This window comes from Ranitomeya variabilis, chromosome 2 (assembly GCF_051348905.1).
Source record: "Ranitomeya variabilis isolate aRanVar5 chromosome 2, aRanVar5.hap1, whole genome shotgun sequence".
In the NCBI taxonomy this organism is placed as follows: domain Eukaryota; kingdom Metazoa; phylum Chordata; class Amphibia; order Anura; family Dendrobatidae; genus Ranitomeya; species Ranitomeya variabilis.
Window position 1 is genome coordinate 343051330 of NC_135233.1, and position 72089 is coordinate 343123418.

Consider the following 72089-nt stretch of genomic DNA (forward strand, 5'->3'; position numbering starts at 1 on the left):
ACTATCTGTCTTCTGCTATCTAGTAAGCGGACCTCAAATTTGCTAAGACTATTTTCCTGCTGCGTTTGTTGTTTCATCTGAACTCACCGTCATTAGATTTGGTGTGGTTGTCTTCTCGTTTTGTCCCTATGAGGGTCTCTTCTCCTAAGTTTAAACCTCGGTTCATCGGCCCTTATAGAATATTGGAGATTCTTAATCCTGTTTCTTTCCGTTTGGACCTCCCTGCGTCCTTTTCCATTCATAACGTTTTTCATCGGTCGTTATTGCGCAGGTATGAGGTACCTGTTGTACCTTCAGTTGAGCCTCCTGCTCCGGTGTTGGTTGAGGGTGAGTTGGAGTACGTTGTGGAGAAAATTTTGGACTCTCGTGTTTCCAGACGGAGACTCCAGTATCTGGTCAATTGGAAGGGTTACGGCCAGGAGGATAATTCTTGGGTCAATGCATCTGATGTTCATGCTTCTGATCTTGTTCGTGCCTTCCATAGGGCTCATCCTGGTCGCCCTGGTGGATCTGGTGAGGGTTCGGTGCCCCCTCCTTGAGGGGGGGGTACTGTTGTGAATTTGGATTCTGGGCTCCCCCGGTGGCCGCTTGTGGAATTGGACTTGTCATCCTCTTTCCTGTTTCACCTGTTTCCATCAGTAGTGGGTGTCGCTATTTAAGCTCATTTCTCTGGTGGTTTCTTGCCGGTCAACAATGTTATCTGATGCCTCTCAGTGCTTGTTCCTGCTTCTGACAACTACTAGATAAGTTGGACTTTTGTCCATGTTTCGTTTTGCCTATTTGTTCCAGTTCACAGCTGAAGTTTTGTTACTGTGTCTGGAAAGCTCTCGTTGATCAGGGATTGCTACTCTGGTGTTATGAGTTAATGCCAGAGTTTAAGGTAATCTCTGGATGGTGTTTTGTTAGTGTTTTTCTGCTGACCATGAAAGTATACTATCTGTCTTCTGCTATCTAGTAAGCGGACCTCAAATTTGCTAAGACTATTTTCCTGCTGCGTTTGTTGTTTCATCTGAACTCACCGTCATTATATGTGGGGGGATACTGTCTTCTTTGGAATATTTCTCTAGAGGTGAGCCAGGTCTTATATTTCCCTCTGCTAGCTATTTAGGTCTTAGGCCAGAGCTGGGCATCTAGCAATAAATAGGAAATGCTACCTGGCTATTTCTAGTTGCGCGGCAGGCTTAGTTCATGGTCAGTATAGTTCCATCTTCCGAGAGCTTGTCCCTCTATAGGCTTGCTATGATCTCTGCCTGCAGAGATCATGACAGAGGCCCATTTTTCAAGGTGTTGCAATATGTTATGAAAAACACAAAATGATACGAACGCAAGTTTATTTACAAAAATCATTTACGCAGAGTAATTCAGGTAAAATCATTCATTTTTTACAATCCAGACACTTTTCTTGATTTTCGTGCTGCAAAATCACTAATCATGTCACTAAAGTCCAATTCACGCAGTATATCTGACTCAATGCTCATGATAGCCAAATTTACAAGTCGCTCCTGCTTCATGGATGTCCTTAATCGGTTTTCAACTAATTTGAGTTTTGAGAAGGAACGCTCACCACTGCAGTTTGTTACCATCAAAATTAGATATATGCTTAGAGCTATCTCAATATGTGCTGTATATATCAGAGGTTGTTTACCTGTATATATCCAAAGCTGTTGCTGTGCTGGCTGTATATAGAGTAGAGGCTGAGGGGCTGTATAAAGTGTATACACAGCACTATACTGTAAACAGGTCCACACTATATACATACAGTATACACAGACACACTGTAATGCAGGATATAGTGTGGACCTGTATATACAATATGGTACTGTGTAGGACAGGAGCTGCAAGAAAGATACACAGACACACACACACACAGACAGAGATCATACTCACCCACCGCGGCACTGTGAAGACTGAACCACTTCACCACTGGATCTTCAGTGACTGAAGATCCAGAGTGAAGTCCTGCCGCGCTCCGCGGTGGAGAATCCTCTTCTCGCGCCGACATCATGGCTCCACCTCCTTCCTCGAAGGTAGCTGAACAAACTCGTGTAGTGAGCTGGCCGGCTGTGACTGTTCTATTATCATTGACATAGAATCTGTGACAGACACTGCCCCCGTGTGGCCAGAAGTTATACCTATGCCGAATGTGATTACAGAGAAACAAACTGTATTGGCTAAACTTCCCCCTGTTGTGTCATGTGAACAGGAAGGGGAGAGAGAAAGAGAGCCCGGGAAACTGGTGTGTTCAGAGAGAGGTCGGTGTGTGCTGGCGTCCTCCAGTAGATGCGATATAGAAGATTGCCTGGATGACCTCTCTCTCTCGGAAGCTGACATCCAGATTGTTCCCAGCTCCCACACTGCGGAGCACTCAGCGGTGACATCTTCACAGATCCTGGAGCCCATGAACTGTAAGCGGGTCCTCTGTTGAGAGGCCGAACATTCCACCCTTACCGGCTGAACCCCAAGGACTACAGTCTGGACCTGAGAGACAGAGTTTTGTTTAATCCCTGTTGTTTCCTCTTTGGCTGGAGCGTCCCCCTGCAGTGACAGACAGGCCTGCGACGTGGGAAGATAACCTCCCGGAGCAAAGGAACTGGTAACGTGTGGATAGGGACAGTGAGGGATAGTTTGTTATTACACGTTATCTCTGTGAATAGGCATATTTTTGTATTGTCTATTATTGTGTTCCGCTGTGTTAAGGAAAATGTATAACAGTAAAGATACGTTTGTTAAGATGGAATCTGAGTGTGGAAGTTTTGCTGGGCCAGATCATGGATATACATGGGCGACCTTACCCTCTCCCACTTCATCTGGTGTAGTCGGCAGGATCTGTGCCCAGCAAGATTCCCACCCAGGCCCAGTGTACAGTCAGAAACCGCCGCCGGTGTCCATTGTAAACCAGGTCAGGAAGTTTGGCGGGCGAAACTACCCCGTACCAGAGTGGGCGGAACAAGTGCGGATACTGGGAGAAATGTATAATATTGACCCTAAGACCTTGGCAGAAATGGCGGTACTGATGCTAGAGGGCGAGGCATGGACAACAGTCAGACTGGAGACGGTCAGGGGGCAGCGTGCGTTGGAGGATTTGGTGCGGTTGCTGGAAAAGACCTATGGGCCTACTACGTACCAGGGAACACTGCGATACCTGTTCTTTAGACGGACACAGCTTGAATGGGAGGACATTCCCCAATATGCAAATGCCCTTCAGGTACTCCTTGAACAAGTCTTTGCAAAAGGGGAACAACTGGCTAACATAGCTCCTCGTGATCTGGTACTGAGAGATCAATTCGTTATAGGTCTGAGAGACCAATATCTTAACCGTACGCTACAGGACTTGATTCGGATGACGCCGACTCTCACCTTCGCTGAAGTCAAGCAGGAAGCCATAGAACATTCTAGGGGACCCGTCATGGATGTGGGGACTCAGAGCGCTGCGTGCAGATCCATATTAGACATTAAACAGCCCAACAGTGACACCGAGGAGCTGAAACAGATGGTAGCAGATTTACAGCAACAGGTGTCACAGTTAACACTAGAACGACAGAGAGACCAGCGGATGCAACCTAGCCGTCCCACGGGACCGTGTTGGTCATGTGGTGACCCTCGTCATAGGGCGAATCATTGTCCTCAACGAACAAACCATCAGTTACCACGACGAACAGAATATCAGCTACATCCATGAGCAGAGCCGCCATGCCAGGTCTCACCACAATGGCCGCCGTTAAACTAGACACCCCTGCAGCTGAGGTTCGAGCAGCAGGGGGGGCAGAGAATGGGGTGTAGAAAAACAGAGCCAGCAACGGAGTACTCTTGCCTCGAGTAGTCCTACACTTGAAGTTATTCTGGAGGGAGTTGCAGTGCAAGGATTGATGGACACTGGGTCGCAAGTGACCACGATCTCTGAACAGTTTTATGAAAAGTACCTCAAACCAAGAACTGCTTGTGATCCAGACACCAGTGTAACATATAATCCCTTTAAAAAGATTTTAAATTTTTATTAATGTTATATTAAAAATACCACTTCCCAGTGAGAACGAGAAAAAGAAAATGATAATATACAGATCTACTAGGTGCACCTGCCCTCAACCAATGACACTACGCTCCCCTACTATCCCTACCTAACAGTGGAGGTTGGCACCCTGATAGATAATTTGGCGCCCCCACTCCGCGACGGCTGATACCTACTGGCCCTATTAAGGACCTAGCCGGCTAAAGGAGGGAAAACATGGAGCAATTGGCAGAAATGAAGAAAGCGTAGGAGAGCTAAATTAAGGTGCACACCAGTATTATAGACTTTCCTTAACAAAGCCCAGAATTTGGGACAATGACACTACCATGGACATATACTTAAAACATGTAAGACATTACACTCATGAATAAATACTATTTTTATCTTTAAATAAATATGTCAGTTCTATTGCACAGCCTAAACACATAAACAGCTATGTGCATAGAAGGTAGAAAATAAGCAGGAAAGACATAAATGCCAAATGACCTGGTTCGGTCCAAATTTAAGCCTGTGCATAACAGCACTCCCCTGTCAGCATTGGGTTAAATCAGATCATGTCTCAATACTGTGGTACACGTGAGACCATTTTCCATTACCCATACAACAGAAATAGCCAGGGGTAAGTATCTATGTTTACACACAGTGCAGTGGACTAATAAATGATTTCAGAGGCAGCCAGTAACAAGGGGTATTGTCCCCCACACGAAAACACTTAGCTGTCCACGATTCGCCCCGACGCGTTTCCCCATCATACGGTTCCTCAGGGGGCAGAGAGCGGATATGATGAACCGGAGGTCAGTGATACAGGTGCCCTAGTGTCAGGACAGACCTGGTTAGATCACAAGGGAGGGGATTTATATAACAAAATGTAACACCTGCTAAACAATTAGCGGGATGGTTGAGAGTCCCTCCTCCCTCGCTTTTTCCGGATACCACCGGACGTAGCAATGCACTCACATAATCCATTAGTGTGTGCCAATGAAAAGATACATGGTCATGCGTCAATATCACTCAGAGGCTCCCCTCCCCCCGAAGAGACACATTAATTATTAATAAAAATAGATAACATACCATAACAGGCACAAATCACCCCAGGCCGTTTCACACCGCATGGTGTATGCTGGACGCCGCCATGATAGATCTTCAGCGCCAGACTGCGCATGCGCCAGAACCCTGTACACAGCCAGGAGGCGGCGCATGTAAGCTAAAGTGCAAGAGGCCAAAGTGCTTTAGTGCGCATTCTACCTGCTGGGCGCCGCCATCTTTGGTGTGATAAAAACGTCACACTGCATGTGGTCCAGGCTATGACAGCGCAGGCGCCCTAGCAGGCTGTCTGCTGGCAAAATGAAAGGCGCTACTGCACTACAGCAAGATAGTGAATAATGATAAACACAAAGTCACTACCCAGCGGGGCAAATTTCAACAGTCCATGATAATAGGTGAAAACAATGTAAAGATAGTAAAAAGTAATATAAATAGATGTAAACTTTTTCTTCTTAATACAAATACATATATCCCACAAACGGTACTGAGAGTGTGCGTACAGTAATGATCACAGGGAGAAAAATAAATTGATACAGAGTCACAATTGACCCCTACGAATAGGCTGTAGAATTTGGCATGGCGGTCCCAACAATCAGGTAAACCATTACACATAATAAAATGGGACAGAAACAAACACAGTCTAATAATACATATGGAACGGAAAGGTATGCTAAAGTTACAGGAAACACGTATATGTAAGGGATTCGTTCAATCCTTTTGGCGACATAGATTGCATGCGAAAAATCCATTCCGTTTCTCGTTTTAGGAGGGCTTGATCAAAATTACCTCCTCGTATCCTTGGTCTTAACAAGTCGATCATGCAGAAAGTGATGCCCGCCAGGGTACCCCCATGTGCCTGATTAAAGTGTCGGGCAACCGGGGTATCTCTATTATGTCTTATGTCCCCGAGATGTTCCCCAAATCTTATTCTCAACTCCTACCGTGTATTTGTATTTCTTCTTAATACAAATACATATATCCCACAAACGGTACTGAGAGTGTGCGTACAGTAATGATCACAGGGAGAAAAATAAATTGATACAGAGTCACAATTGACCCCTACGAATAGGCTGTAGAATTTGGCATGGCGGTCCCAACAATCAGGTAAACCATTACACATAATAAAATGGGACAGAAACAAACACAGTCTAATAATACATATGGAACGGAAAGGTATGCTAAAGTTACAGGAAACACGTATATGTAAGGGATTCGTTCAATCCTTTTGGCGACATAGATTGCATGCGAAAAATCCATTCCGTTTCTCGTTTTAGGAGGGCTTGATCAAAATTACCTCCTCGTATCCTTGGTCTTAACAAGTCGATCATGCAGAAAGTGATGCCCGCCAGGGTACCCCCATGTGCCTGATTAAAGTGTCGGGCAACCGGGGTATCTCTATTATGTCTTATGTCCCCGAGATGTTCCCCAAATCTTATTCTCAACTCCCTTTTGGTTTTACCAATATAGTCAAGGGGACAGGGGCAGGTAATCATATAGACTACTCCTGTCGATTTGCAGTTGCCAAAATCCCTAATGTCAAAGCATCTACCATTCGCCGCACTTGTGAATTGCTTAGTCTGTCTGACATATTTGCACTTCGAACAGTTGCCACATCTGAAAAAGCCAAGCGGTCTCCTCCCAAGCCAGGTACCTGGTCCCTGTGGTTTTTGATACAGGCTGTGTACCAGACGATCCCCAATTGATCTCCCCCTTCTGTAAGTGATACTAGGTACAGGGGTGATAAACTCCTTGAGGTTCGGATCTGCTTGTAACACACCCCAGTGCCTCCTGATGATCTGAAAAATCCGGTCAGACTGATTGTCAAAAGTTCCTATAAGTCTGACCAAATCCGGTGCATCCCTAGATCTTTCCTGATTCATCAAAAGAGATGGTCTGTCACTTCCAAGTGCTTCCCTGTATGATTTAATGAGGACTTCAGAGGGATAACCTCTCTCCCTGAATCTACGATGCAAATCACCAGCTTGGTGTTTGAATGTATCCACCTCAGAGCAGTTTCTACGAATACGCAGAAACTGCCCTTTGGGTATGCCCCGTTTGAGAGGGGTGGGGTGATGGCTATGCCACTGCAACAAGCTGTTCGTTGCAGTCGGTTTGCGATAAGTGCTTGTACTAATACCTCCATTGCTATTTTTTGAGATTGTGAGGTCTAAGAAGGCGATGGTATGTTCCTGGTATTCGGATGTAAACCTCATTCCAATATCATTAATATTTATCTCCCTCACAAATCTCTCAAACTCCGCCCCTGGGCCAGACCAGAGAACAAAAATGTCATCAATGTATCTGGCCCAGAGGCCGATATGGGGCTGCCACCACTTCTCCTCCCCCGGAAAGATAAAGGTTTCCTCCCACCTTGGCTTTTTCAGATGTGGCAACTGTTCGAAGTGCAAATATGTCAGACAGACTAAGCAATTCACAAGTGCGGCGAATGGTAGATGCTTTGACATTAGGGATTTTGGCAACTGCAAATCGCCAGGAGTAGTCTATATGATTACCTGCCCCTGTCCCCTTGACTATATTGGTAAAACCAAAAGGGAGTTGAGAATAAGATTTGGGGAACATCTCGGGGACATAAGACATAATAGAGATACCCCGGTTGCCCGACACTTTAATCAGGCACATGGGGGTACCCTGGCGGGCATCACTTTCTGCATGATCGACTTGTTAAGACCAAGGATACGAGGAGGTAATTTTGATCAAGCCCTCCTAAAACGAGAAACGGAATGGATTTTTCGCATGCAATCTATGTCGCCAAAAGGATTGAACGAATCCCTTACATATACGTGTTTCCTGTAACTTTAGCATACCTTTCCGTTCCATATGTATTATTAGACTGTGTTTGTTTCTGTCCCATTTTATTATGTGTAATGGTTTACCTGATTGTTGGGACCGCCATGCCAAATTCTACAGCCTATTCGTAGGGGTCAATTGTGACTCTGTATCAATTTATTTTTCTCCCTGTGATCATTACTGTACGCACACTCTCAGTACCGTTTGTGGGATATATGTATTTGTATTAAGAAGAAAAAGTTTACATCTATTTATATTACTTTTTACTATCTTTACATTGTTTTCACCTATTATCATGGACTGTTGAAATTTGCCCCGCTGGGTAGTGACTTTGTGTTTATCATTATTCACTATCTTGCTGTAGTGCAGTAGCGCCTTTCATTTTGCCAGCAGACAGCCTGCTAGGGCGCCTGCGCTGTCATAGCCTGGACCACATGCAGTGTGACGTTTTTATCACACCAAAGATGGCGGCGCCCAGCAGGTAGAATGCGCACTAAAGCACTTTGGCCTCTTGCACTTTAGCTTACATGCGCCGCCTCCTGGCTGTGTACAGGGTTCTGGCGCATGCGCAGTCTGGCGCTGAAGATCTATCATGGCGGCGTCCAGCATACACCATGCGGTGTGAAACGGCCTGGGGTGATTTGTGCCTGTTATGGTATGTTATCTATTTTTATTAATAATTAATGTGTCTCTTCGGGGGGAGGGGAGCCTCTGAGTGATATTGACGCATGACCATGTATCTTTTCATTGGCACACACTAATGGATTATGTGAGTGCATTGCTACGTCCGGTGGTATCCGGAAAAAGCGAGGGAGGAGGGACTCTCAACCATCCCGCTAATTGTTTAGCAGGTGTTACATTTTGTTATATAAATCCCCTCCCTTGTGATCTAACCAGGTCTGTCCTGACACTAGGGCACCTGTATCACTGACCTCCGGTTCATCATATCCGCTCTCTGCCCCCTGAGGAACCGTATGACGGGGAAACGCGTCGGGGCGAATCGTGGACAGCTAAGTGTTTTCGTGTGGGGGACAATACCCCTTGTTACTGGCTGCCTCTGAAATCATTTATTAGTCCACTGCACTGTGTGTAAACATAGATACTTACCCCTGGCTATTTCTGTTGTATGGGTAATGGAAAATGGTCTCACGTGTACCACAGTATTGAGACATGATCTGATTTAACCCAATGCTGACAGGGGAGTGCTGTTATGCACAGGCTTAAATTTGGACCGAACCAGGTCATTTGGCATTTATGTCTTTCCTGCTTATTTTCTACCTTCTATGCACATAGCTGTTTATGTGTTTAGGCTGTGCAATAGAACTGACATATTTATTTAAAGATAAAAATAGTATTTATTCATGAGTGTAATGTCTTACATGTTTTAAGTATATGTCCATGGTAGTGTCATTGTCCCAAATTCTGGGCTTTGTTAAGGAAAGTCTATAATACTGGTGTGCACCTTAATTTAGCTCTCCTACGCTTTCTTCATTTCTGCCAATTGCTCCATGTTTTCCCTCCTTTAGCCGGCTAGGTCCTTAATAGGGCCAGTAGGTATCAGCCGTCGCGGAGTGGGGGCGCCAAATTATCTATCAGGGTGCCAACCTCCACTGTTAGGTAGGGATAGTAGGGGAGCGTAGTGTCATTGGTTGAGGGCAGGTGCACCTAGTAGATCTGTATATTATCATTTTCTTTTTCTCGTTCTCACTGGGAAGTGGTATTTTTAATATAACATTAATAAAAATTTAAAATCTTTTTAAAGGGATTATATGTTACACTAGTTTTGAATTTCCTTTCAACAATCCTGTTTTCATGTGTTTGATCCAGACACCACCATTAAGATAATTGTGGCTAATAACCTACCCATTCCAGTAACCGGAGTCGCCTGGATGGATACGAAGACCTGCGGACAAGACCTAGGGAAACGAGGAATCGTCATTGTCAAGGAAGGCTTCGGCTCCGAGACCCCAGTAATAATCGGAATGAATATCTTGAAAGACCTGGATCTTATGCTGTTGACAAGAAAAGGGCCCAAGTACTGGCAGAAAGTTACCAAACATAAACCGACTCATCTGGCGTTCCAGCGCGTAATCCGGACCGTTGGACTTCAACAGATGGCAAAGGAACAATTACCCCTAGCAGCCATTAAAGTGCCCCACTGTACCCGGATTACTTTGCCCGCTGAAAAAGAGACAGTAATTTCCCTGCCTCTTAACACCAACCGACAGCTTGAAGGAGTTGAAGTGTTAATCAAGCCGAGGGCTCCAAGTGGGAGTAAGCTAAACCCACTAGTCGCCCGCACCCTAGCCGTCGTGAGGAACGGAAGAGTCCCTGTCAGGCTGAACAACACCGCAGATGTAGGTGTAGCCCTTGAAGATGGCACGCAACTTGCCAGAGTATATGCTCTACCCACAGAAGTGAACCCCATGGGACCCTTACAATTCACCCTGTCTACAGAAGATGGCTGGACGGTAACTGTCTCAGCCATAAATGCTCAAGTAGATGATGAAGACATTGGGCGAAAACTACTGGAAAAAGTGCAACTGGACCCGTCCCAGTACACTAAACAGGAAGTGTCTCAAGTGGAGAAACTACTGCGAGAACACCAAGACTCCTTTGCAAAGCATGACACCGACTTCGGGTACACCACCAGTATCCAACACGGGATCCCCCCAGGGGCGATACTGCCCCTATTCGCGAGAGGTACCGACAAATACCACCTCAACAATACCAGGAGGTGAAAAGCCTCTTGGAATCTATGCTACACGCCGGAGTGGTGCGGGAGAGCCAGAGCCCATGGGCTGCACCCGTGGTGATAGTCAAAAAGAAAGATGGATCCCTGAGATTTTGCGTAGACTACCGTCGGCTGAACGCTTGCACGATCCGGGACTCCTATCCACTCCCCAGGATCGAAGAGTCACTGACCGCCCTGAAAAAGGCCAAATATTTTTCGTCTCTAGACTTGGCCAGTGGATATTGGCAGGTCCCCATGAGTGAGAAGGACAGAGAAAAGACCGCCTTCATCCTTCCCATGGGCCTGTACGAGTTTGACCGGATGCCATTCGGCTTGAGTAACGCACCAGGGACCTTTCAGAGACTGATGGAACGCTGTCTGGGAGATTTCAACTTTGAATTCATGCTGATATACCTTGATGACATCGTGGTATACTCCGCCACCTTTGAGGATCATCTTCACAAGCTTGGCAAAGTGTTCCAGCGCTTGAAGAGACACGGCTTGAAGTTGAAGCCCAGCAAGTGCCGTCTATTCCAGCAGGAGATCGATTACCTGGGACACCGGATCTCGGCCGAAGGTGTCCAACCCTCTCCAGAGAAGATAGCAGCTGTCCGAGAGTGGCCACAACCAACTACCATCAAAGAAGTCCAGGCTTTCCTGGGGCTAGCGGGCTATTACCGCCGATTTGTCAAGGACTTTGCCCGGCTTGCGGGACCACTGCATGAGACCCTCCGAGGGACCGCGAACAGTCCCAGAGGACGACGCATCAGCTGGGGGCCCGACCAAGAAAAATCCTTCCGGGCGCTCCAGGCTGCTCTGACATCACCCCCTGTTCTGGCATATGCTGACTACACCTTGCCGTTCCAGTTATACACCGACACCAGCCTTCAAGGTCTCGGGGCGGTCCTCTCCCAAGTCCAAGATAACAAGGAACGCGTAATAGCCTATGCCAGTAGGTCCCTCTGTGACACCGAAAAGAACCCCATCAACTACAGCTCTTTCCGCCTGGAACTCCTGGCCCTGACCTGGGCCATGACAGAGAAATTTGCTGGCTCCCTGACAGGGGCGGAGGTGCTGGTCGTGACAGACAACAATCCTCTCGCCCACCTAGAAAATGCCAAACTAGGGGCAATGGAACAGCGCTGGATGGCAAGGCTCTCTAGATTCCAATACAAAATTAAATACAGAGCGGGGACGGAGAATCAGAATGCTGACAGCCTTTCCAGAGTGACATCATCCCCGTCAGTGGGGGACCAGGATGAAGAGTTGGAGGAAGATGAACTGCCCGACTTTGCCCGGCTAGCTAAACAAATAGAAGATAGCCACCAGTATGCTGTAGGCGGGATCAAAGCCGTAGTGGGGTCCCCCCCTGTCCCAACAAGAATGGGCCAAGCTTCAAGATCGAGACCCTGAACACGTCTTACTGAAGCAGTACGTGAAGACACAAGAAAAACCACCCTCCGAAGTAAGAGCCCGACTATCAACCAGGGCCTCTGCCTTACTTGCCCAATGGGATCGGCTGATCGTGAAGGATGGAGTCTTGTATCGCAGGGCCCTTTTATCCCATATGCTGGAAGAATGTTTGCAGATTGTCGTCCCGGTGCAGCTGGCCCATGAGATGGTGGCTGAAGCCCACAGATGGAATGGCCACTTCGGCGTAGACAAGACCCTCCGGTGGACCCAGCAATTCATTTTTTGCCCAGGACTCCGTAAGCTGGTTGAAAACGTCTGCCTAAGATGTCGTACATGTGAACTCCACAAGTCTACTGAGCAGCGTGCACCCGTCCAGACTATTAGCACATCCAGGCCCCTCGAATTGTTGATGGTGGACTATCTGTTGATCGGAACGGCGAATAGTGGCTACCAGTACTGTCTGGTGATGGTGGACCACTTCACGAAATTCGCCGTCGCTGTTGCTACCAAAGATCAGACTGCTGAATCGGCTGCACAGGCCATCTGTCAGCACTTCGTTCGGGTTTACGGGTGTCCGGAACGGCTGCACTCTGATCAGGGGGCGTGTTTCGAAGGGCGAGTCATTGAAGAACTTCAGCAGATGTATGGAATCAAGAAGTCCAGGACCACCCCGTACCATCCACAAGGGAATGGCGCGTGTGAACGTTTCAACCGGACCCTCTTACAACTGATCCGAACCTTAGCAGAAGACAAAAAACCCGACTGGCCTCGATTCCTCCCAGAACTGCTGTGGGCCTATAACAATCAAGTCCATTCTGTCACCGGATACATGCCTTACACCCTCCTTTTTGGCCGCCCAGGCAAAGGCATCCATGAGCTACACCTGTCTAACTCTGACGAAGACACCTGTGGTACCTATCCTTCCTGGCTACAAGCACACCGTCAAAGGATGGAGACTGTCTACCGGCTGGTGGAACAGCAGATCCAGGACCAGGTCCACGCTGATCCACTTCCAGTACAAGAAGACCTACTGAATGTGGGTCAACTAGTCCTGGTTCGTATAAAGAAACCGCAAGGAAAACTCCGGCCCAAGTGGGAGACCGAAGTCTATCGAATAATCGGACACCCGTACCCTGGTGGCCCCGTCTACCAAGTACAAGGCAAAGACAGCGGCAGCCTCCGCACCCTGCACCATAACATGTTGCGCCCCTGTCGTTCTCAGCCTGACTCTCCTCCTGTGATACCTAGAGAGATGGATATCACTAATACTGTGGGAGACACCAATACCGGGGATGTAGAGGTGAAAGACATCCCTACCCCTGCTCGCCTGACTGACTTACCGACTGGGATAGAGAGTGGGGTGACCGATCGGGGAGAGAGACTAGCACCCGTTAGGCGGACGGCGAGGACCACCGCGGGAGTGCCCCCGGGACAGTCCTACAGAGACCAATATGTGTGGCCCTCTTCACAGCCGGGTCCTACAACCTCCACAGCCATCGCCGCCCTGGAGTCAGTCGTTGACAGGGACTGCCAACCTTTGAGTGGGGGGGCGTGTAGTGAGCTGGCCGGCTGTGACTGTTCTATTATCATTGACATAATCTGTGACAGACACTGCCCCCGTGTGGCCAGAAGTTATACCTATGCCGAATGTGATTACAGAGAAACAAACTGTATTGGCTAAACTTCCCCCTGTTGTGTCATGTGAACAGGAAGGGGAGGGAAAAAGAGAGCCCGGGAAACTGGTGTGTTCAGAGAGAGGTCGGTGTGTGCTGGCGTCCCCCAGTAGATGCGATATAGAAGATTGCCTGGATGACCTCTCTCTCTCGGAAGCTGACATCCAGATTGTTCTCAGCTCCCACACTGCGGAGCACTCAGCGGTGACATCTTCACAGATCCTGGAGCCCATGAACTGTAAGCGGGTCCTCTGTTGAGAGGCCGAACATTCCACCCTTACCGGCTGAACCCCAAGGACTACAGTCTGGACCTGAGAGACAGAGTTTTGTTTAATCCCTGTTGTTTCCTCTTTGGCTGGAGCGTCCCCCTGCAGTGACAGACAGGCCTGCGACGTGGGAAGATAACCTCCCGGAGCAAAGGAACTGGTAACGTGTGGATAGGGACAGTGAGGGATAGTTTGTTATTACACGTTATCTCTGTGAATAGGCATATTTTTGTATTGTCTATTATTGTGTTCCGCTGTGTTAAGGAAAATGTATAACAGTAAAGATTAGTGTTGAGCATTCCGATACCGCAAGTATCGGGTATCGGAATTCCGATACCGAGAGCCGATACTTTTGTGGTATCGGGTATCGGTATCGAAACAACATTAATGTGTAAAAGAAAGAATTAAAATAAAAAATATTGCTATACTCACCTCTCCGACGCAGCCTGGACCTTACCGAGGGAACCGGCAGCCTTCTTTGCTTAAAATGCGCACGTTAACTGCCTTCTGTGACGTCACGGCTTGTGATTGGTCGCGTGCTGCCCATGTGGCCGCGACGCGACCAATCACAGCACGCCGTGACGTAATTTTCAGGTCCTGAATGCCTAATTCTAGGCATTCAGGATTTGAAAATTACGTTACGGCTTGTGATTGGTCGCGTCGCGGTCACATGGGCGACGCGACCAATCACAAGCCGTGACGTCACGGGAGGCAGGAAACGCGCGCATTTTAAAATTACATCACGGCTTGTGATTGGTTGCGTGCCGCCCATGTGACCGCGACGCGACCAATCACAGCAAGCCGTGACGTAATTTTCAGGTCCTGAATGCAGAATTAGGCATTCAGGATCTGAAATTACGTCACGGCTTGCTGTGATTGGTCGCGTCGCGGCCACATGGGCGGCACGCGACCAATCACAAGCCGTGACGTCACGGAAGGCAGTAAACGCGCGCATTTTAAGCAAAGAAGGCTGCCGGTTCCCTCGGTAAGGTCCAGGCTGCGTCGGAGAGGTGAGTATAGCAATATTTTTTATTTTAATTCTTTCTTTTACACATTAATATGGATCCCAGGGCCTGAAGGAGAGTTTCCTCTCCTTCAGACCCTGGGAACCATCAGGGATACCGTCCGATACTTGAGTCCCATTGACTTGTATTGGTATCGGGTATCGGTATCGGATTAGATCCGATACTTTGCCGGTATCGGCCGATACTTTCCGATACCGATACTTTCAAGTATCGGACGGTATCGCTCAACACTAGTAAAGATACGTTTGTTAAGATGGAATCTGAGTGTGGAAGTTTTGCTGGGCCAGATCATGGATATACATGGGCGACCTTACCCTCTCCCACTTCACTCTCATCTGATCTAATCCGAGGGAGTGATCATATAGCTGAATGGGTAGTGCCTAGAAGCTTCTGTTGGGATCGGAGAAGGCTGCCGCATGCCATAAGCTAAGCATTAGGTACAGGGAGGGTACTAAGGAAGTCTGGCTAGGCTAGCCAGGTTAGTGGATGCTGACGCAGGTCAGATGCCATGACTCTGCCACTCTGCGCCAGCCACTGAGATGTAGGACCGTAGCCAGGTCCCTACACTTTCAATAGTTTCTCTTTTGTTAAATGTTCCTTATCATTAGAAATGGTTCACAGCAAAGATACGTGTATTTTACATGTTTTGGGATATTTATCCCTATATTGGTGGGAGGCCTCCACTTGGTGGGTAGCCCAGGGCCCGGGCCCCTTGGGCCCCCCTAAATCCGGGCCTGAGATAAAGAGCAGTGAAGTCGGCCATATAAGTATGCGGTGAGATGAGTATTTTTTCTTTCTTTCTTAGCGTTGTGTCAGCAGTTTACTGTTCAGCAAGATGGTGGCTGCAGCTGGCTGCCTTTTTGTGTAGAAAAGGTACAATTTTTTTTAATTGGACCCCATGGCTTCCTGTTCCACTCCTGTTTAGTTACAGTAAGTGTTCCATTTGTAAATCCTATCTTGCAAAATTGCTCTCTTGGAAGGAAAGCCAACTGACAGGGAGGCACTAGCCACATAGTTTTCTTTCTTTCTAGGAAATAGGAAATTTGCATTTTTCCCATAGACCTTTGCCAATGATACTCCAAACTCAGCTGTTTTCTTTATGGAAAGTCACTACCCACCTTTTCGGGGAGGCTGTCTGAAATAAACCACAATGCAGAATTTTTACTTTCTGACCAGAATGTATATAAAATATAAAACATAGTATGTAAATCCCTGAAAAGAGAACTAAATACCCCCAGAATCATTGAATTTGGACCATAATCTTGTGGCTTTATGGGCATCTACGGAATACGATGACGCATTTTGCATTGCACCAGGTGATGCTGGATTTATACATTGTATATAACAAAGTTTGTGCCATACAATGAATTTTCCAAGATAAATACTGTACAATTTCTTAGAATTCCCATATAAACACGTTACAATAAGGTCCAGACAATGGTCTCACTGCCATGTATTCGTTGGGACCACCATAAGTCTTGTGTGAAACATATAGCTGCGTTAGTCTTAAGATTCTTTGTTTTTTTTCTGCAGATAAATTAGATGTATACTTCTAGGTCCGCTCACTTTCCTTTCCTGCACGCTTACAGTTCCCTCGGCTGCTCTTCAGACAAAGATGTGAGCGCTTTGATCTGCCAGGCAGAATCCACTGGGGCATTGGCTTAGAGGTTAATTACAAAAAGACAGTCTCCAGCTGGGGCAGAATGCTCCCCCTCCATGTTTGACCCTCTCCCAGGTACCCCCGTAAAGAAGACAGACAGTGAAAATAAAAAGAGCAGCAAAACACCTTTTGGTATCACGGATTCTCTTCTTGCAGAATGTTTAATCACTGGTATGTTTGTATAAGTGATGTTTGAAATATGAATGATTTTAGGCCACTTGGCTCATTCTGTATTTAAGTCTTTGCTTTGCTGTATTTAATCACCTTTTGATACATGTTTTCCATCAAAAAGTGATGTAAACATATGATAAGACTAAACATGAGCAAATTGATTTGCAGGACCCTGGCCCAGCTGCCAGGTCAGTATTCCATGGCTGATAGATGGGAGCCTTGCCTACACTATTCTTTTGATTAGCTGTCCTGACATAATGTCATCATTGTGCCATGATGCAAACACAGCATTGTGCCAGCCCAGCTATTTAAAAGAGAATTTGGCGAGACTGGTGGATAGGAACCAGTTTGCAAGGAATGGCCTATACAGTGCCTTGCGTAAGTATTCGGCTCCTGGGAACTTTTCAACCTTTTCCAACATATCATGCTTCAAACATAAAGATACCAAATGTAAACTTTTGGTGAAGAATCAACAACAAGTGGAACACAATTGTGAAGTTGAACAAAATTTATTGGTTATTTTAAATTTTTGTGGAAATTAAAAAACTGAAAAGTGGGGCGTGCAATATTATTCAGCCCCTTTAACTTAATACTCTGCACCACTTTTTCCTGCGATTACAGCTGCAAGTCACTTGGGATATTTCTCTATCAGTTTTGTACATTGAGAGACTGAAATTCTTGCCCATTCTTCCTTGGCAAACAGCTCAAGCTTAGTGAGGTTTGATGGATATCGTTTGTGAACAGCAGTTTTCAGCTCTTTCCACTGATTCTCGATTGGTTTGAGGTCTGGACTTTGACGTGGAAACTCTAACACCTGGATACGTTTATTTGTGAACCATTCCATTGTAGATTTTGCTTTATGTTTGGGATCATTGTCTTGTTAGAAGACAAATCTCTGTCCCAGTCTCAGGTTTTTTGCAGACTCCAACAGGTTTTCTTCAAGAATGGTCCTGTATTTGGCTCCAATCATCTTCCCATCAATTTTAACCATCTTTCCTGTCCCTGCTGAAGAAAAGCAGGCCCAAACCATGATGCTGCCACCACCATGTTTGACAGTGGGGATGGTGTGTTAAGGGTCATGAGCTGTGTTGCCTTTACGCCAAACATATCGTTTGGCATTGTTGCCAATAAGTTTGATTTTGGTTTCATCTGACCAGAGCACCTTCTTCCACATGTTTGGAGTGTCTCCCAGGTGGCTTGTTGCAAACTTTAAACAACACTTTTTATGGATATCTTTGAGAAATGGCTTTCTTCTTGCCACTCTTCCATAAAGGCCAGATTTGTGCAGTGTGCGACTGTTTGTTGTCCTATGGACAGACTGTCCCACCTCAGCTGTAGATCTCTGCAGTTCATCCAGAGTGATCATGGGCCTCTTGACTGCATCTCTGATCAGTCTTCTCCTTGTTTGAGATGAAAGTTTTGAGGGACGGCCGGGTCTTGGTAGATTTGCAGTGGTATGATACTCCTTCCATTTCAATATGATCGCTTGCACAGTGCTCCTTGGGATGTTTAAAGTTTTGGAAATAATTTTGTTTCCAAATCCAGCTTTAAACTTCTCCACAACAGTATCACGGACTTGCCTGTTGTGTTCCTTGGTCTTCATGATGCTTTCTGTGCTTCAAACAGAACCCTGAGAAGATCACAGAGCAGGGGCATTTATACGGAGACTTGATTACACACAGGTGGATTATATTTATCATCATTAGGCATTTAGGACAACATTGGATCATTCAGAGATGCACAATGAACTTCTGGAGTGAGTTTGTTGCACTGAAAGTAAAGGGGCTGAATAATATTGCACCCCCCACTTTTCAGTTTTTGAATTTCCGCAAAAATTTAAAATAACCAATAAATTTTGTTCAACTTCACAATTGTGTTCCACTTGTTGTTGATTCTTCACCAAAAGTTTACATTTGGTATGTTTATGTTTGAAGCATGATATGTGGGAAAATGTTGAAAATTTCCAGGGAGCCGAATACTTTCGCAAGGCACTGTAGTTGTATATTTTAAGATATTTCTATCTGGCTAATAGAAAATTAAAGTTTCATTACTTTAATGCAATTTCTATTAATTTAAAGGTAGAAATGGGATCAGTTGTGTGATTAGAGATGAGTGGATCGCTTCACGGCAATTCAACTTCCTCTCGAATTTAATATTTGAGATTTGCCAAAATCCACATTTTTTTCAAGATTCCATTGAATTAAGCAAAATGGTGCCTGGTGGATTTTTTCCTGCATTTGAGAAGGCTTGTAAGGGGGTAAAAAAATTGCACTCACTCGGCTTTTACCTTTTGGGTTTGTAGCCCAAATCAGTAATCTTCTTTAGTTTCATTACTGGTGCTCTCTTCACTTGGCCATATTCGGCATATTTGTTTCTTACTAGGGTTGAGCGAAACGGGTCGATCATTTTCAAAAGTCGCCGACTTTTGGCTAAGTCGGCGTCTCATGAAACCCGATCCGACCCCTGTGCTTGTCGGCCATGCGGTACGCGACTTTCGCGCCAAAGTCGCGTTTCAATGACGCGAAAAGCGCCATTTCTCAGCCAATGAAGGTGAACGCAGAGTGTGGGCAGCGTGATGACATAGATCCTGGTCCCCACCATCTTAGAGAAGGGCATTGCAGTGATTGGCTTGCTGTCTGCGGCGTCACAGGGGCTATAAAGGGGCGTTCCCGCCGACCGCCATCTTACTGCTGCTGATCTGAGCTTAGGGAGAGGTTGCTGCCGCTTCGTCAGAAGCAGGGATAGCGTTAGGCAGGGTCCACTAACCACCAAACCGCTTGTGCTGTAGCGATTTCCACTGTCCAACACCACCTTCGGTGTGCAGGAACAGTGGAAGCTATTTTTATTTTTTTTCCTCAGCGCTGTAGCTCATTGGGCTGCCCTAGAAGGCTCCGTGATAGCTGTATTGCTGTGTGTACGCCACTGTGGAAACCAACTGCTTTTTTCAAAGCACATATCCTCTTGTTCCTTTCTGCACAGCTATCTTTTTTGTTTGTCCACACTTTTTATTTAATTTGTGCATCAGTCCACTCCTATTGCTGCCTGCCATACCTGGCTTAGATTACTGCAGGGAGATAGTAATTGTAGGACAGTCCCTGTTTTTTTTTTTTTTTTTTTGTGGGAGATTAAGATTGGCATTTCTGCTACAGTGCCATCCCTGTGTGTGCCATCTCTCACTGAGTGGGCCATAGAAAGCCTATTTATTTTTTCCGTGATTTGTGTTCTAAATTCTACCTCAACACAAAAACACTACATCAATCAGTGGTAGAAAAATATTGGCCTCAGTCAGGGCTTGTGTGCCACTGCTGTGTGTGCTATCTCTTATTCAGTGGGCTATAGAAAGCCTATTTATTTATTTATTTTTTTCTTATTATTTGGTTTCTAAAGTCTCCCTGAAAAAAAAAAAAAAAAAACAGTGGGAGAGTAATATTGCCCTTTCAGCTTGTGTGCCAGTCTTGACTCCTGGGTGTGCCACCTCTCTCTCTAATTGTGGGCCATAGAAAGCCTTTTTTTTTTTGTTTTTTTAAATATTATTGGGTTTCTAAAGTCTCCCTTAAAAAACAAAAAATACATAAAAAAACAGTGGGAGAGTAATATTGCCCTTTCAGCTTGTGTGCCAGTCTTGACTCCTGGGTGTGCCACCTCTCTCTCTAATTGTGGGCCATAGAAAGCCTTTTTTTTTTTGTTTTTTTAAATATTATTGGGTTTCTAAAGTCTCCCTTAAAAAACAAAAAATACATAAAAAAACAGTGGGAGAGTAATATTGCCCTTTCAGCTTGTGTGCCAGTCTTGACTCCTGGGTGTGCCACCTCTCTCTCTCATTCAGTGGGCCATAGAAAGGCTATTTATTTTTTTGGTTTTTTTAATATTATTTGGTTTCTAAAGTCTCCCTGAAAATAAAAAAAAAAAAACTTAAAAAAACAGTGGGAGAGTAATATTGCCCTTTCAGCTTGTGCGCCAGTCTTGACTCCTGGGTGTGCCACCTCTCTCTCTCTAATTGTGGGCCATAGAAAGCCTTTTTTTTTTTGTTTTTTTTTTAATATTATTTGGTTTCTAAAGTCTCCCTGAAAAAAAAACAAAAACATAAAAAAACAGTGGGAGAGTAATATTGCCCTTTCAGCTTGTGTGCCAGTCTTGACTCCTGGGTGTGCCACCTCTCTCTCTCATTCAGTGGGCCATAGAAAGGCTATTTATTTTTTTGGTTTTTTTAATATTATTTGATTTCTAAAGTCTCCCTGAAAATAACAAAAAAAAAAACTTAAAAAAACAGTGGGAGAGTAATATTGCCCTTTCAGCTTGTGTGCCAGTCTTGACTCCTGGGTGTGCCACCTCTCTCTCTCATTCAGTGGGCCATAGAAAGGCTATTTATTTTTTTGGTTTTTTTAATATTATTTGGTTTCTAAAGTCTCCCTGAAAATAACAAAAAAAAAAACTTAAAAAAACAGTGGGAGAGTAATATTGCCCTTTCAGCTTGTGCGCCAGTCTTGACTCCTGGGTGTGCCACCTCTCTCTCTCTAATTGTGGGCCATAGAAAGCCTTTTTTTGTTTTGTTTTTTTTTTAATATTATTTGGTTTCTAAAGTCTCCCTTAAAAAACAAAAAATACATAAAAAAACAGTGGGAGAGTAATATTGCCCTTTCAGCTTGTGTGCCAGTCTTGACTCCTGGGTGTGCCACCTCTCTCTCTCATTCAGTGGGCCATAGAAAGGCTATTTATTTTTTTGGTTTTTTTAATATTATTTGGTTTCTAAAGTCTCCCTGAAAAAAAAAAAAACATAAAAAAACAGTGGGAGAGTAATATTGCCCTTTCAGCTTGTGTGCCAGTCTTGACTCCTGGGTGTGCCACCTCTCTCTCTCATTCAGTGGGCCATAGAAAGGCTATTTATTTTTTTGGTTTTTTTAATATTATTTGGTTTCTAAAGTCTCCCTGAAAATAACAAAAAAAAAAACTTAAAAAAACAGTGGGAGAGTAATATTGCCCTTTCAGCTTGTGCGCCAGTCTTGACGCCTGGGTGTGCCACCTCTCTCTCTCTAATTGTGGGCCATAGAAAGCCTTTTTTTTTTTTTTTTTTTTTTTTTTAATATTATTTGGTTTCTAAAGTCTCCCTTAAAAAACAAAAAATACATAAAAAAACAGTGGGAGAGTAATATTGCCCTTTCAGCTTGTGTGCCAGTCTTGACTCCTGGGTGTGCCACCTCTCTCTCTCATTCAGTGGGCCATAGAAAGGCTATTTATTTTTTTGGTTTTTTTAATATTATTTGGTTTCTAAAGTCTCCCTGAAAAAAAAAAAAACATAAAAAAACAGTGGGAGAGTAATATTGCCCTTTCAGCTTGTGTGCCAGTCTTGACTCCTGGGTGTGCCACCTCTCTCTCTCATTCAGTGGGCCATAGAAAGGCTATTTATTTTTTTGGTTTTTTTAATATTATTTGGTTTCTAAAGTCTCCCTGAAAATAACAAAAAAAAAAACTTAAAAAAACAGTGGGAGAGTAATATTGCCCTTTCAGCTTGTGCGCCAGTCTTGACTCCTGGGTGTGCCACCTCTCTCTCTCTAATTGTGGGCCATAGAAAGCCTTTTTTTTTTGTTGTTTTTTAATATTATTTGGTTTCTAAAGTCTCCCTTAAAAAACAAAAAATACATAAAAAAACAGTGGGAGAGTAATATTGCCCTTTCAGCTTGTGTGCCAGTCTTGACTCCTGGGTGTGCCACCTCTCTCTCTCATTCAGTGGGCCATAGAAAGGCTATTTATTTTTTTGGTTTTTTTAATATTATTTGGTTTCTAAAGTCTCCCTGAAAAAAAAAAACATAAAAAAACAGTGGGAGAGTAATATTGCCCTTTCAGCTTGTGTGCCAGTCTTGACTCCTGGGTGTGCCACCTCTCTCTCTCATTCAGTGGGCCATAGAAAGGCTATTTATTTTTTTGGTTTTTTTAATATTATTTGGTTTCTAAAGTCTCCCTGAAAATAACAAAAAAAAAACTTAAAAAAACAGTGGGAGAGTAATATTGCCCTTTCAGCTTGTGCGCCAGTCTTGACTCCTGGGTGTGCCACCTCTCTCTCTCTAATTGTGGGCCATAGAAAGCCTTTTTTTGTTTGTTTTTTTTTAATATTATTTGGTTTCTAAAGTCTCCCTGAAAAAAAAAAAAACATAAAAAAACAGTGGGAGAGTAATATTGCCCTTTCAGCTTGTGTGCCAGTCTTGACTCCTGGGTGTGCCACCTCTCTCTCTCATTCAGTGGGCCATAGAAAGGCTATTTATTTTTTTGGTTTTTTTAATATTATTTGGTTTCTAAAGTCTCCCTTAAAAACCAAAAAATACATAAGAAAACAGTGGGAGAGTAATATTGCCCTTTCAGCTTGTGTGCCAGTCTTGACTCCTGGGTGTGCCACCTCTCTCTCTCATTCAGTGGGCCATAGAAAGGCTATTTATTTTTTTGGTTTTTTTAATATTATTTGGTTTCTAAAGTCTCCCTGAAAAAAAAAAAACATAAAAAAACAGTGGGAGAGTAATATTGCCCTTTCAGCTTGTGTGCCAGTCTTGACTCCTGGGTGTGCCACCTCTCTCTCTCATTCAGTGGGCCATAGAAAGGCTATTTATTTTTTTGGTTTTTTTAATATTATTTGGTTTCTAAAGTCTCCCTGAAAATAACAAAAAAAAAAACTTAAAAAAACAGTGGGAGAGTAATATTGCCCTTTCAGCTTGTGCGCCAGTCTTGACTCCTGGGTGTGCCACCTCTCTCTCTCTCTAATTGTGGGCCATAGAAAGCCTTTTTTTTTTTGTTTTTTTTTAATATTATTTGGTTTCTAAAGTCTCCCTTAAAAAACAAAAAATACATAAAAAAACAGTGGGAGAGTAATATTGCCCTTTCAGCTTGTGTGCCAGTCTTGACTCCTGGGTGTGCCACCTCTCTCTCTCATTCAGTGGGCCATAGAAAGGCTATTTATTTTTTTGGTTTTTTTAATATTATTTGGTTTCTAAAGTCTCCCTGAAAAAAAAAAAAACATAAAAAAACAGTGGGAGAGTAATATTGCCCTTTCAGCTTGTGTGCCAGTCTTGACTCCTGGGTGTGCCACCTCTCTCTCTCATTCAGTGGGCCATAGAAAGGCTATTTATTTTTTTGGTTTTTTTAATATTATTTGGTTTCTAAAGTCTCCCTGAAAATAACAAAAAAAAAACTTAAAAAAACAGTGGGAGAGTAATATTGCCCTTTCAGCTTGTGCGCCAGTCTTGACTCCTGGGTGTGCCACCTCTCTCTCTCATTCAGTGGGCCATAGAAAGGCTATTTATTTTTTTGGTTTTTTTAATATTATTTGGTTTCTAAAGTCTCCCTGAAAATAACAAAAAAAAAAACTTAAAAAAACAGTGGGAGAGTAATATTGCCCTTTCAGCTTGTGTGCCAGTCTTGACTCCTGGGTGTGCCACCTCTCTCTCTCATTCAGTGGGCCATAGAAAGGCTATTTATTTTTTTGGTTTTTTTAATATTATTTGGTTTCTAAAGTCTCCCTGAAAATAACAAAAAAAAAAACTTAAAAAAACAGTGGGAGAGTAATATTGCCCTTTCAGCTTGTGTGCCAGTCTTGACTCCTGGGTGTGCCACCTCTCTCTCTCATTCAGTGGGCCATAGAAAGGCTATTTATTTTTTTGGTTTTTTTAATATTATTTGGTTTCTAAAGTCTCCCTGAAAATAACAAAAAAAAAACTTAAAAAAACAGTGGGAGAGTAATATTGCCCTTTCAGCTTGTGCGCCAGTCTTGACTCCTGGGTGTGCCACCTCTCTCTCTCTAATTGTGGGCCATAGAAAGCCTTTTTTTTTTTGTTTTTTTTTAAATATTATTTGGTTTCTAAAGTCTCCCTGAGAAAAAAAAATAAATAAATTAGGTGGGAGATTAATATTGACATTAGTGCTTGAGTGACAGTCCTGCGTGTGTGTCATCTCTGTGATTTTGTGCCACAGAAAACAGAGTGTGTAACATTGTGCCTGATTTTCCTTGTGGTCTCACCAACCTGTTAAGGGATATTGAAATCATACTGAAGTTATAGCTCACCGTGTAAGTTGTTTGACAGCAACAAATAAAGTTACTTTGGTTAAGATTTTAAAACAATGAGGAAGTCTGGTGCAAGAGGTCGTCGTGGGCGTTCATTGTCAGCTGGTAATGATGGTAGTGGTAGTGGAGCATCAGGTGGTCGTGGGGATAAAAATATTCCACCTAAGTCTGGAGCTGTGGAGCCAGTTTCGTCGTCAGGCTACACAAGGCCTCGAACGCTCTCTTTTCTGGGAGTAGGAAAACCGCTTTTAAAGGCGGAGCAGCAACAGCAAGTTTTGGCTTACATTGCAGACTCAGCCTCTAGCTCTTTTGCCTCCTCTTCCGAAACTGGTAAATGTAAAAGCAGCGCGTCGCTTGTGGATGTTCACGGTCAGGGACAAGTCGCTTCCTTGTCCTCCTCAGCAAAAACTACAACAAGAGAGAAGGATGCAGCAGGCGACACAACGGGTCACTCCATGGAGCTCTTTACACATATCGTCCCTGGCTTAGAAAGTGAAACATTTAACAGGCCATGCCCATTACAAGTAGATTCTGACATGGAGTGCACTGATGCACAGCCACAGCCAGAGTACTATGCTGCTCCTTTGACTCAGACCACCACATTGCCCTCTCAGGGTACAGATCCACAATCAGACCCTGATGAGACTATGTTGCTCCGCCACGAACGCTATACCACCGACCGACACAGTGACACAGACGAAGTTGCACACGAGCTCGAAGAGGAGGTAATAGATGACCCAGTTATTGACCCCGATTGGCAGCCATTGGGGGAACAGGGTGCAGGCGGCAGTAGTTCAGAAGCGGAGGTGGAGGAGGGGCCGCAGCAGGCATCAACATCGCAACAGGTTCCATCTGCCGGGCCCGTATCTGGCCCAAAACGCGTGTCAAAGCCAAAACCTGTTGGAGGACAGCGTGGCCATCCGGTTAAAGCTCAGTCTGCAATCCCTGAAAAGGGATCCGAGTCTAGGAAGAGTGCAGTCTGGCATTTTTTTAAACAACATCCAACTGATCAGCGCAAAGTCATCTGTCAAAAATGTTCAACTAGCTTAAGCAGAGGTCAGAATCTGAAAAGTCTAAATACTAGTTGCATGCATAGACACTTAACCACCATGCATTTTCAAGCCTGGACTAACTACCAAACGTCCCTTAAGGTTGTAGCACCCTCGGCCAATGAAGCTAGTCAGCAACGCAACATCCCTTCCGTCACTGTAAGGCCACCATTTTCCGCACCACCGGCAGTATCTGTGCAGGTTTCTTTGCCAGCCAAAAGCAGTCAGGGTCAGGGAACCACCAGTTTTGTAGGAGGAAATATTGCATCTAGGGCACCGGCGGAAACAATACCGTCTCCAACCATCTCTCAGTCTGCCATGTACACCGGCACACCCGAAAGTTCCACGATCTCCAGCTCTCCAGTCCAGCTCACCCTACATGAGACTCTGGTTAGAAAAAGGAAGTACTTATCCTCGCATCCGCGTACACAGGGTTTTAACGCCCACATAGCTAGACTAATCTCGTTAGAGATGATGCCCTACCGGTTAGTTGAAAGCGAAGCTTTCAAAGCCCTGATGGAGTACGCTGAACCACGATACGAGCTACCCAGTCGACACTTTTTTTCCAGAAAAGCCATCCCAGCCCTGCACCAGCATGTTAAACAGCGCATCGTCCATGCACTCAGGCAATCTGTGAGTACAAAGGTGCACCTGACTACAGATGCATGGACCAGTAGGCATGGCCAGGGACGTTATGTGTCCATCACGGCACACTGGGTGAATGTGGTGGGTGCAGGGTCCACAGGCGACATCAATTTAGGGACAGTTGTGCCTAGCCCACGGTCTAGGAAACAGTTGGCTGTAGGCGTTCGCACCCCCTCCTCCTCCTCCTCCTCGTCCTCCTGCAGAAGCTACAGCTCTTCCACAGAACGCAGTCTGCCAACCACTCCATCGGCAGATGACACTGTTGCACACCAGTTGTCCCATTATGGGCCAGCTACTGCCAAGCGTCAGCAGGCTGTATTGGCTATGAAGTGTTTGGGCGACAACAGACACACCGCGGAAGTTCTGTCCGAGTTCTTGCAACAAGAAACGCAGTCGTGGCTGGGCACAGTAGATCTTGAGGCAGGCAAGGTAGTGAGTGATAACGGAAGGAATTTCATGGCTGCCATCTCCCTTTCCCAACTGAAACACATTCCTTGCCTGGCTCACACCTTAAACCTGGTGGTGCAGTGCTTATTGAAAACTTATCCTGGGTTCTCCGACCTGCTCCTCAAAGTGCGTGCACTTTGCTCACATATCCGACGTTCGCCTGTACACGCCAGCCGTATGCAGACCTATCAGCGGTCTTTGAACCTTCCCCAGCATCGCCTAATCATAGACGTTGCAACAAGGTGGAACTCAACACTGCACATGCTTCAGAGACTGTGCCAACAGAGGCGTGCTGTTATTTATTTGTGGGAGGATACACGGGCAGGCAGTAGGATGGCAGACATGGAGTTGTCAGGTGTGCAGTGGTCTAAGATACAAGACATGTGTCAAGTCCTTCAGTGTTTTGAGGAATGCACACGGCTGGTTAGTGCAGACAACGCCGTAATAAGCATGAGCATCCCCCTAATGCGTCTGCTGATGCAAAGTTTGACGCACATAAAGGAGCAGGCGTCTGCACCAGAGGAAGAGGAAAGCCTTGATGACAGTCAGCCATTGTCTGGTCAGGGCAGTGTACAGGACGAGGTAGCGGGCGAAGAGGAGGTGGAGGACGAGGAGGATGATGGGGATGAGTATATTTTTAATGCCGAACCTTTCCCGGGGGCACAGGAAATTGGTTGCGTGTCACGGCCGGGTTCTGGTTTTTTGAGGGACACAAGTGACGTAGATTTGCCTGCAACTGCCCCTCAACCAATCACAACCGGAGATTTGACAACTGGAACTTTGGCCCACATGGCGGATTATGCCTTACGTATCCTAAAAAGGGACACACGCATTACGAAAATGATGAACGATGACGATTACTGGTTGGCCTGCCTCCTTGATCCACGCTATAAAGGCAAATTGCAAAATATTATGCCACATGAGAACTTGGAACTAATATTAGCAACCAAACAATCAACTCTTGTTGACCGTTTGCTTCAGGCATTCCCAGCACACAGCGCACGTGATCGTTCTCACACGAGCTCCAGGGGGCAGCAGACTAGGAGTGTTAGGGGTGCACACATCAGAAGTGGCGTTGGACAGAGGGGTTTTCTGACCAGGTTGTGGAGTGATTTTGCTATGACCGCAGACAGGACAGGTACTGCTGCATCAATTGAAAGTGACAGGAGACAACATTTGTCCAGTATGGTTACTAACTATTTTTCATCCCTTATCGATGTTCTCCCTCAACCGTCATTCCCATTTGATTACTGGGCCTCCAAATTAGACACCTGGCCAGAATTGGCAGAATATGCATTGCAGGAGCTTGCTTGCCCGGCAGCAAGTGTCCTATCAGAAAGAGTATTCAGTGCTGCAGGTTCAATATTAACCGAAAAAAGGACTCGTCTGGCTACCCAAAATGTTGACGATCTAACATTCATTAAAATGAACCACAACTGGATTTCGAAATCTTTTGCCCCACCTTGCCCGGCCGACACCTAGCTTTCCTATGAAAAGCTCTTGCCTGTGAATTACTTTTCTAATGTCTAATTTGCTGCAGCTGATTGTACAGCATACGACATGTTTACACCTCCCTAAATGGCAAAACTCCCCACACGGGGCCGTGGTATCGCGACTTGGCGCAAGCACCCGTGAGACTGCTGTTTGTCTGAAGAGGTGGGTGTGCTCACTTTTGGTTGACGGCATTGCTACTGGGTCCCTCATAGTACAATGTAGTGTCTCTGGCGGTGGTGGTGCGCACCCAACGTCAGACACACCGTTGTAACATGAGGGGCCCTGGGGCGGTCCCGCCGGCCTCAAGAGAGTTCCCCCCTACCCCAGCTCAAAATGTGCTCTACCACGTGCAAAATTATGTCGCACAGCTCCACCAATCTTTAGTCTATTCGCTGACATCATTCAATGTCTGGCACTGACAATACAAATTTGTAGACATCTATGATGCAACTTAAAGTAGTCTGTGTCTGTGTCCTATATTGGCACCATTAAATAGTTACTGCCAAATTACTATGTCAGAAACTCAGTAGATGAGCCCACCCCTGTACCTAAGTATGCCACCTTTTTTTTTGTTTTGGTTGTTTTGCGAGACATTAACATCTATTTATATTTTGGGAGTACTGGGACAGACACTCCTTGCACTACTCCTCCACTCACCACCAAGCTGCCTGTGTATCCATGTAACCGCTGTAAAGCTGCCATGAGCCTATTGTTTGTTATTTTAGGCCTTTGATAGCCTGTCTGCGGCGCCCCTACTTTAAATACTCCTCCACTCATCACCAGCTGCCTGCCCGTGTATCCATGTAACCGCTGTAAAACTGCCATGAGCCTATTGTTTGTTATTTTAGGCCTTTGATAGCCTGTCTGCGGTCCCTACTTTAAATACTCCTCCACTCACCACCAAGCTGCCTGTGTATCCATGTAACCTGTTGTGAAATTGGATTTTGGGCTCCCCCGGTGGCCACTGGTGGAATTGAACTTGTGTGCATCATCCCCTCTGTTCACCTGTTCCCATCAGGATGTGGGAGTCGCTATTTAACCTTGCTCCTCTGTCACTTCCATGCCGGTCAACATTGTAATCAGAAGCCTTTCTGTGCATGTTCCTGCTACCAGACAACTTCCAGCTAAGTCGGACTTTTGTCCTTGTTTGTTTTTTGCATTTTGTTCCAGTTCACAGCTGCAGTTTCGTTTCTGTGTCTGGAAAGCTCTTGTGATCTGAAATTGCCACTCTGATGTTATGAGTTAATACTAGAGTCTTAAAGTAATTTCAGGATGGTGTATTGATAGGGTTTTCAGCTGACCATGAAAGTACCCTTTCTGTCTTCCTGCTATCTAGTAAGCGGACCTCGATTTTGCTAAACCTATTTTCATACTACGTTTGTCATTTTCATCTTAAATCACCGCCAATATATGTGGGGGCCTCTGTCTGCCTTTCGGGGAAATTTCTCTAGAGGTGAGCCAGGACTATATTTTCCTCTGCCAGGATTAGTTAGTCCTCTGGCCGGCGCTGGGCGTCTAGGGATAAAACGCAGGCTACGCTACCCGGCTACTGTTAGTTGTGCGGCAGGTTTAGTTCATGGTCAGTTTAAGTTTCCATCCTTCCAAGAGCTAGTTCCTATGTATGCTGGGCTATGTTCTCTTGCCATTGAGAACCATAACAGTTTGACCGGCCCACAAAGGGTTAAATTAATGGGCAGAGAAAGGAGAGAAAAAAGAAGTTCCTTCAGTTCTGAGTGTGCTTTCAATTGAATCACTTGCAAGTCTGCCTATATTGCAGCCTTCCTCTCTCTCTCTCCTTCTAATTCTGGAATGGCTCTGTGTTCACCTGTTTAAAATGGATATTCAGAGTTTAGCTGCAGGTTTGAATAATCTCACCACGAAAGTTCAAAATTTACAAGATTTTGTTGTTCATGTTCCTATATCTGAACCTAGAATTCCTTTGCCTGAATTTTTCTCGGGGAATAGATCTTGCTTTCAAAATTTCAAAAATAATTGCAAGTTGTTTTTGTCCCTGAAATCTCGCTCTGCTGGAGATCCTGCTCAGCAGGTCAGGATTGTGATTTCCTTGCTCCGGGGCGACCCTCAAGATTGGGCTTTTGCATTGGCTCCAGGGGATCCTGCGTTGCTCAATGTGGATGCGTTTTTTCTGGCCTTGGGGTTGCTTTATGAGGAACCTCATTTAGAGCTTCAGGCGGAAAAAGCCTTGATGTCCCTATCTCAGGGGCAAGATGAAGTTGAAATATACTGCCAAAAATTCCGTAAATGGTCTGTGCTTACTCAGTGGAATGAGTGCGCCCTGGCGGCGAATTTCAGAGAGGGTCTCTCTGATGCCGTTAAGGATGTTATGGTGGGGTTCCCTGTGCCTGCGGGTCTGAATGAGTCCATGACAATGGCTATCCAGATCGATAGACGTCTGCGGGAGCGCAAACCTGTGCACCATTTGGCGGTGTCTACTGAGAAGACGCCAGAGAATATGCAATGTGATAGAATTCTGTCCAGAAGCGAACGGCAGAATTTTAGATGAAAAAATGGGTTGTGCTTTTATTGTGGTGATTCAACTCATGTTATATCAGCATGCTCTAAGCGTACTAAGAAGCTTGATAAGTCAGTTTCAATTGGCACTTTTCAGTCTAAGTTTATTCTATCTGTGACCCTGATTTGTTCTTTATCATCTATTACCGCGGATGCCTATGTCGACTCTGGCGCCGCTTTGAGTCTTATGGATTGGTCCTTTGCCAAACGCTGTGGGTATGATTTAGAGCCTCTTGAAACTCCTATACCTCTGAAGGGGATTGACTCCACCCCATTGGCTAGTAATAAACCACAATACTGGACACAAGTAACTATGCGAATTAATCCGGATCATCAGGAGATTGTTCGCTTTCTTGTGCTGTATAATCTACATGATGTGTTGGTGCTTGGATTGCCATGGCTGCAATCTCATAACCCAGTCCTCGACTGGAACGCTATGTCTGTGTTAAGCTGGGGATGTAGGGGGATGCATGGGGACGTACCTTTGGTTTCCATTTCGTCATCTATTCCCTCTGAGATTCCTGAATTCTTGTCTGACTATCGTGACGTTTTTGAAGAACCTAAGCTTGGTTCATTACCTCCGCACCGGGAGTGCGATTGTGCCATAGATTTGATTCCGGGTAGTAAATACCCTAAGGGTCGTTTATTTAATCTGTCTGTGCCTGAACATGCTGCTATGCGAGAATATATAAAGGAGTCCTTGGAAAAGGGACATATTCGTCCTTCGTCATCTCCCTTAGGAGCCGGTTTTTTCTTTGTGTCTAAGAAAGATGGCTCTTTGAGGCCGTGTATTGATTATCGGCTTTTGAATAAAATCACGGTTAAATATCAATATCCGTTGCCACTGCTGACTGATTTGTTTGCTCGCATAAAGGGGGCCAAGTGGTTCTCTAAGATAGATCTCCGTGGGGCGTATAATTTGGTGCGAATTAAGCAGGGGGATGAGTGGAAAACCGCATTTAATACGCCCGAGGGCCACTTTGAGTATTTGGTGATGCCTTTTGGCCTTTCAAATGCCCCTTCAGTCTTTCAGTCCTTTATGCATGACATTTTCCGTGATTATTTGGATAAATTTATGATCGTGTATCTGGATGATATTCTGATTTTTTCGGATGACTGGGACTCTCATGTCCAGCAGGTCAGGAGGGTTTTTCAGGTTTTGCGGTCTAATTCCTTGTGTGTGAAGGGTTCTAAGTGCGTTTTTGGGGTTCAAAAGATTTCCTTCTTGGGATACATTTTTTCCCCCTCTTCCATCGAGATGGATCCTGTCAAGGTTCGGGCTATTTGTGATTGGACGCAACCCTCTTCTCTTAAGAGTCTTCAGAAATTTTTGGGCTTTGCTAACTTTTATCGTCGATTTATTGCTGGTTTTTCTGATGTTGTTAAACCATTGACTGATTTGACTAAGAAGGGTGCTGATGTTGCTGATTGGTCCCCTGCTGCTGTGGAGGCCTTTCGGGAGCTTAAGCGCCGCTTTTCTTCCGCCCCTGTGTTGCGTCAGCCTGATGTTGCTCTTCCTTTTCAGGTTGAGGTCGACGCTTCTGAAATCGGAGCTGGGGCGGTTTTGTCGCAAAGAAGTTCCGACTGCTCCGTGATGAAACCTTGTGCTTTTTTTTCTTGTAAATTTTCGCCCGCCGAGCGGAATTATGATATTGGGAATCGGGAGCTTTTGGCCATGAAGTGGGCTTTTGAGGAGTGGCGTCATTGGCTTGAGGGGGCTAGACATCAGGTGGTGGTATTGACCGACCACAAAAATTTAATTTATCTTGAGTCCGCCAGACGCCTGAATCCTAGACAGGCGCGCTGGTCGTTGTTTTTCTCTCGGTTTAATTTTGTGGTGTCATACCTACCGGGTTCTAAGAATGTTAAGGCGGATGCCCTTTCTAGGAGTTTTGAGCCTGACTCCCCTGGTAATTCTGAACCTACAGGTATCCTTAAGGATGGAGTGATATTGTCTGCCGTTTCTCCAGACCTGCGGCGGGCCTTGCAGGATTTTCAGGCGGATAGACCTGATCGTTGCCCACCTGGTAGACTGTTTGTTCCTGATGATTGGACCAGTAAAGTCATTTCTGAGGTTCATTCTTCTGCGTTGGCAGGTCATCCTGGAATCTTTGGTACCAGGGATTTGGTGGCAAGGTCCTTCTGGTGGCCTTCCCTGTCACGAGATGTACGAGGCTTTGTGCAGTCTTGTGGCGTTTGTGCTCGGGCCAAGCCTTGTTGTTCTCGGGCTAGTGGATTGTTGTTGCCCTTGCCTATCCCGAAGAGGCCTTGGACGCACATCTCGATGGATTTTATTTCGGATCTTCCTGTTTCTCAGAAGATGTCTGTCATCTGGGTGGTGTGTGACCGTTTCTCTAAGATGGTCCATTTGGTTCCCCTGCCTAAGTTGCCTTCTTCTTCCGAGTTGGTTCCTCTGTTTTTTCAAAATGTGGTTCGTTTGCATGGTATTCCGGAGAATATCGTTTCTGACAGAGGAACCCAATTCGTGTCTAGATTTTGGCGGGCATTCTGTGCTAGGATGGGCATAGATTTGTCTTTCTCGTCTGCTTTCCATCCTCAGACTAATGGCCAGACCGAGCGGACGAATCAGACTTTGGAGACATATTTGAGGTGTTTTGTGTCTGCAGATCAGGATGATTGGGTTGCTTTTTTGCCTTTAGCGGAGTTTGCCCTCAATAATCGGGCCAGCTCTGCCACCTTGGTGTCTCCTTTTTTCTGTAATTCGGGGTTTCATCCTCGATTTTCCTCCGGTCAGGTGGAATCTTCGGATTGTCCTGGAGTGGATGCTGTGGTGGAGAGGTTGCATCAGATTTGGGGGCAGGTGGTGGACAATTTGAAGTTGTCCCAGGAGAAGACTCAGCTTTTTGCCAACCGCCGGCGTCGGGTTGGTCCTCGGCTTTGTGTCGGGGACTTGGTGTGGTTGTCTTCTCGTTTTGTCCCTATGAGGGTTTCTTCTCCTAAGTTTAAGCCTCGGTTCATCGGCCCGTACAAGATATTGGAGATTCTTAACCCTGTGTCCTTCCGTTTGGACCTCCCTGCATCTTTTTCTATTCATAATGTTTTTCATCGGTCATTGTTGCGCAGGTATGAGGTACCGGTTGTGCCTTCCGTTGAGCCTCCTGCTCCGGTGTTGGTTGAGGGCGAGTTGGAGTACGTTGTGGAAAAAATCTTGGACTCCCGTGTTTCCAGACGGAAACTCCAGTATCTGGTCAAATGGAAGGGATACGGTCAGGAGGATAATTCTTGGGTGACTGCCTCTGATGTTCATGCCTCCGATCTGGTCCGTGCCTTTCATAGGGCTCATCCTGATCGCCCTGGTGGTTCTGGTGAGGGTTCGGTGCCCCCTCCTTGAGGGGGGGGTACTGTTGTGAAATTGGATTTTGGGCTCCCCCGGTGGCCACTGGTGGAATTGAACTTGTGTGCATCATCCCCTCTGTTCACCTGTTCCCATCAGGATGTGGGAGTCGCTATTTAACCTTGCTCCTCTGTCACTTCCATGCCGGTCAACATTGTAATCAGAAGCCTTTCTGTGCATGTTCCTGCTACCAGACAACTTCCAGCTAAGTCGGACTTTTGTCCTTGTTTGTTTTTTTGCATTTTGTTCCAGTTCACAGCTGCAGTTTCGTTTCTGTGTCTGGAAAGCTCTTGTGATCTGAAATTGCCACTCTGATGTTATGAGTTAATACTAGAGTCTTAAAGTAATTTCAGGATGGTGTATTGATAGGGTTTTCAGCTGACCATGAAAGTACCCTTTCTGTCTTCCTGCTATCTAGTAAGCGGACCTCGATTTTGCTAAACCTATTTTCATACTACGTTTGTCATTTTCATCTTAAATCACCGCCAATATATGTGGGGGCCTCTGTCTGCCTTTCGGGGAAATTTCTCTAGAGGTGAGCCAGGACTATATTTTCCTCTGCCAGGATTAGTTAGTCCTCCGGCCGGCGCTGGGCGTCTAGGGATAAAACGCAGGCTACGCTACCCGGCTACTGTTAGTTGTGCGGCAGGTTTAGTTCATGGTCAGTTTAAGTTTCCATCCTTCCAAGAGCTAGTTCCTATGTATGCTGGGCTATGTTCTCTTGCCATTGAGAACCATAACAGTAACCGCTGTAAAACTGCCATGAGCCTATTGTTTGTTATTTTAGGCCTTTGATAGCCTGTCTGCGGTCCCTACTTTAAATACTCCTCCACTCATCACCAGCTGCCTGCCCGTGTATCCATGTAACCGCTGTAAAACTGCCATGAGCCTATTGTTTGTTATTTTAGGCCTTTGATAGCCTGTCTGCGGTCCCTACTTTAAATACACCTCCACTCACCACCAAGCTGCCTGTGTATCCATGTAACCGCTGTAAAACTGCCATGAGCCTATTGTTTGTTATTTTAGGCCTTTGATAGCCTGTCTGCGGTCCCTATTTTAAATACTCCTCCACTCATCACCAGCTGCCTGCCCGTGTATCCATGTAACCGCTGTAAAACTGCCATGAGCCTATTGTTTGTTATTTTAGGCCTTTGATAGCCTGTCTGCGGTCCCTACTTTAAATACTCCTCCACTCACCACCAAGCTGCCTGTGTATCCATGTAACCGCTGTAAAACTGCCATGAGCCTATTGTTTGTTATTTTAGGCCTTTGATAGCCTGTCTGCGGTCCCTACTTTAAATACTCCTCCACTCATCACCAGCTGCCTGCCCGTGTATCCATGTAACCGCTGTAAAACTGCCATGAGCCTATTGTTTGTTATTTTAGGCCTTTGATAGCCTGTCTGCGGTCCCTACTTTAAATACTCCTCCACTCACCACCAAGCTGCCTGCCCGTGTATCCATGTAACCGCTGTAAAACTGCCATGAGCCTATTGTTTGTTATTTTAGGCCTTCGAAGCCTGTCTGCGGTCCCTCCTTCCACTAGGCCGCCACTGACCAGACCACTGCTGCCCGTGTACCCCTGGAACCAATTTTAAAGTGCCTACAGCCAGCCCATTTTATTGTGTTAGGCATTCGAAGCCTGTCTGCGGTCCCTCCTTCCAATAGGCCTACACTGACAAAGGTACACCTGACAACAGACACATGGACCTGTAGGCATGGCCACGGAAGGTTACGTGTCCTTTGTGGCTCAATGGGTTAATGTATTGGATGCATGGTCCACACAGGGGACAGCCTGCTAAGTCTGTATGCAGTCCCTAATTCAAGTTGTCCTCAACTGAATAAAGCTGAGCTTCTACCTTCTGGCTCTCATTAAGTGTTTTTTAAAAAACAAAATGGTGGTTAGGGCCTACTAACGGCTTCTGCCCCTCCCTGGTGTTGCCCTCAACTGAATAAAGCTGAGCTTCTACCTTCCGGCTCTGATTAACTGCTGTTTTTAAACACATTGCTGGTTCCGGCCTACTAACGGTGTCTGCCCCTCCCTGGTGTTGCCCTCAACTGAATAAAGCTGAGCTTCTACCTTCCGGCTCTGATTAACTGCTGTTTTTAAACACATTGCTGGTTCCGGCCTACTAACGGTGTCTGCCCCTGCCTGGTGTTGCCCTCAACTGAATAAAGCTGAGCTTCAACCTTCTGGCTCTCATTAAGTGTTTTTTAAAAAACAAAATGGTGGTTAGGGCCTACTAACGGCTTCTGCCCCTCCCTGGTGTTGCCCTCAACTGAATAAAGCTGAGCTTCTACCTTCCGGCTCTGATTAACTGCTGTTTTTAAACACATTGCTGGTTCCGGCCTACTAACGGTGTCTGCCCCTCCCTGGTGTTGCCCTCAACTGAATAAAGCTGAGCTTCTACCTTCCGGCTCTGATTAACTGCTGTTTTTAAACACATTGCTGGTTCCGGCCTACTAACGGTGTCTGCCCCTGCCTGGTGTTGCCCTCAACTGAATAAAGCTGAGCTTCAACCTTCTGGCTCTCATTAAGTGTTTTTTAAAAAACAAAATGGTGGTTAGGGCCTACTAACGGCTTCTGCCCCTCCCTGGTGTTGCCCTCAACTGAATAAAGCTGAGCTTCTACCTTCCAGCTCTGATTAACTGCTGTTTTTAAACACATTGCTGGTTCCGGCCTACTAACGGTGTCTGCCCCTCCCTGGTGTTGCCCTCAACTGAATAAAGCTGAGCTTCTACCTTCCGGCTCTGATTAACTGCTGTTTTTAAACACATTGCTGGTTCCGGCCTACTAACGGTGTCTGCCCCTGCCTGGTGTTGCCCTCAACTGAATAAAGCTGAGCTTCAACATTTTGGCTCTCATTAAGTGTTTTTTAAAAAACAAAATGGTGGTTAGGGCCTACTAACGGCTTCTGCCCCTCCCTGGTGTTGCCCTCAACTGAATAAAGCTGAGCTTCTACCTTCCGGCTCTGATGAAGTGTTTTTTAAAAAACAAAATGGTGGTTAGGGCCTACTAACGGCTTCTGCCCCTCCCTGGTGTTGCCCTCAACTGAATAAAGCTGAGCTTCTACCTTCCGGCTCTGATTAACTGCTGCTTTTAAACACATTGCTGGTTCCGGCCTACTAACGGTGTCTGCCCCTGCCTGGTGTTGCCCTCAACTGAATAAAGCTGAGCTTCAACCTTCTGGCTCTCATTAAGTGTTTTTTAAAAAACAAAATGGTGGTTCCGGCCTACTAACGGTGTCTGCCCCTGCCTGGTGTTGCCCTCAACTGAATAAAGCTGAGCTTCAACCTTCTGGCTCTCATTAAGTGTTTTTTAAAAAACAAAATGGTGGTTAGGGCCTACTAACGGCTTCTGCCCCTCCCTGGTGTTGCCCTCAACTGAATAAAGCTGAGCTTCTACCTTCCGGCTCTGATTAACTGCTGTTTTTAAACACATTGCTGGTTCCGGCCTACTAACGGTGTCTGCCCCTGCCTGGTGTTGCCCTCAACTGAATAAAGCTGAGCTTCAACCTTCTGGCTCTCATTAAGTGTTTTTTAAAAAACAAAATGGTGGTTCCGGCCTACTAACGGTGTCTGCCCCTGCCTGGTGTTGCCCTCAACTGAATAAAGCTGAGCTTCAACCTTCTGGCTCTCATTAAGTGTTTTTTAAAAAACAAAATGGTGGTTAGGGCCTACTAACGGCTTCTGCCCCTCCCTGGTGTTGCCCTCAACTGATTAAAGCTGAGCTTCTACCTTCCGGCTCTGATTAACTGCTGTTTTTAAACACATTGCTGGTTCCGGCCTACTAACGGTGTCTGCCCCTCCCTGGTGTTGCCCTCAACTGAATAAAGCTGAGCTTCTACCTTCCGGCTCTGATTAACTGCTGTTTTTAAACACATTGCTGGTTCCGGCCTACTAACGGTGTCTGCCCCTGCCTGGTGTTGCCCTCAACTGAATAAAGCTGAGCTTCAACCTTCTGGCTCTCATTAAGTGTTTTTTAAAAAACAAAATGGTGGTTAGGGCCTACTAACGGCTTCTGCCCCTCCCTGGTGTTGCCCTCAACTGAATAAAGCTGAGCTTCTACCTTCCGGCTCTGATTAACTGCTGTTTTTAAACACATTGCTGGTTCCGGCCTACTAACGGTGTCTGCCCCTGCCTGGTGTTGCCCTCAACTGAATAAAGCTGAGCTTCAACCTTCTGGCTCTGATTAACTGCTGTTTTTAAACACATTGCTGGTTCCGGCCTACTAACGGTGTCTGCCCCTGCCTGGTGTTGCCCTCAACTGAATAAAGCTGAGCTTCAACCTTCTGGCTCTCATTAAGTGTTTTTTAAAAAACAAAATGGTGGTTAGGGCCTACTAACGGCTTCTGCCCCTCCCTGGTGTTGCCCTCAACTGAATAAAGCTGAGCTTCTACCTTCCAGCTCTGATTAACTGCTGTTTTTAAACACATTGCTGGTTCCGGCCTACTAACGGTGTCTGCCCCTCCCTGGTGTTGCCCTCAACTGAATAAAGCTGAGCTTCTACCTTCCGGCTCTGATTAACTGCTGTTTTTAAACACATTGCTGGTTCCGGCCTACTAACGGTGTCTGCCCCTGCCTGGTGTTGCCCTCAACTGAATAAAGCTGAGCTTCAACATTTTGGCTCTCATTAAGTGTTTTTTAAAAAACAAAATGGTGGTTAGGGCCTACTAACGGCTTCTGCCCCTCCCTGGTGTTGCCCTCAACTGAATAAAGCTGAGCTTCTACCTTCCGGCTCTGATGAAGTGTTTTTTAAAAAACAAAATGGTGGTTAGGGCCTACTAACGGCTTCTGCCCCTCCCTGGTGTTGCCCTCAACTGAATAAAGCTGAGCTTCTACCTTCCGGCTCTGATTAACTGCTGCTTTTAAACACATTGCTGGTTCCGGCCTACTAACGGTGTCTGCCCCTGCCTGGTGTTGCCCTCAACTGAATAAAGCTGAGCTTCAACCTTCTGGCTCTCATTAAGTGTTTTTTAAAAAACAAAATGGTGGTTCCGGCCTACTAACGGTGTCTGCCCCTGCCTGGTGTTGCCCTCAACTGAATAAAGCTGAGCTTCAACCTTCTGGCTCTCATTAAGTGTTTTTTAAAAAACAAAATGGTGGTTAGGGCCTACTAACGGCTTCTGCCCCTCCCTGGTGTTGCCCTCAACTGAATAAAGCTGAGCTTCTACCTTCCGGCTCTGATTAACTGCTGTTTTTAAACACATTGCTGGTTCCGGCCTACTAACGGTGTCTGCCCCTGCCTGGTGTTGCCCTCAACTGAATAAAGCTGAGCTTCAACCTTCTGGCTCTCATTAAGTGTTTTTTAAAAAACAAAATGGTGGTTCCGGCCTACTAACGGTGTCTGCCCCTGCCTGGTGTTGCCCTCAACTGAATAAAGCTGAGCTTCAACCTTCTGGCTCTCATTAAGTGTTTTTTAAAAAACAAAATGGTGGTTAGGGCCTACTAACGGCTTCTGCCCCTCCCTGGTGTTGCCCTCAACTGATTAAAGCTGAGCTTCTACCTTCCGGCTCTGATTAACTGCTGTTTTTAAACACATTGCTGGTTCCGGCCTACTAACGGTGTCTGCCCCTCCCTGGTGTTGCCCTCAACTGAATAAAGCTGAGCTTCTACCTTCCGGCTCTGATTAACTGCTGTTTTTAAACACATTGCTGGTTCCGGCCTACTAACGGTGTCTGCCCCTGCCTGGTGTTGCCCTCAACTGAATAAAGCTGAGCTTCAACCTTCTGGCTCTCATTAAGTGTTTTTTAAAAAACAAAATGGTGGTTAGGGCCTACTAACGGCTTCTGCCCCTCCCTGGTGTTGCCCTCAACTGAATAAAGCTGAGCTTCTACCTTCCGGCTCTGATTAACTGCTGTTTTTAAACACATTGCTGGTTCCGGCCTACTAACGGTGTCTGCCCCTGCCTGGTGTTGCCCTCAACTGAATAAAGCTGAGCTTCAACCTTCTGGCTCTCATTAAGTGTTTTTTAAAAAACAAAATGGTGGTTAGGGCCTACTAACGGCTTCTGCCCCTCCCTGGTGTTGCCCTCAACTGAATAAAGCTGAGCTTCTACCTTCCGGCTCTGATTAACTGCTGTTTTTAAACACATTGTTGGTTCCGGCCTACTAACGGTGTCTGCCCCTCCCTGGTGTTGTCCTCAACTGAACAAAGCTGAGCTTCCACATTCTGGCTTTCGGCCTATACTATCAGATATTAAACTGCATTTGGCCTACTAGTGTGGTTAGGCCCTTGAAACAGTGTCTGCTGCTCTTGGGTTTGCTACTCCACTGAACAAAGCAATGCTGCCTGTTTAGTCCTGTTACCAATTTTGATCTGCATTTAGCCTACTTTATTCTTTGGCCCTATATCTGTTTCCTCATCATCCTGCCCATTGCCCAGCCACTGCTAGATGAGTCTGCTGGTACATTGACCTAGACCACTACATTCCCCTTGTACTCTACACAGCCAGAATCTGACCCTGCTGAAAGTAAGGTTCCCCTTCCCGCATATTATACCACCTTACACAGGGACAAAGAGGAAGGTGCAGATGAAAGTGCAGGTTTCTTCATCAGGTGGGGGGGCATACTCGTTGGCGACGTCACTGGCACAGGGCCACTCAGAGTACGCAAAAGTGTCGCTGCTGGTGGGAGGCGTCCCCGCCATGCAAACACACCGCCGTACTTTGAGGGGCCCTGTGCCAGTGCCAATGCGAACGAGTGGGCCCCCCCTGCTTGCTCAGGATCACAGCACTTGCAACGTTGAAATACTTACCTCTCCCTGCTCCACCGCAATGACGTAGTCCATGTTTCCTGGGCCCACTAAAACCTTGAACCAGCCCTACCCCCACAACTTTTGCCAAATGACCCCCAATTTCCAGTGCCCAACTATTATTATAAAGTTAATTAAGATTGACAAGCTTCAGAAAACAAGAATGGATGTTTTTGGCAGTAAAATGTGCACTGTAGGTGTTTTCCTGGCCTCCACTCACTGCCGGCTATGCTTCCCCATTGACTTGCATTGGGTTTCGTGTTTCGGTCGATCCCCGACTTTTAGCGATAATCGGCCGATTTCACTCGACTCGACTCTGGACTAAATCGGGTTTCACAAAACCAGACTCGATCTTAAAAAAATGAAAGTCGCTCAACCCTATTTCTTACTAAGCTATTATGTTGGGCTACGCATGCCAAGTGAATCAATATTGTGTCCTAGTCAACACAAAAGATACTGAAGATAATGCCAGAAGAAGCAGCAAACAATACAGAAGTTGGCCTAATGTTAACCTTGGTGAAGAGGCCAAGAAGACGACTGGAGGGAAGAGGGAAATGTACGTTGGGGCACCAGGACCACATACCACATTATTCTGCAAAAATATGTAAGTTATGTCATTGTTATTTTCTTGTATTCAATGTAGTTAGTACTATCAGTTCAAACAAGTTAGAATCCTGCATCATGCAATACCTATAAGAGGGCCAACGAGGTGCAGACATTTGGGTGTTGTTTAATATTACTTAACATTGGCATTTGGACTACCTATGATTAGAGTTGAGTTGAATTTGTTCGGATTCGGTTCCAAATACGATCGGCATCGAATATTGTTTTGCAGTATTCATCGAACACAGCCGAGCATCATTAGAGTCAATAGGAGTAGAAATTACCGAACATGTTCAGAATAGTGTTGAGCATTCCGATACCGCTAGTATTGGGTATCTGCCGATACTTGCGGTATCGGAATTCCGATACCGAGTTCCGATATTTTTGTGGTATCGGAAATCGGAATCGGAAGTTCCCAGTGTATGGTTCCCAGCGTCTGGAGGAGAGGAGACTCTCCTTCAGGCCCTGGGATCCATATTCATGTAAAAAATAAAGAATTAAAATAAAAAATATGGATATACTCACCTGTCCGGCGGCCCCTGGACCTTACCGATTGTACCCGGCAGCCTCCGTTCCTAAGAATGAGGGGTTTAGGACCCTCGATGATGTCGCGGCTTGTGATTGGTCACGTGCCGCTCATGTGACCGCTCACGCGACTAATCACAAGCCGCGACGTCATTGTAGGTCCTAAACTCCTCAATGAGACCAGACCCTGGGAACCATCCAGGATAGCTTCCGATACTTGTGTCCCATTGACTTGTATTGGTATCGGGTATCAGTATCGGCGATATCCGATATTTTTCGGGTATTGGCCGATACTATCTGATACCGATACTTTCAAGTATCGGAAGGTATCGCTCAACACTAGTTCAGAACCTATCATCGGCACGAATAAGGTTAGAATACGGCAAATTCAGATTCGGCGACCAAATCCGAACAAATTCGCTCAACTCTACCTGTGATGTAGCACTATGAAAATTAGACACAGCTATGTAAATGCATTATGTGGTTCTCCATTGCATTACTTTGCTAAATATATGTGTTTTAATAGTTAATTTTCTATAAAGTTTAAACATTTTCGAGAATTTGTACACCTATCTTTTCTTTAGGCAGTATTTATGAATCAATTAGAATTGTCTTTAATGATTGAGTCAAAACTCAGCTCTAAATGAGGTCAACTACTGAACCATTAGAGGTCATTAGAGGCTAAGAAATTAGGATCTGCTGATGTCTAAACTGGTCAGTAAAGCCCTAATAAGATATAAGGAATTTGAAAAACTTAATCGAAAAAGATTCAAATCTGGTTTAGACCGGAAGTGATCTTCTTATAGAGATGGGCTTTTAGGGAATTAAGCCTATGTCCCATCCCTTGATGACGCCGCTAGCACGGGGAAACACGTTGGGGTGACGCTGGTGCTAAAATTTGTTGTCATATTCTGCCAATATATATTGGCATACCGGGTGCTATACATTTTATAAATACATATAAATTAGCAGGAATACTGCATAAAATAACTGCAGACTTTTGAGACAGATTAGGGACAAAACATTTTATACCCTTTGTTTCTACTTTATTTTAATTAATAGAAATAAAAGTTACATTCTATCATCTTCTAGTGAGGGTTTATTTGGGGTTCGCCACAATTTGGAAAATATTTTGGCTCTTAGGGAAGTTGATCTGTTATAGATATTAAAAATTCTAATTGTTTAGTCTCTAGTCTCTACACGTCCGCACCTTCCCTAAATTACACTTTTTGCAGAGGTTATTATAAAGTGTAATATTTTATTTAAGATCTTTTTTTTAATTATTATTTCCTTTCATCTCAGTTTGGTTTAATGATCATTTTCTCTTAAAAACATTATCGGTCAAAACTTACAGAACACAGGATGTCCTGTCTTTAGTGAAATAATGTGATCAGAGGCTTTAACTCAAAACCCCAAACTCAGTTATCTAAGGTCAATTAAAAAGTTAAAGCAAAGTAAAGGCGTTTGCTAGGTACATTAGTAGCACTATATAAAATGTTTTATATACATAATATATCCAGTGAAGTGGATTTCTTCCATTACCAGTGTAAAATCAAAAGCATCTAATGGAAGGGGCCTGATGTTGCTCTTATGTTCATTTAAAAATGTTTTCATGTGTTTTCATTTATTGCAGTTTTATTATGCACTGTCTGAGCTTGTACCAAATGTCTCTCAACTCAATCGGCACAAAGAGAACAAAAAACTCCATTCTCCATAATTAGTACCAAAATGTCAACATCTGCTTTTACATTGCCTTAACTGCCTAAGAAGATACAAAATAGAGATGAGTTGGTCAGGCACAATTCAAATTAGCCCCTTTGGGAAGATTTTCCTTGGAAATTTGACTTATGGAGAAGTTTTTATTTGTACATTTACATTTGGAGACTCTCCAGGCCCCAGAGGATAATAAACATAAGATGTTGAAAGTAAAAAAAATCGCTAAACTCACCTCACCCATCCAGTCATCTCTGGATCTTCAGATCGCTGCCGAAATCCCTGGTTCTACACATGCGCACACAAGGACATTATAATGCCATGACCTACCATGTGCTTGTGCAAAAGATGAATGTCAGTGCAATTCAGGGCAATTGAACATTGGGGCAAGGACCGGTGATGTAGAGGGGAGTTGAGCTGTAAGGTGAGTAGAAGGATTTTTTTTATTTTTTAACTTTTTGATGGTCTTTTACGGCCACCAAAATGGCCACCATTTTGCTGAATCCGCACAGAAGTGAATTACAAAACAATCAGAATTTGGGCTGATTTTTGTAAAATTATTGTACCTTATATACTCGAGTGTAAGCTGACCCGAGTATAAGCCGAGACCCCTAATTTTGCCACTAAAAACTTTGAAAACTTAATGACTCAAGTATAAGCCTAGGGTGGGAAATGCAGCAGCTACTGCTAAATTTCAAAAATAAAAAGATACCAATAAAAGTAAAATTAATTGAGACACCAGTAGGTTAAATGTTTTTGAATATCCATATTGAATCAGGAGCCCTAGAAGATGCTGTATACAAAATGTGCCCCATATAATGCTCCATAAAGTTCATGATGGGCCCCATAAGATGCTCCATACAAAAAATATGCCCCATATAATGGTAATAATGGCCAAATGAGATGCTCCATAGAATAATATGCCCCATATAATGCTCCATTAAAGTTGATGGCCCCATAAGATGCTCCTTAGAATAATATGCCCCATATGCTGCTCCATAAAGGTTGATGGCCCCATAAGATGCTCCATAGAATAATATGCCCCATATGCTGCTCCATAAAGGTTGATGGCCCCATAAGATGCTCCATAGAATAATATGCCCCATATGCTGGTCCATAAAGGTTGATGGCCACATAAGATGCTCCATCGAATAATATGTCCCATATACTGCTGCTGCGGGGACACCAGTGCACTATGGGGGCTAGGTGCCGATGTCGCCGCTGGCTCAGGCCCCCAGCACTTGTGATATTCACCTGTCCCTGTTCCACCACCACGTGCCGCTGTGTCTTCCGGGTCTCGGCAGTGACTTTTCAGGCAGAGGGTGCGCACTAACCATGTCATCGCACCCTTGGACCTGAACGTCACAGCAAGAAGACGTGGAAGACACAGCCCGGCGGTGGAACGGGTACAGGTGAATATCGTATGGCTCTCCTGCCCCCATCATACTCATCCTCCTGGTGCCGACTCTGTATGGCATTTGTTCCAGTGTTCAACGCTCACATGGTACCGCTCATTAAAGTAGTGAATATGCGCTCCATGCCTATGGAAGTAGAGACGCATCCATATTCATTACTTTATTGAGCAGTACCACGTGACAGCTGAACACAAGAAGAGCTGCCAGTGCTGGAGACCATCTGAGAAGCAGGGACATGCAGAGACCACGCCAGAAGGAGGTGAGTATGATGTGACAGCCACCACTCCTGCTGCTCTCCCTCCCCTTCTGACCCCCTGGGACAATGACTCAAGTATAAGCTGAGAGGGGCACTTTCAGCCTAAAAAAATGGGCTGAAAATCTTGGCTTATACCCAAGTATATATGGTAAGTTTTTGTAAATTTTGAGTCAAATTTCATTCCGCTAGAATTTCTTCGCACATCTCCAACACCATACTGTAGAAAATTCTTGCATATTGCCTATGAGCTACACTATTGGAAAAGGTGCGAGAAGCTTCATAATTGAACATATTACCTCTGATCTAGGCTGGTTGTCTTTTTGTGAACCTGGTGGTGACATTTTTGGGAAACACCGAGATACAGGGTGCTAACCTATGGTGCTTCAAAAGGCTGGATTAGAAGTAGATAAATAGGGGGGTAAGTTGGCACCAATAGGTAGTCAGATGTATGCCTATTGTTGGGTGACATCTTCTCATCTGGACTCTGTAAGGTCCAAGATATATGCATGGAGGTGCATGTCAGTTTTTTGTTTTTTGCAATGTTCTCATCTGGGTCTTGTTGTCCTCATAGTGATGAAGAAACACTGAGAATATGAAAGTGTGAGAAATGTTTTTCGTGCTGCTCTTGTCCACGGCAAAGAGCTAAGAAGGTGTAAACGGTGGCTGTGCTTAGCCCTGCAAATTACACAGACTGTATCTAGCTACATTAAAGCTGGTATCACTTGTGAGCCTGTGAAACCTTTCTACTGTAATGCCTTTTCACATGTCCTTTTTTCTCTGATTATCCACAAAAAAAAATTCAGACAAGCCCTACTTTGATCCAAGTTGTGAATCAAATTTGCCAATGCAAATCAATGGCCCACAATGAAAAAATGGGCAGCACATGGACGTGAAGTCCATATTTTACTGTTTAATGGGTAGGGAAAGCTATGATTTTTTTTTCATATGAGTTAAATAGATGCCATAAGGATTATTAAAAATGATACAAGGTCCATAAATGGGTCCGGCACACTAAAAAAAATGCTATAAAAACCATCCTTAGATTTTTTTAAATGTTCATGATCTGCATTTTTTAGCCGGAAAAAATCCATGTCAAAAACCTAAGTAATAAACATATCCCAGGGGTATGTTCACACAATGCTTTTTTAATGTAGATTTTGAATGAAATTCTGTTTTTGAAATACTCATTGATATAGCTTCCTGTTAATTTCCATTGGAAAACTCATAACATGTCAATTTTTGAGATTTTTCACTTAAAAAATATTCTTCATATTTAGCTGCTAAGGCAGAAAAAAACATGCACATAAGCCATGTAAAACCACACAGAAAAGGGTTCCATACGATTAGTTTTTGAAGCTTTTTTTTAATTTAAAAATAAGTGAACAAAAAATACATTCACACAAAGTTTATGACATGGATTTTGGTGCAAATTTTGCTCAAAATTCAACATGAAGAAACCGTTCGAATAATCTTTGGATAAGCCGTAGAATGTAAGTCCGCAAGGACAGGGACCTCTCCCCTCTGTACCAGTCTGTCATCGTAAATTTGTGTACTGTAAATGATATCTATAACCCTGTACCTAATCCCTTTCTCATGTACAGCACCATGGAATTAATGGTGCTATATAAATAAATAATAATAATAATTATAAAAAATAATAATAATAAGCTCCCTGTTCATGTCAATGGGAAAACTCGCTTATTGTGCACTTGATGGTGTTATTTCCCATATGGAAAAAAGCAACATGTAAATTATTGAAGTCATTCTGCTTAAAACATTGCTTCAAATTTGACAACTGAAGTATCTGAAGCAGAAAAATAGAAAATTCTCAAAAATGGTGTAAATAAAAAAACACACCCAAAAGTGCTACAAAAAAGTTTCACGATCTTTGCAATAGTTGGGCGCAGAGCTTGAACACTAACTTTACTTTATGACCTCTCTTTTTCACAGATCATTAAAGAAAAAAAATATATATTTTTTTGTTCTTTCTGTAATCCTTTTCCCTCTTATAAAACCATAAACTATTACTTCAGACAAGTAAATACGATTGTATGAACTTTACTGCAAGTCTGTCTTTTTGAGTGGACTCTACTGCTTCAAGCATGCTCAAATGATCTGCAAATATTCCTTTAGGCGAATAACACTGTGACAAAAGTAAAACTAATAATAAACAATGGTACTTACTGACATGCAGCATATCATTTCCCCTGAGGCAATATTTGTGCTATACAATTTATAATTTCTGTTAAGGTCATTTTTGTCCTGACATCTACAGTGACTAAATCATTCACAATGCAAAAAATAAAAACAAAGTTAGTCAGCAGATCCCAACAAAGTGAGAAAACTGTGGAGGTGCAATGCGAAAGTAAAGAAACAGGTGCAGCAGCGCTCTATGGGAGCTTAGAAAAATATGAATATCTGACATTTTTATTATTTCAAATTGCATTACTGCTATATTTAGGACTATATTAGTACACTACTGCTGTATTTATGTTTTAATAATTTTTGTGTCTTTGTGAATTTTCATCAAATTCTGTAAGCCTACCTGCCCGTCAAGGAAACCTCACTCAGATATACCTTGTTCATTTATCTATCTCTACTCCCTAACTTGGCATGCACCTCTGATGTTATGCACCTAGATTTCTCAGGCCCATTCAGGTGGCTGTATGCAGCCTGAGTATGCAGGTAATTCATTGTTGCTGGTTAGGAATAATGTTCTTCATGACATACCCCCCTCTGCTATCCACACATTCATCTCTGCTACAAAAAGTTGCTAATCTGGCTCTGCTGTTCCTGAGTGCTGTTTGCACTCTCGGCTCAGCTATAAAAAGATGCCAGTCTGTGAGTCTAAGGGCATGTGCACACGTTGCGGATTTGCCTGTAGAATTTTCTGCGCGGATTCTTCCTCTCTTGGCAGAAAACACAGTTGAAAATCCTTGTGGATTTGATGCGTTTTTGATGTGGATTTGATGCTGATTTTCATGCATTTTTTTCATGCGTATTTGTATGCATTTTTGTAAGCTAAATAAAGATCTATTGTTATTACAAAACAAATATAAGTGAATATCTATAGATAGATATATATATATATATATATATAAATAATACCAAGCCCGATATTTAGTAATGAACATAATAAAATGGTACATAAAGAGTTAAATAAAGACACACACACAAAAAATCTGCGTTAGGCCGGGGTCACACTTGCGAGAAACTCGCACGAGTCTCTCACTGTTGCCGGCACTCGGACCGGAGCGTTCAACTGCATAGAAATAGATGCAGCACACTCTGGTCCCGAGTGTCGGCAGCAGTGCTGAGTACTGAGGTGCGAGACTCGTGCGAAATTCTTGCAAGTGTAACCCCGGCCTTAAATGCAATATCTGTTTAATTAAAAAAAGGGAAAAAAATGGTGTGGGCTCTCTTGTAATTTTCAAAACCCAAGAGGGAAAGCCAATGACTGGGGGCAGATGTTTATAGCCTGGGAAGGGGGTAATACCCATGGATCTTCCCAGGCTATGAATATCAGCCCGCAGCTGTATAATTAGCCTTTACTGGCTATCAAAATAGGGGAGCCCCCAAAAAAATGACGTGGGGTCCCCCTATAATTAATAACCAGAATAGGCTATGCAAACAGCTGCGGGCTGATATTAATAGCCTAGGAAGGGGCCATGGATATTGCTCCCCCGGCTACAAACACCAGCTCTCAGCCGCCCGAGAAATGGCGCATCTCTAAGATGCACCAATTTCGACACATAGCCTCTCTCTTCCCACTTGCCCTGTAGCGGTGGCAAGTGGGGCAAGAGTTGTGGGGTTGATGTCATCTTTGTATTGTAAGGTGACATCAAGCCTGGCTTAGTAATGGAGAGGTGCCAATAAGACACCTCTCCATTACTAATCCTATAGTTGGTACATGTTGAATAAAGGCACAGCCAGAATAAAGTCTTTTAATGAAATAAAACACTAAACACAGTTTCCCATATTTATTATACTCCTACTTCCTGCGACGGCCTCAATCTCCTGCAAAAAAATAAAATAATAAACCAACACAAATACTCCCTGTTCTGATGTAATCCATCTAATAACGACTGTCCCACAACGATAAAACACTGCGAATCCATGCGGATTTTTCTGCAGCAAGTGCACACCAATTCTGGATTTCTCATTGACTAACATTGGTTGTGCACTACACTGTGAATTTGATGCAATTCCGTGCATCCAATAACGCTGCGAATCCTCATCAAAATCCGCAACGTGTGCACATAGCCTAATTCTGTTGTTCCTGGGTGCTCTCTGCACATATGTCTCTGCTACAACAAAGTGCCATTCTGCTTCTGCTGTTCTTAGGTGTTGTTCGCACACTCGGATATGCTACACCAAGGAGCCTGACTTTAGCCATTGCTCTGTTTCTCCAAGGTGCCTGTCCGTACACTCTGCTTCATAATTCTACGTGCTGTATGGTTATCCTGACTTGCTGAATCCCTCCACCAATGCCTCCTGTCCATGCTGTCAATCCGTCTTAGTGAATTAATTTCCCAGGTGAGCAATAACAGGAGGAACAATATAATGTACAGTTTTTTAGACTATACAAATTTTTTTATTTCATGGGCAATATAAGTAATTAATAAACCAGACGTGTTGGGATTGTGACAGAGTTTCGTTTCATTTCAATATTTTAGATTCTAATTCCTTTTGGTTCATCAGTCCTTAGGCTGTAGGAACATCTCTTTATGGAAGGAATTCAGTAAGTGTTTAACTGTGTGAAAGAATGGACACGATCAGCAATTCTCTGTAGCCAGTCACTCAATTACCGATATGTTCCTTTTGAATCTTAATGAATATTAAAGCTCTCGAGCCGCTCTTGTGCCCAGCGGAAGACAGACATCTTACAGGAGCAAGGAGATTTCTTTAAAAACCATATAGCATCCCCATCGCTGAGTGTGAGGAGAGCAGGGTCATGTCAGGGCCCTCAGCTGATCTGCTTTTCCTTAGCTGCTCTGCTAATGACACTGGAAATATGCTAAGGAGCTGCCTGTGAGGGGCCTATCTAATGCGGTCACTTCCTGGGACCTCAAAGAAGCTTTAATTGCAGAGCTTTGGAGACAGCAGGTGTGCTTGTCATGTCTAATAAGAGATTTGGGTGGACTTGACAGCTCAGCCGAGGAAGAGGCTCTCGCAGTCGCTCGCCACACGCATGCCCTGGACCCCCCTCCTTCTATTCTAACTTTTCACTCATTGCACACCTGTCACATTGATTATGAGAATAAGTTTCTTCCATGGCAGTAAGGAGAAGAAAATCCTTCTTTTTGTAATTTGCTCTTATTCATATTATTCTTGAAGGATTATAAACCACAATCCGTCTTTTGCATCCATAACAAGATTTCTTCTGCTTCTGCTCCATTTGGAGCTAATAACGATATGATAAGTTATTAAGAGTTTGTTACAAGCGTGATTCATGCACACTTTAGACTATGGGGCTGATTCATCATTTGTAAGTTATTGAGGTTACTATTCTTTTCTTTTTGTCTTGTGCATTCACTGACAAATTCTGCAAACTGACGCATGTGGGTCATAAAATAATTGCAAAATAAAAAATATACTCTTCATTTTTGCCTTTAACTGTTTTTTGCAGCTTTTCAGTACAAAAAGTCACAAAAACGTACCAAACGGAAACTTCTCCAGAAACCTTACTCCAGACGAGATTACTGGAGTGAGATAAGATGAAATAAATGAAATATTTGGTGAAAGTAAGTCACAATTCATAAATTTTTCTTAATGCAAAGTTGGTAAAAAAAAGACTTAAAAATAATGAAAAATTAAAAAGTGGCATAAAACATATAGGAAATAAGGAGCAAATTCTGAAGGCACCAAAAATAAGCAAATTGCTTCAGAAAACTGGAGAAAAAAACATGATGAATAGAAGAAAAAAAGAAGGAAAGAAAGAAAGGAGAAAGAAAGAAAGGAGAAAGAAAGAAAGGAAGAAGGAAAGAAAGAAAAGAGAAAAGAGAAAGAAAGATAGAAATAATGATTGAATGAAAAAAAATTAAAAAGAAGGAAAAATTAAAATTGAAGATACAGCTCTCGCAAAAATTAAGAGATCACTGCAAAATGTTCAGTTTGTTTGATTTTTCTCTTTATACGTATATTTTTGAGTAAAATGTAAATTGTTCTTTTATTCTATAAACTAGTGACAACATGTCTCTGAATTTCCAAGCAATAAAATTTGTATTTTTTTCCTGAAGAAGAAAAATGGTTAAAATTAACCCCCCCCCCAGTGCTTTCAGACCTCAAATAATGCAAAGAAAACAAGTTCATAATCATTTAGAAACAACAATACTAATGTTTTAACTCAGGAAAAGTTCAGAAATCAATATTTTGTGGAATAACCATGATTTTTAATCACAGCTTTCATGCGTCTTGGCATGCTTTCCACCAGTCTTTCACACGGCTTCTGGCGCAAAAATGTAAGCAGTACTTCTTTGTTTGATGGCTTGTGACTATCCATCATCCTTTTGATTACATTCCCGAGGTTTTCAATGGGGTTCAGGTCTGGAGACTGGGCTGCCCATGGCAGGGTTTTGATGTGATAATCTCTTAATTTTTGCCAGAGCTCTATATATAGATGTTAGATTTATAGATTATAGGTACAGTCATGACAGAATGTGTTGGCACCCTTGAAATTGTTCCAGAAAATGAAGCATTTCTCTTAGAAATGTTTATTTACTTTGTCTGTATTGAAACAACAGAAAAAAATACACAGAAAAAAAGACAAATTGGACATAACTTCCTACAAAACACCAAGAATGGGCTCAACAAAATTGTTGGCACCCTTTAAAAATTGTGAGTAAACAACTTAGTTTCAATCATATGATGCTGGTTCACCTGTGTTGTGGGCAATATGAAAATCACACCTGAAACTAGATAAAAAGGGGAGAAGTTGACTCAATCTTTGCATTGTGCATCTGTGTGTGCCACACTAAGCATGGAAAACAGAAAGAGAATAAAAGAACTGTCTGTGGACTTGAGGACCAAAATTGTTCAAAAATATCTCAAGGTTACAAGTCAATCTCCAGAGATCTTGATGTTCCTTTGTCCATGGTGTGCAACATGACCAAGAAGTTTACAACCCATAGCACTGTAGTTAATCTCCCTGGACGTGGAAGGCAGAGAAAAATTGATGAAAGTTTGCAACGCAGGATGGCCCGGATAGTGGATAATAAGCCCCAATCAAGTTCCAAAGACATTCAAGCTATCCTGCAGGCACAGGGGGCATCAGTGTGAGAACAAACTGTCTGTTGACATTTGAATGAAATGAAACGGTATGGCAGGGGACCCAGGAGAACCTCACTGAAGACACAGAGACATAAAAAAGCTAAACTGCAGTTTGCCAAAATGTATGTTAGTAAGCCAAACAAAATCCTTCTGCGAAAGTGTCTTGTAGTCAGATGAGACCAAGATAGAGCTTTTTGGCAAAGCATATCATTCTACTGTTTACCAAAAATGAAATGAGGCCTACAAATGAAATAACACAGTACCTACAGTCAAATATGGTGGAGGTTCAAAGATATTTTGGGGTTGTTTTTGCTTCTCTAGCACTGGTTGCCTTGACTGTGTGCAAGGTAACATGAAATCTGAATATCACCAAAGGATTTTGGGTCACAATGTTGTGCCCAGTGTCAGAAAGCTCTGTTTTCGTCCTAGGTCATGGGTCTTCGAGCAGGGCAATGACCCCAAACATACTTCAAGAAGCATCCATAAATAGATGGAAACAAAGTGCTAGAGAGTTCTGAAGTGGTTGGGAATGAGTCCAGATCTAAATCCCATTGAACACCTGTGAAAAGAAGATAGGTCTAAAATTCCAGTTGAAAGGTATAAAAAGCTTGTTAATGGTAGTAGGAAGTGATTGATTGCAGTTATTTATTCCAAAGAGTGTGCAACCAAACATTAAATTGAGGGTGCCAACAATGCTTAGTTTTGTGTGAAATTATGTCCAATTTGCCTTTTTTCTTTGTTATTTGTACACAAAAAGGAAATAAACATGTGCATAACAAAATATGTGTAATTGCAATAATTTTCTGAAATAAATACTTAATTTTCTGGAACAATTTCATCAGTGCCAACACTTTTGGCCAAGACTGTATATGGATACATAGACTATGTATAAATTGATCAATGAACAGACGGATCGATCAATACTGTACATATGTACAGGGTGGGCCATATATGGGGATAAACCTGGGTGGGCCATGTATATGGTTACACCTAAATAAAATGGGAATGGTTGGTGATATCAACTTCCTGTTTGTGGCACATTAGTATATGGGAGGGGGAAAACTTTTCAAGATGGGTGGTGACCATGGTGGCCATTTTGTAGTCAGCCATTTTGGATGTATCTTTATAAATGTCCCACCCAGGTGTATCCATATAAATGGGCTACCCTGTAGATATGTAGAAATGTGATTATATGGGTATGATATACATATATATTTTATATGTACAAATGATTGTAAAACAATTTGACCTGCTTTGGTTCAAATGAAAGTGACAAGAGCTGCACCGGAGAGGAACAGCAATACAACCCCCAAAAAGAGAGGGATTTTATATGAGGTGGCCACAGAAAATTACTCTATACTTATTCTCCCTAACTGATTCTTCTCTCGTTTTGCATATTACCCGTGTCCTTGAGGGGGTATATGCAACCCATTCAGGTTGCACAAATATTCCAGCTTCATGAGGATGACATATCCATACGTGCCATCATAAGTTCTCAAGAGCAGGCAGTAGATACCAGGATATGGAATCTTACATGAGAAGAGCTAATGGATCAGCCCAACAGGAGGAATATATGCTCCTTTATGTGAAGAAGAACAGGTGGAGACTACCAGAGCCCAAAATGAGCTCCAACAGGCTAATGGTATACTTCTTTCAACCAAATCGACAGAAAGAGACTTTATTAGGATGGCATGAGGGTTCGATGTCCTGCTTCTGGATCTGTGCTTGCAGCGCAGCATCATGTAGCTTGATTGGTATTTTCCAGAAAACACCAGAATTATCAGCTCCGACACTGGTGGTCCATTTTCTTCACTGATCAGAGCGAATTCACGCGTGACAGATGAGAAAGCTTAGTCAAGATGCAGTGGTGAAAGTTATGCCACCAGCATGGTGGTTTGATGGTGGGCAAGTGATAGTCTGAGAATGCTCGTCTTTAGAGTAGTGAAGAAACTTCCGCGTGACAGCCAGTGGTCCCCTTACTACTATTAATACCAGGATGAAATCATTAAAGCCACATTAAGACCTCAGGCTGGGTTCATAGAATCATAGAATGTTAGAGTTGGGACCTCTGGGGTCATCATGTCCAATCCCCTGCTCAATGCAGGATTCACTAAACTATCTCAGACAGATGTCTGTCCAGATGTTCAGTTTAAGGGCAATGGTTCCAAATACTAATGAAATGTATGTAAACTTTTGACTTTGCAGTAAGTAATAAAAATGCCTTAAAACATTCTCTCTCTCATTATTCTGGCATTTGGCTAATATTAATAATTATGGTAATTCTAATTGACCTAAAACAGGAAAGGTTTATTGCGATTTCATGTCAGATATTGAGAAAAACACGCAGATATGTCTTTTTATATAGTGTATGTAAACTTATAGTTTCAACTGTAAGCCCATTAACAGACTGGGCTTATATCTAACGCAGAACTAGTGGCAGTCCTACAGGGCTGGTAGAGCTTTGTTTCACTGTTGCCATTGAAAGAGACCTCTCAGCCTGTCAGAGTTGTGAGCGAGTGTGATGCCACATCAGCGGCTGTGTGGGCCACCTTCTCTCACTCCCCATGCCTCCAGGGGGTATCTGTGTAAAACTGTGCCAAGTTGAACTTACGTGTCCCCAGGGGGTGTGGAACATCACTTTAGTGCAAGTGGGGAGACCGTACCATGTGATCCGTCTGATGTAATAGTGACGTCAGGCAGGGTGGCAAGATGCAGGTTTGTCACACTATCCTGTGGACTAAACCTATTGTTCTTATCCCATGTCCTATACTGTTGCTAAACCACTTACTATATAAACTGTCCTTATGCTATCTTAAGCTAATCCTACACCATACACTAATAACATTACACATTAACACTTAACATGACTTATATGCTGTTGATAACCATTACACATTACATAAGATGCACATCACTATTGCATATGAAACCACATGACATTAAAACGCCCGTCAGGGCTGTGGGGTGCTCGGTACCAGGTCTGTTACTTAAAGGGGCGTGTCACAGTGGCGGTGACCTGGTCCGTGGCCCTGGGTGCCCATGTTAAAGGGACGGTCTTTAAAGGGTTTTTTTAAATAAAGGAATGTTCGTGACGCCACCTGTGGTATTCGGTCAGGGGTGACCGACGCTACTTAAAGGGGTCCTCTGGGGTGATGTTATGGCAGCCAGATGGTATAACTTTCCACAGGTGAAGTAGGTCCCCTGGGCTCCCGGTGAATAGATGGAAGATGGTGAGTGGTGCAGTAAAGAACGAAGGACACAGTTGTGCAGTCTTTTTACCTGGTTTACTGATGGTAGCAGGTAGCCACAGTCCAGGGCACCAGATCACAGGTACAGGCAGGGTCCGGCCAGCTTGGAAGCGAGTTCAGAGTCCAGCTTTATCAGGTGGAGTTATAAGCTTTCCTTCTAGCGCTGTGTTGTTATAGTCCCTTACTGCCTATGGCTTTGTAGCAAGGTCCTCTCAGTTATCTCTGTCCTTTGTGTAAGTGGGACACAAAACCGTATGACAGGTGACTCAAGCCTTTTTACAGGGTCTCTATCATGACCCAGGCTCTATGTGTCACTGTGTCTCCTCGATGTTAGGGCGATCAGGTGATGTATAATCCAGCTGTCCTGCCGGTTTCTGCTATGTGTCTTAGAGTCCCACAAAAGCCTCGGTCTTCCGGCTACCAGTGTCTGCGCTCAATCAGGGATGTAGCCCAGTCGCCACTATTCTCCCCTGTTGTCACTCTCCTGTGCTTTGCTCTACGTCATGCTAGCTAAGGGCTGTTGTTCTGTAATAGGGTGCAGGGTAGAGTATGTCACCACGGAACAGACAGACCAACTGTTGAGGGGGATTTATTAACAGGAGTAAGATTCTCCTCGCAGGGAGAAAACAGTAGGAAATAAACTGATGATATAACCTGTTGTGAATTTGGTTTCTGGGCTCCCCCGGTGGTTACTGGTGGTACTGAACTTGTGTGCTTCATCTCCTCTGTTCACCTGTTTCCATCAGGATGTGGGAGTTTCTATTTAGCCTTGCTCCTCAGTCATTTCTATGCCGGCCAACAATGTTACCAGAAGCCTTTCTGTTGCATGTTCCTGCTCCTAGACTACTATCAGCTAAGTTGGACTTGTAGTCCTAAGATTGTTTTGCATTTTTGTTCCAGTTCTCTGTTTTTGAATATTTCTGAGGCTGGAAGCTCTTGTGAGCTGAAATTGCCACTCTGGTGTCATGAGTTGATATTAGAGTCTTAAAGTAATTTCAGGATGGTGTTTGAAAGGGTTTTCAGCTGACTGTGAAGTTCCCTTTTCTGTCTTCCTACTATCTAGTAAGCGGACCTCAATTTGCTAAACCTATCTTCATACTTCGTATGTAATTTTCCTCTAAAATCACCGACAATATATGTGGGGGCTACTGTCTGCCTTTTGGGGAAAATTTCTCTAGAGGTAAGCCAGGTCTGTATTTTCCTCTGCTAGGGTCAGTCAGTTCTCCGGCTGGCGCTGGGCGTCTAGGGATAAAACGTAGGCACGCTACCCGGCCACTGTTAGTTGTGCGGTAGGTTTAGCTCACAGTCAGCTCGAGTTCCCATCTTCCAAGAGCTAGTCCTTTTGTATGCTTTACTACGGTCTCTTGCCATTGAGAACCATGACAGTTTGGCCGGCCAAGAGTTAAAATAATTGGCAGAAGAAAGGAGAGAAAAGAAGTCTGCAGAGAATTTTTTTTTTTTTTTTCTGAGTTTGCTCATTAGTTGATTCACTTGCATCTCTGCTTACTGCAGCCTTCGTCTCTCTCTCCTTCTAATCCTTGAATGGTTCTGATTTCACCTGATTAAAATGGATCCTCAGAGTTTAGCTATTGGTTTGGATAATCTCGCTATGAAGGTTCAAAGTTTACAGGATTTTGTAATTCATGCTCCTATATCTGAACCTAGAATTCCTTTACCTGAATTTTTCTCCGGGGATAGATCTCGCTTCCAGAATTTCAAACATAATTGTAAATTATTTTTGTCTCTGAGATCTCGCTCCGCTGGAGATCCTGCACAGCAGGTCAGGATTGTAATTTCCTTGCTCCGGGGCGACGCTCAGGATTGGGCATTTGCTTTGGCACCAGGGGATCCTGCGTTGCTCAATGTGGATGCGTTTTTCCTGGCTTTGGGGTTGCTTTATGAGGAACCTCATTTAGAGATTCAGGCTGAAAAAGCCTTGATGGCCCTGTCTCAAGGGCAAGATGAGGTTGAAATATACTGCCAAAAATTTCGTAAGTGGTCTGTGCTTACTCAGTGGAATGAGTGCGCCCTGGCGGCGAATTTCAGAGAGGGTCTCTCTGATGCCATTAAAGATGTTATGGTGGGGTTCCCTGTGCCTACAGGTCTGAATGAGTCCATGACAATGGCTATTCAGATTAATCGGCGTTTGCGGGAGCGCAAACCTGTGCACCATTTGGCGGTGTCTACTGAGAAGGCGCCAGAGATTATGCAATGTGATAGAATTCTGTCCAGAAGCGAACGACAGAATTTTAGGCGAAAAAATGGGTTATGCTTCTATTGTGGTGATTCAACTCATGTTATATCAGCATGCTCTAAACGTACTAAGAAGGTTGATAAGTCTGTTTCAATTGGCACTTTACAGTCTAAGTTTATTCTATCTGTGACCCTGATTTGCTCTTTATCGTCTATTACCGCGGACGCCTATGTCGACTCTGGCGCCGCTTTGAGTCTTATGGATTGGTCCTTTGCCAAGCGCTGTGGGGTTAATTTAGAGCCTCTGGAAGTTCCTATACCTCTGAAGGGTATTGACTCCACGCCATTGGCTAGTAATAAACCACAATACTGGACACAAGTAACTATGCGTATTAATCCGGATCACCAGGAGATTATTCGCTTCCTTGTGTTGTATAATCTACATGATGTGTTGGTGCTTGGATTGCCATGGCTGCAATCTCATAACCCAGTCCTCGACTGGAAAGCAATGTCTGTGTTAAGCTGGGGATGTCAGGGGACTCATGGGGACGTACCTTTGGTTTCCATTTCGTCATCTATTCCCTCTGAGATTCCGGAATTTTTATCTGATTATCGTGACGTTTTTGAGGAGCCTAAACTTGGTTCACTACCTCCGCACAGAGATTGCGATTGTACTATAGATCTGATTCCGGGCAGTAAGTTTCCAAAGGGTCGTTTATTTAATCTATCTGTGCCTGAACATGCTGCTATGCGGGAATATATTAAGGAGTCCTTGGAAAAGGGACATATTCGTCCTTCGTCATCTCCCTTAGGAGCCGGTTTTTTCTTTGTATCTAAAAAAGATGGCTCTTTGAGGCCGTGTATTGATTATCGGCTTTTGAATAAAATCACGGTTAAATATCAGTATCCTTTGCCACTGCTTACTGATTTGTTTGCTCGAATAAAGGGGGCCAAGTGGTTCTCTAAGATTGATCTTCGTGGGGCGTATAGTTTAGTGCGAATTAAGCAGGGGGATGAGTGGAAAACCGTATTTAATACGCCTGAGGGCCATTTTGAGTATTTAGTAATGCCTTTTGGTCTTTCAAATGCCCCTTCAGTCTTTCAGTCTTTTATGCATGACATTTTCCGTGAATATTTGGATAAATTTATGATTGTGTATCTGGATGATATTTTGATTTTTTCGGATGACTGGGACTCTCATGTCCAACAGGTCAGGAGAGTTTTTCAGGTTTTGCGCTCTAATTCCTTGTGTGTAAAGGGTTCTAAGTGTGTTTTTGGGGTTCAAATGATTTCGTTTTTGGGGTACATTTTTTCCCCCTCTTCCATTGAGATGGACCCTGTCAAGGTTCAGGCTATTTGTGATTGGACGCAACCCTCTTCTCTTAAGAGCCTTCAGAAGTTTTTGGGCTTTGCTAATTTTTATCATCGATTTATAACTGGTTTTTCTGATGTTGCTAAGCCGTTGACTGATTTGACTAAGAAGGGTGCTGATGTTGCTGATTGGTCCCCTGCTGCTGTGGAGGCCTTTCGGGAGCTTAAGCGCCGCTTTTCTTCCGCCCCTGGATTGCGTCAGCCTGATGTTACTCTTCCTTTTCAGGTTGAGGTCGACGCTTCAGAAATCGGAGCTGGGGCGGTTTTGTCGCAGAAAAGTTCTGACTGCTCCGTGATGAGACCTTGCACGTTCTTTTCTCGTAAATTTTCGCCCGCTGAGCGAAATTATGATATTGGTAATCGGGAGCTCTTGGCTATGAAGTGGGCTTTTGAGGAGTGGTGTCATTGGCTTGAGGGGGCTAGACATCAGGTGGTGGTATTGACCGACCACAAGAATTTGATTTATCTTGAGTCTGCCAGGCGCCTGAATCCTAGACAGGCGCGCTGGTCGTTATTTTTCTCTCCGTTTAATTTTGTGGTTTCTTACCTACCGGGTTCTAAAAATGTGAAGGCGGATGCCCTTTCTAGGAGTTTTGAGCCTGATTCCCCTGGTAATTCTGAACCTACAGGTATCCTTAAGGATGGAGTGATATTATCTGCTGTTTCCCCAGACTTGCGACGGGTCTTGCAGGAGTTTCAGGCGGATAGACCTGATCGTTGCCCGCCTGGTAGACTGTTTGTTCCGGATGATTGGACCAGTAGAGTCATCTCGGAGGTCCATTCTTCTGCGTTAGCTGGTCATCCTGGAATCTTTGGTACCAGGGATTTGGTGGCTAGGTCCTTCTGGTGGCCTTCCCTGTCGCGAGATGTGCGAGGTTTTGTGCAGTCTTGTGATGTTTGTGCTCGGGCCAAGCCTTGTTGTTCTCGGGCTAGTGGATTGGTGTTATCTTTGCCTATTCCGAAGAGGCCTTGGACTCACATCTCCATGGATTTTATTTCTGATCTCCCTGTTTCTCAGAAGATGTCTGTCATCTGGGTGGTGTGTGACCGTTTCTCTAAGATGGTCCATTTGGTCCCCTTGCCTAAATTGCCTTCCTCATCCGAGCTGGTTCCTCTGTTTTTTCAAAATGTGGTTCGCTTGCATGGTATTCCGGAGAATATCATTTCTGACAGGGGAACCCAATTCGTGTCTAGATTTTGGCGAGCGTTCTGTGCTGGGATGGGCATTGATTTGTCTTTTTCGTCTGCTTTCCATCCTCAGACTAATGGCCAGACCGAGCGAACTAATCAGACCTTGGAGACTTATTTGAGGTGTTTTGTGTCTGCGGATCAGGATGATTGGGTTGCCTTTTTGCCCTTGGCGGAGTTTGCCCTCAATAATCGGGCTAGTTCTGCCACCTTGGTTTCTCCTTTCTTCTGTAATTCGGGGTTTCATCCTCGTTTCTCTTCCGGTCAGGTGGAGTCTTCGGATTGTCCTGGAGTGGATGCTGTGGTGGAGAGGTTGCATCAGATTTGGGGGCATGTGGTGGACAGTTTGAATTTGAAGTCCTCCGGCTGGCGCTGGGCGTCTAGGGATAAAACGTAGGCACGCTACCCGGCCACTGTTAGTTGTGCGGTAGGTTTGGCTCACAGTCAGCTCGAGTTCCCATCTTCCAAGAGCTAGTCCTTTTGTATGCTTTACTACGGTCTCTTGCCATTGAGAACCATGACAATAACCGTGCAAATATATGGGAAGCAGTATAAGTTCCCAGACAGTCAGACAGTATAACAGTAGTAAGTGGAATTTCTTGAGAAAACACTTATCAGTCTGATGAGGACTTGCTTGTAGGGTTGTCTTCTCCAACGTAGGCGCCGAGAAACAGCGGCACTTGTTAACTCTGTTATACGTGGGCTGTGTAGTCTCTAAGAACCTGCAACCTGGGGTTTAAGGGGTTACTGTGGTGGGCAGAGGGGATGCTATGCAAATCAGGGGCTCTGCACTAATACTGTGGGTACCAGGGGCCACTGTCTCTGCACAGGCCACTGTCTCTGCTCTGTCTCCAGGGAACTGGAGACTCCGGGGTTAAATCTTTTGCAGCCTTTTCTCAGAGTGAAACTGGAAGCAGGAAGTAGGACAGTCACACTGCTGCAGGAGTCTCTGTATGTTAAGCTGACAGTCTCTCTGCAGTAGCAATGCTACACACACAGGGCAGCTTACTTGTCACACTCAGGGAGTCTTGGCTTGTCACTGCGGTCACCGGGGCTGCACGCTCAGGTCAGTATCTCTGCAATGTCAGGGGAAAGGTCTTCTCTGATTACGGAGGCTTCCGAGTCCACACCCTCACATACGGCCTTCACTATGGTGGGCATCTCAGCCTCAGAGCCCTCATGGGGAGCACTCTCTCGCTGCAGCCTGCTTTCTCTCTGGTGCGCTGTCCCCTCTGTCTCGCTGTCCCCTCTGTCTCGCGTGCTCTGCTCTCCCACTCTTTTCTGACCACACTCCTCTCTCTTCCTCTCTGCCTCCTGCAGTCACATGATCTACTCTGTCAAGGGAAAAAAGTCCTCCCCTTAACAACCCAGCTGTCCGACTAAGTGGTTCCAGGAGGTAAGGAGCAGGGAAAGCAACCTCCTTTGGGCTCGTCTTCCTCTTCACCCCCTTACATTCCCCCTCTCTTGAAGCTCACCATTCCATGGGCGAGAACTCTTCGTGCTTCTCTTTGTTCTTTTGAGGGGAGTCAGATACCTGCAATTCTCGCGTCTCCTTCTGCCTTTCTTCTTTCACATACTGCCAAACTAAATGGTCTAGGAGTTGTTCATCAGTCAGGTTGAGATATTCTTCCTCTACTTCATCGGCAGCCATAGAAGACAATTCCTCAGACGAATCTTCTGTTGTCACATTAAATTTTCCAACGGCATCCACTATCCTCTTCTTCTTTTTCTTCTTCTACTTGGTTTTGCCACTAGCAGATGCTTGCATAGACGATTTGTCCTTTTCCTTGTCGTTATCGAAACTTTAGGGACTTCTTGCCTGGGCTCCTCAGTCTGGGGGGCTTAGTACAAGTAATTCTTCTCCATAGCCCCCCCTCTCTTTGACAGGAGCATTCTTGTCAAAACTAGAATCAGATGAATTAAGACCATGCAGGCTGGACTCTTCATCTTCTGCGCCGGGCTCTGCGGGCATCACTTCCCAGGGCTTCTCAGCCACACGTCCTGTCTCACACAGCTGTTCCATTTCCTCTGTCCGATCAGGATCTTGTGAGCTGACAGCCAGCACACTCTTCACCTCAGGGGATGACATCAGTGGTTCCTCCTTCTCATCGACTAGGACCTTGATAACGAGCATCGCAGAAACACTTGGCACTTTCTCCCCTTCTCCTTGGCATCCGACATTTTGGTACTGTCTTGCTCTAGATGGGGCTCTTCTCTTTCTGCCATACCACTCCCTCCAGGGGAGACGTTGCCTCCAGTTAGCAGGACCATCAGAGGGGTGAGCGGATCTCTGCCACCTCTCTTCTCAGGTAGGGCAATTTCTGGACATGTGTCCCACCCTTCTGCACGACCAGCACTCACGTCTGCATCTGTCTGGAGGGCGCTTTAGCCTGGATCGTCGACCTCGGTGGGAGACATCTCTCATCTGCAGGTGCTCTTCACCCCAGGATACGGAGTTACACTCTGGGGCCACCACTGAAGCCTTCTTCATGCTACGCACCTCTCCTCTATCTCTTTCTGGCGGATTCTGCACGTTCCCTCGGGGTATGCCGCTGGTACCCAAAACGGCAGTAAGGGCTTTACCCAGAGTCTCAATCTCTTCCCAGATTCTTCTTATCTTCAACCGGGAATCCAGGGTCCATGTCGTCTCCTCTTCATTCTGACTGGGTGCTCCGCAATTGTAGCATGTAGGCAGTCTTCTTCGCTGAGAGGCACTAGTCTCACTTTGGGGGACGGTCTCTCTTTCTCGCAATGGAGGGCTGTACTCTGCAGCAGGGGTCTTCTTATATTCAGCCACTTCCTCACGGACCCGCTTAACCTCCTTCTTCAAGTCTTCTACCCATTGAGGGGCAGTTACCTCCCTGCTCCAGACCTTCCCACTGGCACTATCACTCCTTGCTCTTGCTCACCCGTGCGTGCCTCACTCCCGACCTCAGAGAAGGTCATATCTGGCTTTACTGGCATGCGCTCTCGCAGGGCCTGTTTCATCAACACATCTCGCAAGCGTGTCACCAGTTGGTCTCGCAGCACAACGTCAATTGACCCCACACCTATGCCATCCTTCCGTATGATGGCAGTATGAAGCTCCTGCAGGGCATTCACAAACTGCGTCACGGTCTCCCCCTGTCTTTGTACCTGGCGAAACAGTCGCATGCACAGCTCCCCTACATCAGTGGGGTCCCCATGCGTCTCCTCAAGTATACGTAATACTTTGTCCAGGGTATCTCTCGCCTGGGGGGGGGTCTGAGCATAACAGAGTCCCGTGTTTCCCCCTCTAGGGCCGTCACAGCTATTTCCGCTTGCAGAGCCAACATCATGGGATGCATCCGCATCATCCCTCGGATGCGCTCCATCCAACTTCACAACATGACATCTCTCCCCAAGAATTTTGGCAGGTTAACCAACATGGCTCCCAGGGAGATGCTAGACCTGGGGCCTCCCCCAACTGCTTGGTATGCCTTTTCCGCGCTACTGTGTGACATCCTGCTGACTAAGCCAAGTGTAATAGGGTGCAGGGTAGAGTATGTCACCACGGAACAGACAGACCAACTGTTGAGGGGGATTTATTAACAGAAGTAAGATTCTCCTCGCAGGGAGAAAACAATAGGAAATAAACTGATGAAATAACTGTGCAAATATATGGGAAGCAGTATAAGTTCCCAGACAGTCAAACAGTATAAAAAAAATTTATTACAAAAACCGACCTTGCGGATGTAATTATTGATATAACAGTCCCTTCTACAGAAAGTGCCCATTGCACTCCAACAAGGGAAAAAGGGGGCAAAACGCCCACATACAAAAAGTCCTATAACAAACCAAGAGCATAATGCCCCATAAATATTCATAACACCAACAATTTCATATGAAACGTACAAATTTTATTTACACAAATGCATAAACAGAAGGTAAAACAATCGATAATACCAATGATGAGGAAAAGGTGAGTGACTGAAAGACACCAGTTGCATGAAGACACACACATTACATATGTATAGGTGCCAACAAAAGCAGCATGTAAGATAAATGGTTGATTAAATAGGGCAAAAAAACAGTGCGAACATTACTAGGGTAGGAGGAAATGCAGTAGTCCTAGACTCAAAACGCGGGAACTCTTCAAGCATTGATCTGCCATATTCCTTTTAAATCCACCCACACTGCAAGATGCCCATAAAGTGCAAATCTAACTAGATAACATGCCACAAGTTTTAGGGTACTGTCACACAGTACCATTTTAATCGCTACGACGGCACGATCCGTGACGTCGCAGCGATCGTATGATTATCGCTCCAGCGTCGTAGACTGCGGTCACACGTTGCAATCACGGCGCTGGAGCGATGCCGAAGTCCCCGGTAACCAGGGTAAACATCGGGTAACTAAGCGCAGGGCCGCGCTTAGTAACCCGATGTTTACCGTGGTTACCAGCGTAAACGTAAAAAAAACAAACAGTACATACTTACATTCCGGTGTCTGTCCCCGGCGTTCTGCTTCTCTCCACTGTGTAAGCGCCATAGCCGGAAAGCACAGCGGTGACGTCAGACGTCACCGCTGTGCTCGCTTTCTGGCTGGCCGGCGCTCACACTGCAGAGAAGCTGAGACGCCGGAGGACAGACACCGGAATGTGAGTATGTACTGTTTGTTTTTTTTACGTTTACGCTGGTAACCACGGTAAACATCGGGTTACTAAGCGTGGCCCTGCGCTTAGTTACCCGATGTTTACCCTGGTTACAAGCGAACACATCGCTGGATCGCTGTCACACACAACGATCCAGCGATGTCAGCGGGTGATCAAGCGACGAAAGAAAGTTCCATACGATCTGCTACGACGTACGATTCTCAGCAGGATCCCTGATCGCTGCTGCGTGTCAGACACTGCGATATCGTAACGATATCGCTAGAACGTCACGAATCGTACCGTCGTAGCGATCAAAATGGTACTGTGTGACAGTACCCTTATTCTCACCCATGTGTGTAGTCTCCTGCTCGTGGTGTCAAACAGATGAGCCCCAGATGGGGCACTGTTTTTTTGCTCCATTTAATCAACCATTTATCTTCAGTCAGAATGGTGTTGTATGTTCTAATTACCTATTAACCCCTTCACCCCAAAGCCTGTTTTCACCTAAGTGACAGGGCCAATTTTTTAAATTCTGACCACTGTCACTTTATGAGGTTATAACTCTGAAACGCTTCAACGGATCCAGGTGATTCTGACACTGTTTTCTCGTGACATATTGTACTTTATGATAGTTGTAAAACTTTTTCGATATGACTTGCATTTATTTGTGAAAAAAACAGAAATTTGTCGAAAATTATGAAAATTTAGCAATTTTCTAAATTTTCGTTTTTATGCCCTTAAATTAGAGAGTTATATCACATAATATAGTTAATAAACAACATTTCCCACATGTCTGCTTTACATCAGCACAATTTTGGAAACATATTTTTTTTTTGTTAGGGAGTTATAAGGGTTAAAAGTTGACCAGCGATTTCTCATTTTCGCAACAAAATTTGCAAAACCATTTTTTTTACGGACCACCTCACACTTGAAGTGACTTTGAGGGGTCTATATGACAAAAAATACCCAAAAGTGACACCATTCTAAAAACTGCACCCCTCAAGGTACTCAAAACCACATTCAAAAATTTTATTAACCCTTCAGGTGCTTCACAGGAATTTTTTGAATGTTTAAAAAAAATTGAACATTTGACTTTTTTTCACAAAATTTTTTCTTCAGATCCAATTTGTTTTATCTTACCAAGGGTAACAATAGAAATTGGACCACAAAAGTCGTTGTACAATTTGTCCTGAGTACGCCGATACCCCACATGTTGGGGTAAACCAATGTTTGGGCACATGGCAGAGCTCGGAAGGGAAGGAGCGCCATTTGACTTTTCAATGCAAGATTTGCTGGAATTGAGATCGGAACCCATGTCGCGATTGGAGAGCCCCTGACGTGCCTAAACAGTGGAAACCCAAACAAGTGACACCATTTTGGAAAGTAGACCCCCTAAGGAACTTATCTAGATGTGTGGTTAGCACTTTTAACCCCCAATTGTTTCACTAAAGTTTAGATGTGTGGTGAGTAGTGTTGAGCGATACCGTCCGATACTTGAAAGTATCGGTATCGGAAAGTATCGGCCGATACCGGCAAAGTATCGGATCTAATCAGATACCGATACCCGATACCAATACAAGTCAATGGGACTCATGTATCGGACGGTATTCCTGATGGTTCCCAGGGTCTGAAGGAGAGGAAACTCTCCTTCAGGCCCTGGGAACCATATTAATGTGTAAAATAAAGAATTAAAATAAAAAATATTGCTAAACAGTGGAAACCCCCCAATTCTAACTGAAACCCTAACCCCAACCCTAACCCCAGCCCTAACCCTAGCCCTAACCCCAGCCCTAACCCTAGCCCTAACCCCAACCCTAACCCTAGACCTAACCCCAACCCTAACCCTACCCCTAATGGGAAAATGGAAATAAATACATTTTTTAAAATTTTATTATTTTTCCCTAACTAAGGGGGTGATGAAGGGGGGTTTGATTTACTTTTATAGCGTTTTTTTGGCGGATTTTTATGATTGGCAGCTGTCACACACTAGAAGATGCTTTTTATTGGAAAAAATAGTTTTTGCATCACCACATTTTGAGAGCTATAATTTATCCATATTTTGGCCCACAGATCTTGTTTTTTGCAGGACGAGTTGACGTTTTTATTGGTAACATTTTCGGGCACATTACATTTTTTGATTGCTTTTTATTCCGATTTTTGGGAGGCGGAATGAACAAAAAACAGCAATTCCTGAAATTTTTTTAGGGGGGGCGTTTATACCGTTCCACGTGTGGTAAAATTGATAAAGCAGCTTTATTCTTCAGGTCAGTACGATTACAGCGATACCTCATTTATATAATTTTTTTATGTTTTGGCGCTTTTACAGAATAAAAACTATTTTATATAAACAAATAATTGTTTTTGCATCACTTTATTCTGAGAGCTATAACTTTTTTATTTTTCCGCTGATGATGCTGTATGGCGGCTTTTTTTTGGCGGGACAAGATGACTTTTTCAGCTGTACCATGGTTATTTATATCCGTCTTTTTGATCGCGTGTTATTCCACTTTTTATTTGGCGGTATGATAATAAAGCGTCATTTTTTGCCTTGGTTTTTTTTTTTTTGCGGTGTTCACTGAAGGGGTTAACTAGTGGGATAGTTTTATAGAGCGGGTCATTACTGACGCGGCGATGCCAAATATGTGTACTTTTATTGTTTTGTTTTTTATTTACATAAATAAATGGATTTACTGGGAAATATTTTTTTTTTTTTTTTTCTATTTTTTTTTTTTTTTACTTTTTACTATTGTCCCAGGGTGGGACATCACTGTCTTAGATCAGATCATTGATCTGACGGTGTGCATAGCACTCTGTCAGATCAACGATCTGACAGGGATGCTCCTCTGGCTTTCCGGCGCCTGCTCTCAGCTGCTCTCAGCAGGCGCCGGCAAGCCAGGTGATTGCATGACCCGGTAGGAGTCCCGCGGCCATCTTGGATCCGGGGACTCCTTCCGGATCACCGGAGCAATGCGATCTCAGCCCCCGTCCCTGCGCGATCCCACTCTATGCCGCTGTCACTACTGACAGCGGCATCAGAGGGGTTAAATGCCCGCGATCAGCGCTAGCGCCGATCGTGGGCATTGCTGCGGGTGTCAGCTGTCATATACAGCTGACACCCGCACCCGATCACCGCGGCGCTCAGCGTGAGACCGCGGTGATCGGTGTGCCGTACTAGTACTGCGGCTGGCACAAATGCAGTGCCGGCAGCGCAGTACTAGTACGGTGCATGGCGCGAAGGGGTTAAAATGAATCCTCCATCGCTTCCAAGCGTGACATCACTCTCCCCATGAGGAAAGCAATGCCACTGTGACAACCAGGACCCTGGGGCATCACACTCCCCCCCCCTTAAATCATGTACTCCCGGACTGGGAAAACAAAAAGACAACAAATGGTTCAAGACCTATGCAAAAATTATAACATTTGCATTACAATAAGTTATTTAAACTTTTCTTCCCTTTATGAGAGGCTGTATTCTTAAACGTTGCAGGAACATATATACAAGTGCAGAAAATAACTTTGCTTCTCTTTATGGGAGGTTTCTTTCTTGAACGTTACATAATAATAATAATCTTTATTTATATAGCGCCAACATATTCCGCAGCGCTTTACAGTTTAACAGTTTCAAACACAACAGTCATAGGTAACAACGTTAACAATACAGTAATAAAGCAAAAATAAGACAAAATAAGACAAAATAAGACGACCCTGCTCGTGAGAGTTACAATCTACAATGAGGTGGGGAGATACAAAGCACAGGTGTGTATTTACAATGGTGTATTTACAGTGATGGTCCAGCCATCTTCCGGGGGTGGGGGTAGATGGAAGTAATGAATGGGTTACACACGCACAAAAACATAAAATGTGTTTGATTAGGGAACGTGATAGGCCGCTCTGAACAAATGTGTTTTGAGCGAGCGCCTAAAGCTATGCAAGTTGTGGATGGTCCTAATGTCTTGGGGTAGAGCATTCCAGAGGATTGGCGCAGCACGGGAGAAGTCTTGGAGTCGGGAGTGGGAGGTACGGATTAGTGCAGAGGTTAGTCGAAAGTCATTTGCAGAGCGCAGAGGTCGGTTAGGCCGATAGACAGAAATGAGGGAGGAGATGTAAGGGGGTGCCGCACTATGGAGAGCTTTGTGGGTGAGAACAAGTACTTTGAATTGTATCCTGTAATGAATGGGCAGCCAGTGTAATGACTGGCGAAGAGCAGACACGTCCGAGTAACGATTAGCCAGATGAACGACCCTGGCCGCTGCATTAAGGATAGACTGGAGAGGGGAAAGTCGAGTGAGGGGGAGGCCAATTAATAGAGCATTACAGTAGTCCAGACGGAAGTGGATTAGGGCGACAGTGAGAGTTTTTGTTGTCTCCATGGTGAGAAAAGGGCGGATTCTAGAGATGTTCTTTAGGTGTAAGCGGCACGAGCGGGCAAGACATTGTATGTGGGAGGTGAAGGAGAGATTGGAGTCAAACATAACACAGCGTGCCTGCTGCCGGGGTGTTATGATGGTGCCACCCACGGAAAGGGAAATGTCAGATTTAGGGAGGTTAGTAGAAGGCGGGAGCAGAAGAAGTTCAGTTTTGGAGAGGTTGAGTTTCAGATAGAGAGCGGACATGATGTTGGAGACTGCAGACAGACAGTCAGTGGCGTTCTGTAGTACAGCGGGGGTAAGGTCAGGAGATGACGTGTATAGTTGTGTGTCATCAGCATAAAGATGGTACTGAAAGCCAAATCTGCTGATGGTCTGTCCAATTGGGGCTGTGTAGAGGGAGAAGAGAAGGGGGCCAAGGACTGAGCCCTGGGGTACCCCGACAGTGAGAGGAAGAGGAGATGAAGTGGAGCCAGATAACAGAACACTGAAGGAGCGTTCAGAAAGATAGGAGGAGAACCAGGAGAGAGCAGTGTCCTTAATGCCTAGTGACTGGAGCCACATACATAACACAAGTGTAAACATTTTTCAAGTGCACAACATTACATTAACAACACTTTTACTTCTTGTTCTAGGGCAGGTCCTCAGGCCTGCATCCTCCTGGACTGGAGGCCAGCTGGATCTTTGGGGGCACTTGCATGGACTGCACAATTTTGGTTAGTGCAGCCACACTTTTGGTCAGTTCCTTAACCTAGAGACGCAGTCCTGCGGAGGGGTCATCATCTAAAGTCTGTGTGTCAGTCTCAACAGGGACCTGAAGGAAGGATGCTGCTTCTTTATGGTAGTTGATTACTGGGTGCTTAGGGGGCACTGTGTGGCTGGAATTTGGTTCATGCAGCACCCGAATGGCCCTATCTTTGAATTGTGCAAAGTCCAGGTCAGGGTTTTGCAGGGCAAGGATGAGTAGCTGTGTTCTGTGGGTGCTGGACAGGAGTCCTTCAATGAACTGTTCCTTTAAGAGCTTGTCTCCATCCTGCATGCTGTTAGGGTCAACTTGTTTGATGGCCCGCAGTGCCTCCTGGAGATTGAGGGCATAGTCCCTTAAATTGTCCTGCACCCGTTGTTTGCATCCAAAGAATCTCATTTTTACTAATGCTGCAGTGCAAGTGTCAAAAGTGTCCTTAAGTTTGGCAAATATCTGCCTAACAGTTCCCTTTTCAATATCTGGCCAGGATTTTACTTCTCTTAGGGCTGCGCCAATCAGTTGGCCAATTAGGATGCTGACCTTTTGATGCTCTGTTAGAGGATACACTTCAAATAGGCTGCAGAGCCTTTCTTTAAAGTCACTCAGAGTGTGGGGCTTCCCCAAATATTGTGGCAACCAGGCCGCTCCCGGTATATAGGGCATGGATAATGGCATTATGAGGGCTATAGCTGTGGCTGGGTCTGGCCTGTTTACAGGAGCTGCAGGCACTGCGGGGCCTGGGGGCACCATGGGGTTTATAGAGATAATTGGGGACCAGAGACACGCACTACACTTGCATTTTATAAACTTTTATATGCATACTGGTTTGTTGAACATAAATGAATTCACACCATAGTGGTCTATGGCCGAGATGAAAATCTCCAACTATTTTTTGAAGAGGATTAGCATTCCACAATATTTTATGTCCATATTGGTTAAGATTTTGACACCTTGACATCCGCAGATGACAACTATTGGCATGCCACTGTCTCCTGTTAGGATGCTCTTTGAGTTTCGGGTTTACATTTAATAGAGTATTGTGAGCGCTAATGGCTACTCTAAGTATGGCTGTAACTATCTACATTTTTTACCAGCATTGTTCATTTGGTGAGAGCCCAGTTAAGGTGGGAAGTATGCAAGAGTCACAGTAAAATCTTCTCATCTATATAAAAGCCAAACATTTTAATTGATGCCTAAACTGTAATCCTCATTATCTAAAGAAAGAGGGAGATGTCCTTTCTCGAAAAGACTCTGGAATGAATTATGAATCACAGGTCTCTGATGAATGACTCATTGGTTGCATTTACGTTATGTTAATAAAAAAATCAATGTCAATGTAATAAAATAATTCTAATTTCATATTCAATTGCAACCATCATGGCATCTTGACTTAATATGTAGGCATGAGCATCAGACCAAAGTCAGCCAGGAAACCTGGGAACAGAAGCCACACTGATTATGCTTAC